The 72,089-nt window shown below is 43.6% G+C and overlaps 1 protein-coding gene across 1 annotated transcript; it reads right to left on the reverse strand.

The window, feature by feature from the left end:
- Positions 1-11,689: 11,689 nt before the first annotated feature.
- Positions 11,690-42,591, reverse strand: ERCC4 (ERCC excision repair 4, endonuclease catalytic subunit). The gene is made up of 11 exons (XM_059415290.1): positions 42,356-42,591; positions 40,649-40,829; positions 35,382-35,577; positions 34,241-34,448; positions 31,134-31,314; positions 30,015-30,143; positions 28,958-29,068; positions 26,034-26,631; positions 23,719-23,811; positions 18,304-18,416; positions 11,690-15,624 (listed from the first exon to the last, which is right to left on the reverse strand). Exons 1-11 carry the CDS (start codon positions 42,560-42,562, stop codon positions 14,891-14,893), a joined length of 2,751 nt encoding a protein of 916 aa, XP_059271273.1. The 5' UTR covers positions 42,563-42,591; the 3' UTR covers positions 11,690-14,890.
- Positions 42,592-72,089: the final 29,498 nt, after the last annotated feature.

The following is a 72,089-nucleotide window of genomic DNA, read 5'->3' on the forward strand; positions in this document are numbered from 1 at the left end:
GTCCTAGGATCCAGCCCTGCATCGGGCTCTGTACTCAGCGGGGAGCCTGCTCCCCCTGCTCTCTCTGCTTACTTGTGATCTCTGTCTGTCAAATAAATAAATAAAATCTTTAAAAAAACAAAAAACGGGGGACGCCTGGGTGGCTCAGTTGGTTAAGCGGCTGCCTTTGGCTCCCGGTGTCCTGGGATGGAGTCCCACATCGATCCCACATCGGGCTCCTTGCTCAGCAGGGAGCCTGATTCTCCCTCTGCCTCTGCCTATGCTCACTCTCTCTCTCTCTCTTTGACAAATAAATAAAATAAAAAATCTTAAAAAAAAATACAAAAACAAAAAACGGGAAACAAGAATCCCAGAGGAAAATTTAGGTGGATTTTATGCATTCTCAAATGAAAAAGGAGTTTTGAAAACTCCGAAAGTTTCGACAACATACACAATTTTGAACACCTGAAAGGCAAATGCATGGCAAAGAGACAAAACACACATTTAGAAGGATATTTGCAAGGTTTATGGGACTTGCTAAAACCCTCCCCAGATATAAATTCGCACAGATAAATAAGAGAAAGAACATTTGATGGGTTAAAGGGGAACTGATACCAATAGGCAATTCACAGAGAGAGAGTGAGGAGAGAGGGAGGGAGGCGGAGACCACAGACTCAAGAAGAAGAGTCCAGAAAACATGAAAAACCTGCACCTCACAGTGAATCCCAGAAACTAGGAAACCCAGCCCTTGAACTTGGCGTACTGATGGTAAAAGGGACAATCTCTATTCTTAGCAAGGGTGTGGGAGAGTAGCCTCTCATATTCTGCTAGTGTGCATATAAATGGATAAAACCTTTTTTGGAGAGCAATTCAACTGCATCTATCAAAAAGTGAAAACATCTTCTTACTCTTGGATTAGGAATTCCCACTTACCACAAGTTATCCTGAGAATGTGATCACAGATGTGCGCAAAGCTTCAGATATGTTCGTTTCCTTGTGGCTGCTAATAGGGAGCAATGGGAAATGTAAGGCTGACAGTATGGACTGGGTTTAAAAAAGCCCAAAGCTGGGGCACCCTGGATGGCTCAGTGGGTTAAAGCCTCTGCCTTCAGCTCAGGTCATGATCTCAGGGTCCTGGGATCGAGTCCCGCATCGGGCTCTCTGCTTGGCATGCTTCCTCCTCTCTCTCTCTGCCTGCCTCTCTGCCTACTTATGATCTCTGTCTGTCAAATAAGTAAATAAATAATTTTTTTTAAAAAGCCCAAAGCTGACTGAGGGTATGAGAGCACTACTAGCCAGCGTCCTTTCCAAGTGGCTGGTGGCTGTGAGGCATGCTGGGTGAATCTTCTAGATTTTATCCACACAAGGAGATAGTCTGGACTCTTTGGATCATGGTGTAGAAAAGTGTTTCTTACACTGGAAAAATAGGGTACAATGTTAGGGGGGAAAAAAACCCAACCACCTTATGAAACGGTATCTATAGGAAGATTCCATTTTATTTATTTTTTATTTATTTTTTTTTTAAAGATTTTATTTATTTATTTGACAGAGAGAGATCACAAGTAGGCAGAGAGGCAGGCAGAGAGAGAGAGAGACAGACAGGGGGAAGCAGGCTCCCCGCTGAGCAGAGAGCCCGATGCGGGACTTGATCCCAGGACCCTGAGATCCCAGGACCTGAGCCGAAGGCAGCGGCTTAACCCACTGAGCCACCCAGGTGCCCAGGAAGATTCCATTTTAAATGGAATATAATACATATGTAAAGAAAGATAGAAAAAAGTCTAGAGTACTTGTCAAAATGAGAGAAGTCATAACTCTGGCTAGTAAAATGAGACATTGTTTTGCCTACCCTTATTTTTCAATAACTGCACACGATTCTAAGTGTAATTTCTTTCCCCTTCCTTCTTTCCTTCCTTCTTTTGAGAGTATTGGGGAGGGGAAGAGGGCGAGAACATCTTAAACAGGCTCCATGCCCAGCATGGAACCCAACTCAGGGCTCGATCTCACAACCCTGAGATTACAACTTGAGCTAAAATCAAGAGTCAGACACCTAACTGACTGAGTCACCCAGGCTCAGTATAATTTCTTTAGCTCAAGTTCATTGTACTTTTTTTTTTTTTTTTAAAGGTCATGGTCAACACTGGTAGGAATTACTCCTAGGTCAAGGAAGGTAATGTCTACAAAGTGTCCCTGGCTAAGGTCGGGGTACTGGTGTCAGGATAAACAGGAGAATGAGAGGTGTGTATCAAGAGACTTGCATGTGAAAATGTACAGAAAAATCCCCCAGTGATGGGATTACGGTCCTTTTCTTTCCCATGGTCCAAAGTTGGTGAGACTATGTATGTTTGTAACTGGAGGGAAAAATGATACAACTAATAAATATGGTAAGAGCCGATCATGGGTATGAATCCCCCAGGGTTTGGCCCCATCACCCCGATATCTCACCTGCCCCTTGCCACAGGTCACTGTGTCTGGGGTCCCGTTGCTTCCTAGTTTCCCACTCGTATTTTCAACTTCTTCCAGGAGAGAGAGTCTTTGCACTTTTAGTATAAAATATAGATAAATAGCTTTTAGATATTCCAGTAGGAGAAGATTTTATTAAATAATTTCTTAAAAAAAAGTATTGATTATAAAAGGTTAATATATTTTACTCCACTAAGAACTTTTACTTATCAAGAGATACCTTAAAGGAAGTGAAAAGAAGTACAGAGGATCGGTCTGAGAGTATAGGAAGTGCTCCTTTAGTTAGAAGGGTACAAACAGGGCGCGTGGGTGGCTCAGTCAGTTAAGCGTCTGCCTTCGGCTCGGGTCATGATCCCAGGTCCTGGGATGGAGTCCTGCATCGGGCTCCCTGCTTAGTGGGGAGTCTGCTTCTCCCCCTCCCACTCCCCCTGCTTGTGATCTTTCTCACAAGCTCTCTCTCTCTCTCTCAAATAAATAAATAAATAATCTTAAAAAAAAAAAAAGGCACAGAGAGTTGTAGAATAATGAGCAAAAACTGTGGCTATCTCTCAGGAGGTAAGAGACATATTTGGCCAATCACATTCAAAGAAGTCCTCAGCATGACAGGTAACAATGCAAACCAGGACCATAATGAGGTCCTATGCTCTACACAAATCCATCCGCGGACTCGAGACATGTCTGATCATTCCAAGTGTCGGGAGGGTCTGGATCGATCCACACACACGGCTGATGCGAGTGTTGAGCATTATCCCTACTTCAGGGCACTGTCTGGCATTGTGCCCTAACGTGGGACACACATCTACCATCTAACTCAGCAATGTCACTCCTAAGTGCATACCCGAGAGAACTGTTTGCACACATAGAAGGCCAGGTACGAGAATATTCGTGAAAGAACCATTTACAAAATCACAGGTCTGTGCACAAACCAAATGGCCAGGAACAAGGATTGGTGGGTAGACTGTGGTATAGTCACTGAAACGGAACAAATGAATGACAGCAGCCTACGACAACGGGAGGGATATATGACAGGATGACTTCTTTCTTATAAAGTCAAGAATGACATATATAGAGACACATATTCTTTTGGGCATACACATCATAAATATAAGAAGCAATAGGGCTACACAAAGCAAGGGAGTACTAAACACACAAATCAGGATGACTGTTCGTTTTGGGTTGAGAGGAGCAGGGTAAGAGGGTTGGGAAGGCGGACCCCCGGGCTTCGATGTAGGTTATAATCTTAGGGTCAAAGTTCTAGCTTTTTTGCAGAGGCTGCTAGCTTCAGGAGTACCTTCTCCATTATTAAAACCAACAAATTAAATCATAGCAGGTCGTGTATGCATCAGAGGGGAGTGTGTTTCAAAACCAAGACGCTGCTTTCTCCAGCTCTGGGTCCCGGCAGTCCAGTTAAGAAAAACAAAACAAAAAAACACACCACCTTATGTGAAGCCAAATTTAGAATGTGGCGAGAGAAACAAGATTGTTAATTAGAGGAATCATAGAAAGCTTGAATTTGGACGACAGATTGAAGAGGCCATCGGAAGGGACCCAGGACCTAGGTTTGGAGCACCGATGGAAAGGCACACATATAAAAAGGTGTCTCCTAAACCAGCCTAAGGAGTACGTTGAACAGACCGACCTGGAGAACATCTTTCCTTTTATAAAAATTCTCTCCCATTTCAGAGGTACCCTGTGGCACCACTCAGAGTCCCAAGGACTAGTCTGAAGATCCTGAACACCTAGGACATGGGGTCTGTGCTCGAAAGCCTCGGCTCACGTGCTATCTCATTCCTACAAGGCATTAAATGTGACATAATTAAATGTGACACACTCTTACCACTTCCGTAACCTGTGCTCACCACCTCCAGGACTCCGTAATGGATAGCCCAGTGCTCGGAAGCTTTGGTCATTTCCAGGCAATGAATGTTTTTGTTTTGTTTTATTTTTTAATGTAAGTAACTCTTGTCTGTAATTCCATTATTACAAGTACAAAACCTGGCTCCACTTCCCGGACCTCTTAAGACTGGAACGAATGAATAAACCGTAACTCCGTTCTAGGGGCACAGTTCTACTTTCGGGCCCAAGGTAGGCACTTCACGAGCGCATGGTTGTAAACTAGACTTGTTTTTCCAAATAATAACATGGGAGACCCTGGATTCCAAGAGAATCGTGTGTGGAGTGAAACACTGTTCCTACAGGTCGTATTTAAAGAGCAAAGAATGATCTAGAATGGTATGAATGTATTTATGGGGGTATGTCGAAAGAAGAGTTGAAATTTGGTTCCGTATTTGCAGATTAAGGACACATATGACTGTTGTATGTGAGATCAGCCGCTGTGGACATAGATTCAAAGGAGACATAGAATCCAGGGCGTCAGAAAAAAGCATCCCCCCCGCCCCCACCACATACCCAACCACCATCCACACGCCTCCACACACTCAAATATTCCATTTCCTACACACTCAGACACGCGCACACATACGCACACTTAGAGACGGTGACTGGCTGGGAGATCAGGGAACCGAGACAAAGCCCTCCTACGTTAAGGACCCTTTCGTTAAAGGGGACAGTCAAATCCCCCCAAGTCTGATGTACAACCTCGAATTTATTCACCGAAAGACAGCAGCGGGAACAGAACACAACACGGAAACATGAAAGAGACAGGTGAGCGGTCAGAAGCAGGTATTGGCAAGGAATGCTTCCCTTCCCGCCCACGGAGCTCATTATCAAGTCCAGAAACACACACATGTCTCTCTTTTCCTAATTGAGGTCTTCGGCGTTTAAATCTGGGCCAGCCCTCCGCTCTTCGTCTTTATGCACTCCACCTGCCCGGCTAACTTGGTTCTCGCTCACTATTTCAAGCACACGCGTGTTCACTCCCCCCTCACTTCACTCGCTCGCTGGCGTCCAAGTGTTAAGTCATTCACGTGCGCGCGATCTGTCGACACCGCCCATCCCTGCCGAGCTCTTGAGAGCAGTCACGCCGTGGGCCTGACCTGACTTGCATTCGCCCGACTATGAAGCCACCCGGGGCATAAACAGCCCGCTGCGGTCCTGTGGCTGCCGGGGAGGCGGTGAGGGGCGGGGACCTCAAGAGGGTGCTGCTTTGTCCTTTGCTAGCCAACATCTAAACCCCACTCCAGATCTGTTGCCGGCCTATGCCTTTCCCTGTCCCTACTGCCTTCCTTCCGGAGGCATAAATAACCCGCCTCCCAACACACCCTCTGAGAGTTGGGATCAAGGCTCAGCCTTTCAGCGTGAGATGATACCATGTCCTGCTCCCTCCAGGTGCATGCCTTTTGCTTGTTTTTGCACCTAAATGCAGGCAGCAACACAAAGGGGTGGATGGGGAAGTGAGGGGGGTGTCCAGATAGCTTCCTGAGAAATCACAGTAAAAATGGGTTGGCCAGCACCGCCCCCCCACCCCCTAAGTTCCCCCAAGAAACTGTATTTCTTCTTAAAACTCTTGGAGGGGTAATTCACATACAACCACATATACTTAAAGTGTACACCTTGATGATTATTGGCCTATGTGGATGCTGTGAAAGGCTCACAGCAAGACTGCCAACGCTTCCATCGACTCTAAATGGGTCCCACGTGTCCCGGGCAGTTTTAATCTTCAGTTTGGAAGCCTTTTGTGGTTGGGGGGTGGTGGTGGTGGGATTTGACCTCACCTAGAAGCCCAGGGCTCCCTGTGTGGGGTCACTGATTGTGTTTAAGAAATCAATAGCACTCCCCCCCCCCCCCCCCCACCTCTTCCGCAAGGAACAAAAATCCCTTCGACCAACAAAAGACTTGCGACTTCCAGTCTGACTCACCCTCAGTCCCGGGGCACATACTCGGGCTCTGATAAGACGCAGTCAATCTGTCCTCCGTTTGTTTATAATGAGTCATGCTGGAAACAGGCAGCTACTTTTCTTCCCTCTCCTGTCATGGTTAGGCAAGAACCAGAGGCAGATACACCCCCATTCAAAGTGCAGTCATCCTTAAAGTGTCCGGCGACTCCCGCGGAGCTCCGTTGGCGACCTGTGACTCAATGGGGACCCCTGCTGGTGGAGGCCGGCAGCGCCCCGGCCCGGAGTGGAAGGGGCCTGCCTTCTTTCCCACACTCCAGGGCCATCTCGGATCTTTGCAACTTACAGGAGATTGGCAAGAGAGATGGGAAGAACAGCTGAGTTTTCTGTGCATCCTGCCTAACAGCCCCCACCCCCACCCCCAATTATTAGTGACAGAGCGGGGCGTGAGTCACAGCTTTCAGCCTAGGCCCACACTAGAGCACTTAAACACGTCATTGCTTCAGGGATGAACCTTCTCCCAGCTGCGACCCGCCTCCGGGCTCCGGCTCTGGGCTTCCGCAGGCGTGAGCTGTGAAGCCTCCGCGGGTTCAAGGGGCCTCCCTCTCGATTCTTTCCATCAATGCCTCCTTGGCCCCGATTGAAAAATTCCTACACCCAAGTCCTGATGGGAACCTGGGGAATGTTTCCACGAGAGGTAATGTCACAGTGGAGTCAACATAAAGGAGATTTATCCGCTGTTTCAACGCATTGAAGCGAAGCGCACTGTTTGGAGAAGAAATCCCCATAGCAACTCGGCCGCCCCAGTTACAGCAGGCTCAGTGCGACCAAAATAAAAATCTTTACCGAGTCTCAGCGTTGGCTGGTGAGGGCTGCTTAGCGCTGGCCGTGTTTTCAGGCCACATTCTCAGACCCATGAGCTGCGTTTCATAAATCACTGCAAGGGATGCTTTAAGGAATAACGCGACCCTACAGCCAGGTTACAGATGAAGGGGTTGGAGAGCACTCCCCCCCGCCAGCTTAAACACGGCCAGACCTCACCGCCAAACAGCAGCACCGTGTTAGAACTTCGGAAAAGGGTTCATTGTTACTGCTCGGGGCTTACCAGTCCCCTCCAAGCGGGGGTTACACGGTGCTATAGATGTTAGCTTTAAAGAAGAGGCAAATCAATACAAAAATGGGTGTTTTTTTTGTGGGTGGGAAAGGAAGAAAAGCAATGTCACTCTTGTTTCCCTCCACCCCCGGGCCCTCCAGCAGTGGGTTTGGGTTCCATGAATGATCTGCTCTCTCTAGCATCTTCTCCTTCTGATCACCCCCACACACAACTCCCTTCAGAGTGCTGCTCGTCTGTTCTTTTTCTCCAGCTCCACTGTGCCCTGGTCTCCTCCGATCCCCGTCAGGTGTGTGCCCTCAGGCTCCCTGGGAGGGCTCTCATGGTGTCATCTCTGTCGCTTTCTGGGTCCAATGGCATGGCCCGTGCTCAGATCCTAACCCTGCGGGTCACTCCTGTGAAATTCCTGGTCTGGTTTGATGCTGGTGGCTGGGAGACATTCAGGAGCTCCTGGATCTGCCTCCCTTATGCTCTTGCCTCCTAGATTTGGGCATTTCCTGATGTTCAGTTTCATATTTTTTCTGTGTCAACCATTTATCTGACGTCCTCGGTACTCACTTTTTTTTCTTTTTTAAGATATATTTATTTATTTTAGAGAGGGACAGAATGTGTCCGGGGTGGGAATGGGCAGAGCGAGAGAGAGTGAATCTCAAGCAGACTCCCCACCAAGTAAGGAGACCCACGTGCGGCTCGATCTTACAACCTAAGAGGACATCACGAATTGGACGATTAACTGACTGACCCACCCAGGGGCCCCATCAGTTCTCACTTCAAGGCAGCCATCAGCTACACCTGGAATTGAGACGATCTGCCTCACTGTTGGTCATTTCAAAATCCACTTGTTCAAAACTGAACTTGACTTTCTTTATAAAATGATCAGGGCCTTCCTGGTCACAGCATCATCGTTTTCTGACCCTGGGCTGAAATTCTCAATAATGATGTAGATTCGTCCTTGACTTTGATGTTCTTTGCCATATTCCTCTTCAATATCTGGCCTTTCCGTTTCCAAAGCTCTCATCTTAGATCTGGCCATCATTCTCTAAGGCTCAGGTCATGGCCACAGCTTCCAAAATGGTCTTTCCATCTCCAGTCCTTCCTTCTAGGTAGCAAGGTGCTACAGAAAGTCAGCTTGGGAGTTTGAGTCTCATCTCTGCCATTTGCTTCCAGTATGACTTGAATTTTTTAATCTCTGTCTTCACGGCCTCATCAGCAAAGCGGGGAAGGTCCCTACTTCAGGTGGTGAGGACATAATGGGGTAAGGAACATAAAATATCCAGTACATTGTAAGTGCTCGACTAATATTTCCATTTCAGACTCACTACTGCCAGACTGCAGCTGTAAAACAGACTACTTGATCATACCCTTCCCTTATTCATTCATCTTCCTCCTGAAATGAGAACAAACTCCTCAAGTCTGGAATAGAGGAGACCCCTTCAATAGGGCCCCAGTGAATTGCCCCAAATCTGCTGCTGGTGACGCCTTCTTTAAACACCACCATTTTTCTGTTTCTTTGCTAATGCTCTGGATGTGCACTTGTCCACACTGCCTGTGTCTGCCTGATGAAGTTGTATCCGTGCTGTACCCATCTTGAGCTCTACCTTTTCTCGGAGGCCATTTTGGATCCCTACAGCTGTAGACCTCCCTATGAGGTCTTCCTCGGACCTCCAGAACACTTCTACCTCTCTTGTGATATTTTAGTTATTTTTCTTGCTCGTGTTCTTTGACTTCTTTTCATCATAAGGCTGAATGTCCCTTGGTGGCAGGGGCTTTTGCAGCATTAAGCCCAGAGACAGCCCTCTGCCCTCTGTAGTAAACGCCTTACGCTGAAAACAAACCTGCCCAGTCATGCTTCCCTTAGTCTACTAAATTATCTGCTTCCCTAAGCTTCTGCTGGGCATCTCCCTTCCCAGGAATGAAGTTGCACGGAGAAGCAAATCTCTCAGTGAAAGGCATGCTTGCACTGACACCAACTTCTTTGGAAAAGGATCCCCAAATATCATTATCTTCATTAGACATGGTCTATTTACTATTTTCATGAATCCCAGGAAACTCTCCTGGGTGAAATCACAAGTTGATTTTGTTTACCTGACTCTCGGGCCCTTGGGGAGCAGTCAGTGTTCTTCTGATGTAGAAATATCTTCATCAGGCAAGTGGATCCTTGGGAATATCTAAAATTCCTCTTCTTTCTCATCTTGGACAAGTTTCTCCTTAACACTCATAGTCAGGGACTACACAAAATTACCTCTGGGATGAAATATTCAGCTGCGCTTTTGCAAACAGAGAAATCGGGGTGCACTGAGCCAGCATCTTAAAATGAGTCTATAGTTCTTAAATATTTGATCAATTGATAGTTTGTAATATTAACATCTTAGTATCAAAGTACAGTTCCTAAATATATATGTACATAAATGCCTATGTAGAGTATCCATCTTCTAGTTTACAAGACTTAATTTAAGGTTGAATGAGGCAGGAAATACAGTATTATCATCATGTGGAAGCTCATGTTGGCAATGCCACCTACAAAGCATAATTTTTGCACAACGTTAGAAATATGACTATCATACAAATGGAAAAAAATCAAAACCAAAACAACAGAAGTCAAAGATTTTATTAGATTCAGTTAATGAGGAAACCAATAAGCTGTTAGGGCTGATTTTAAAAGAAAGTGAAAGACTGGGGCGCCTGGGTGGCTCAGTGGGTTAAAGACTCTGCCTTCGGCTCAGGTCATGATCCCAGGTCCTGGGATCGAGCCCCATATCAGGCTCTCTGCTCAGCGGAGAGCCTGCTTCCTCCTTTCTCTCTCTGCCTGCCTCTTTGCCTACTTGTGATCTCTGTCAAATACATAAATAAATAAAATTATAATAAAAGAAAATGAAAACCCAGATATTTGTAGCTGGTCAAATGAATGCAGAAATATTTTTGCAAATAAATGCATAAGTGTTTCGTGTCCTGCTAGGCAATACCTTGCAACGCTACTGAACAAGAATCAGTTGTATTGCTGTTGGGGTTTCTACAAGTTAACCTCTATTCTCAAAAAGTTGCGAAACAGTAAGAGATCAGGAGCCCTGATGACACCCCAGGTAGTGTATGCTATGAGAGGACATCCAGCTCTTTTTTATTTTATAAGTAATCTCTGCACCCAGTGTGAGGCTTGAACTCATGACCCCGAGATTGAGAGTCCCAAGCTGTACTCACTGATCCAGCCAGGCACCCTGACAATAGCCAGCTGTATATAGCTGGATACTGTATCCAGGGTACTCGGTATTTTCTTTGACCAGGTTCCAAATTTCGCATGCTTGCTTTTGACATTTAAGAAAGGTGTGGAAACAAGCCAATTTGCCTTTTCTGTGACACATCTGTCATTAGGTATTTGAAAGTAGACACAAACCCCTCTTCCCCCACCACCGGTCACTAGTGTGTCATCATGGGTGCTGGAGTCAGACTGCTTGGGTTCAAATCATGGTTCTATTGTCTACTACTGGGTGACCCTGGGCAAATGACTTAACCTGTCACTCAGTTCCACCACAGCAAGAGAAGCTTTTACGTAATAGTCATGCAAATTAACGGAGATGAGGCAGGAGAGCTCAGTAAATGTGCTATATCAGGACTCCTAAGAAAGGGTTAATTATTCTACCAGAGCCTTTACTCTGACATTAAAACATTTTGAGAAATAACCTGACTTATGCCTTGTTAAAAAGGGATTCGTTCTACGTTTTCAAGCAGAAACCAAAATACCTAAATCAAAGCGAGCCAATTAGTAAACTAATCAAATAATAATTAAACCTAAGAGATTACAGCGAATTCTAGATGTGTCAAAAGGATAATTTACTTTCAACTTTGACGTGGAAGGAACCAAAGAACAAAACAAAACAAAAAAAAAAAAAAGCAAAAATGGTATGAGTCAGGGGCAGCAGGAAATTAATCTCTGTTGAGTTAAAATGTTCCAAGCATTGTGCTTGCCACACATTCATTACAGGTCAACAAATCAGTGTTTTCAGAAGGAGAATAGTCTTTTTTCTCCCTCTCCTTAAGGACACATGTACAAAATAAAAGGCAGTAAGGGAAAAATAAACCAAAGAAAATCATGCTAAGGCCCTAGAAAGTGGGTTTATCACACACGTCAAATGCTAAAGCAGGGGGTTGGAAGAGTGGCTTGGCTTTCATCATTTCTTCTGTACAACAAAAAAAAACACATGAAATACTCTCTTCAAATTGACAAAAAGACACATGAAATACTCTCTTCAAATTATATTTGCCAATGTGTTGGAAATATGACGCGCTGGGAATACAGGTCCTTTCGCTATATATGGTTATTTTTCCTTTGCCCATAAAATGCTGAGGAAAATACTGAATAAATACAGATTTTATTAAAAACACACTCACATACAATTCTTGTTACAAATTGATATAAATCAGTTATGTTTCCCTCCCATCCAAATTTTTGGCTTACATGCCCTTAAATTAAAAAACAGCAGTAGGGTGGCTTACCAAAAACCTGTGGATAAAGACAGTGAAGTACTGGGGTTCGGAATTGGACAGGATGTAGCCATAAACCAAAACAGAAAGCAAAATTATGAAGAAAAATGACAACGCACGTTGAAGTCTGGATGCGTTTTAATGTATTCGAGACTGAGAAAAGAACTTTCCTAAACTGTTGGTTTTTAAGAGGACTTTTCTAGGCTAAACTGAACACAAAAGACAAGAGAATTTCCCTAAAGAAGTTTTTTGAGCCAAAGGAAAATCGAATTATGCTTGAAAACAAAAGCAAAGACTAATGATGTCTGCCTCTCTCCCCCGCCCACGTCTTCAGATTTGCTTCAGTGTAACTTTCCTGCTGAAGGCCACTCATTCATTCTAGATTCTGTTATCTCAACACAACCAAATCTAGACTTAACCCTCTGTGTGCCAGTGGGTTGATGAATGGACAATTATTTTCAGTCCCATTGGGCTGGGAAACTGCATTCGGGATGTACTCAAATGCACAGAGACATATGGTCTCCTGAGCCCCAAACTGAAAAAAGTGGCAACTTCTTGACAAAAGGACATTATTTATGGCCACTATTACTATATAAAATGATTTCTTGCTGTATAATTTTTAAAGAATATCAAGAGGCACTATGATTTAAACAAAGTTGGAAATGATTTCTTTTATCTTTCATACACTCTGATTTTTACAAATCAGCAAAAAGCTTGTAAAATAAAAAAATGCTGAACTCAGGATTTTTAAAAAAAGCTAAGCACGAGTTCATAAGTAACTGGTATATTTACTATTCTGAAAGAAAAAAGGCAAAGGTAACAATATGATGCTCGACAATAAAGTGATACATTAATTCTGCAAATTCATGCATTAGTTCCTTTGCCAAAGATTCTTAGATTATAAAAATTTGTAAAAGGATGTGGCAAAAGTCAATACACGAAATTTGTATTGAAGGTTTTCCACAACTACAGATGCATTAAAATATATTTATTTACTTGGAAGGGGAAGTGGTAGTGAGAGCCTTGCATCTATAATGAGCATTTTCGAGTTCATTAGAAACTACCATTCATAATTCAAGTACACACGAGACAGTGCACATCTTCAAATGCCTAGTACATACAACAGCAAATAACAGAATCCAAGAGCCAGAGACACCGGCCCTCTAAATACAACCAAGAGTGTTCTCCATGTTGTACGAGACGACAAGGGCTATTTATGGTGGCTTTAAGAACAGAGCTTATTTCTGAAAGTTTAAACTGGAGTGAGACCCATATCAAAAGATGTGCTATGTCCCATCTGCCTTTTACATAGTGAAAGAACAATATAAGCCAGGTGGAATTCTACAAGAAAAACCAGGAACTACACAACACAAGCAGAAGTGCTAGACGAGGGTAAAGAAAAATTGTAATAACCATCTCCTTTTGAGGGGCTGTATCGATGTTAATGTACTTTTCACTCGGACTGGACTCTTAAATACACGTGTACAGAAGTGAAAATTAACATCTGTACCTGACATCTTGTTTTCTAGTCTCCGGGGTAGCTATTTAGCCCTTGGAAACATTTAGAAGCCTGATCCTTTATTCTACCTTTAACTTTTGTTTCCTGTGCTCTTCTATGTTCCTCAGATCACTGTACAGAATTTCATAGAACAATATGGTTCCCTGATACCCCTCAATTCATTCTTGTGGTACCCTGTATCGAGTTTGAAATCCACATCGACTTCAGCAGTATTAATGTAGGTTAACATACCAGGAGAGCAAGAAGTCGACATGAGCGGTTCAGCTTGGAGAGGTTGGTTCAAAGAACTTCTGTGAAGGTGAAGACCATTTTGTGTTACATGGTCCAGTGACTACTCTGAGTGCAAACACTGTGAGGAACAAAAACACGGGCGACATGGAGGAAATGTGGAACTGTGCAGTACGGCTAAAGGCACCGATGTCTATATCTGCATCAGCTCTTGAGGTAGAAAATTCACTACTCATTACTAGATAGGAGAATAAGAGCTAAGTTAATAATGGTGAAATATAAAAGCTTAAAAACGGCACAAAGATGCTATGAATGTCCCCATATGTACACTTCAGTAGAAAGCTAACTTAACCCAGTCAGAAGGTTTGAGAAGGAGGAGATGGTTTTGTGAGTTTTTAAGTAGGTGTGTATTTCTTAAGATAGTCTATGCATTGATCTTCCATTTACTTTTTAAGTCCTTTATCTCGACCCCAGGAAGGAAAACCAAATCTTAAAGACTTGGTGGGCCACTCAATTTGCTTGTGTCAAAGTCCTCACACAGACACAAGGATGTGCTCGGCACAGGGACAGAGAAGGGGGGAGTGGAGGGTGAGCTTACACTGCTTGGGGAGAAGCTCTGGCGCTGGTGGTCTCAGGGTGTTGGAAGAGGCCCAGGAACCAGGAAGTCTTAAGAGACTCTAATTGGCCATTCAGGCTTAGCGATCACAGAGTTAGGAGGTTAAATATTTGAAAAAATGAGCATTCCAAGGACTCTTTCCCTTGTACCATCAATTTCTGGAAAGAGAATTCATGCCTAAAAACTACTGGCTTTGTACATGTTGCATACATTCGGTGGATTAGGAAATGCACCAGCGAGATTTCTACACCCACAGTAGAAAGTCCCCAGGAATCTCTCTTAGAGGCAGAAAGCTGGAAGAATATGTTTGAGGACAATGTGGAGAGAAGTGGGGAGGGATGGCAGAAGGGTTTCTTTCTCTGGGTTCTGGGGTGTCTCTGAAGAGGGCAAGAACATGACTGTGTGTTCTTTTGGTTTGTGTCAGAAACATAAATTGCTGCCTGTTTCAAGAATGGCCTTCTAGAAGCACCTGTAGACACCTCCCCTGCTCCAGACCCACCTCAATGAAGAGCGGAGCATGCGGACTCTGGCCTGGGGTTCCAAGAGGAGTCTTGGGTTCTGGTCCGCAGAGCCAGGAAGCAGAGGGCACAACCATTAAGTGCTGGAAGACAGGGAAATTCTGAGCTAATAATTAATCAGGGCTTAGGAATACCGGCAGAGAGTGGCTGAAAAGCACAGTCACGTGACAAGAAGACAGCCGTCACTGTTCACTTTCTCATTTTTCCCTTGGACACGACCTCTGCGTAAGAGGTATGAATGAAGTCATAGAGCTGCTTGGCGTTGCTCGCATTGCCCAGAATGCCTGCCAGCTTGTCCCGCGACAGGCTGGCCAGTTCCGCGATGTTCTTCACGTGCTGCATCAAGGTGCGACAGTTTTTGGCGTTCACCCCTGGCATTTTTAATAAGAAGTCCTGGGGACCGGGGTTATACTTTTCCGATTCGGGGAGCGCCTCCGAATCCGCAGTGACGGCCACAGCTGTGGCCGCATCGGGCTGTGGCTTGTTCTGTTTCAGCTCCTCGAACAGCTCGGCGGTGGCGTGAGGCGAGGGGCACCAGAGAATCCGGAGTCTGGGGAAGTGGAGCGTGAGGAGGGTGAGTTTGGAGCTGATGTCGTTGCTGGAGATCTCCTGATGGAGGGAGCCTCGGGAGGTGAGGGAGAAGGGCTTCCCGGGGTCAAACTCAATCAGCAGCACGGGGCGCTTGTAGTAGCGGGCCATGGAGATGCACTGGCCGTACAGGCGGCCGTTGTTTAACGAGCCAATCAGGTCGCTGATGCTCTTGCGCTCGACACACATCTCCGGGGTCAGAATGTAGTCTCCGACCTCCAGCGTCACGGGTTCAATGTCGATGCCCCGACGGTGGATCAGGGAGGGGAGCTCACTGCGGAACTCCCGCACGTCCACGACTATGGTTTGCTGCGTCCTGTTCTGTTCCTGGCCACCTGGGAGCAAAAAGTGTGCACTGCAGGTGATGTCACAGAGGAAGAACTCCCAAAGACGGAACAGAACAGAAGTCTAAAAGCTGTGTTTCAGGGGCGCCTGGGTGGCTCAGCTGGTTAAGTGCTGGACTTGGTTTTGGCTCAGGTCATGATCTCGGGGTTCGCGAGATGGAGCCCCAGGTTAGGCTCCGTGCTCAGCAGGGAGCCTGTTTCTCTCCTTCTCCCTCCCCCTGCCCCTTCCCCCGCCTGCACTCTCTCTTTCTAAAATAAACAAATAAATCTTTAAAAACGTAGAGAAATAAAATCAAATCTGTGTTTCTGCTGTCAACCTGTGATGCATGGTAACATAACACCTCATTTTTCTGTTTTCAGAAAGGTTTGTTTACAGAGTAAATAAAGGCGATTTCTCTTAAACTAAATAGAGCCGAAGAAAGTCCTGATGATTCATAACAACAGTGCTCGCCGTTGCCTTCTCTCGGCAGTGCCCTTGACCGCCGGTCCCGGATGGCCCCACTGCTCGCCTTCTACTGACCACCGCATTCCCAATTCCTATGACAGAGTCAGGCGCGTATTGGACACTTACGAACGCTTGCTGGGTCAACTGCTTTAGAGGCTCTCGTGAAAAATTCTGGAGCCGCTAGTCTTTGTACCAGTGAGTGTGGACGTGGGAAGATGGAAGAAGCCAGTGGACCAGAACTTCCCACATTTGAATGTGCCCAGAACCGCCTGGGAGCAAGTTAGAGGTGGTTCTGTACTCAGCAGGTCTGGGGTGGGGCCTAAGACCCTGCATTTCTTTCCTTTCCTTTTTTTAAAAAAGATTTATTTATTTATTTACCTGACAGAGAAGGAGACAGAGAGAGGGAACACAAGCAGGGGGAGTGGGAGAGGGAGAAGCAGGCTTCCCGCTGGGCAGGGAGCCCGATGCGGGGCTCGGTCCCAGGTCTCTGGGATCATGACCTGGGCCACCCAGGCACCCCAAACTGCATTTCTAACAACATCCCAGATAACGCTAAGACTTCTGGCTTAAGGACAGCACTAGCGAGGACCAGCATCTGCCGTGTGCAGAGTAATGGTCCCTTTATGATGTCCATGTCCTAATCCCTGGAATATGTAAATATGTTACTTTACAAAGCAAAGGAGACACTGCAAATATGATTAAATTTAGGATCTCAAGATGAAGAGATTGTTCCGGATTATACAGGTGGGCCCAAAGGTCCTTAAAAGTGAGAGAGAAGCGGGAAGCGCAGAGTCAGAGCCGCTGGCTCTGAAGGAGGAAGGGGCCAGCAGCCCAGGAGTGCAGGTGCCTCTAGGAACTGGGAATGGCAGGGAGACGGAGCCTTCCCTAGAGCCTCTAGGAGGAGCACAGACCTGCTCACACCTCGGTTTCAGCCCAGTGAAACCCATTTGGACTTTGGAATTTTAATAATTGTAAGATAAGAAATGTATGTTGTTTCAAGCCACCGAGTGCGCGGTAAGTGGTTACAGCAGCCGCAAGACGTGACTACAGGGCCGGGAAAGCCTGAACTCAGAAGGACAAACTTCCGTAAATAGCCTTCTGTGTGGCACCTGCATGGTCAAGTCTAGCTTCCTTCACTCGTTCTATATTCTGCATGAAGTGTCACCAACCTATCTGACTTTGTGAGAATCTTCAAGACAGACCTCGATGCTCTGAGGCCATGTTTCCCAAAGCAGAGTCCAGGGGCATTCCCATCAGAAGGCCCTGAGCTGCCGACCCCGTTTCAGATGCATGGAGTGAGGCCTTTGGATCCACACCTTTAACAAGCCTCTGTGGTCATTCCTGGACATACCGGATTTGGGAGGCCCGTGGCTCTAACCAGGCCCCCCGCCGCAGAGGCTAAGTCAACTCAGTCGTATTGCGTTCCTCAGGCCGCGTGGCTGACAGCAGCTGCTTGCCATGGGGAAACGAGGATTTGGGGAGCAGGGAGGGGGTTATATCTGGGTTACACTGCAATTGGCATTCAGCACGTCTTGCTGGCACGCCATGGTTCAGACGGTGCCCGGCAGTGAGAGCGTCACGCACCTGGGACCTGGGGAAGTGCCAAGAAGCAACACGCGGGGGCGAGGAGAGACGTGGGGAGGCGCTCCAGCAATGTCTGTCTGAGCGAAGGCCATTCCTTCGGGTCAAAATAAGAACCTAGGGTGCCTGGGTGGCTCAGTGGATTAAGCCGCTGCCTTCGGCTCAGGTCATGATCTCAGGGTCCTGGGATCGGGTCCCGCATCGGGCTCTCTGCTCAGAAGGGACCCTGCTTCCTTCTCTTTCTCTGCCTGCCTCTCTGCCTACTTGTGATCTCTCTCTGCCAAATAAATAAATAAAATCTTTAAAAAAAAAAAAACAAAAAAAACAAAATAAGAACCTAATGGGCGCTTATCAAAGTTTCTCTGCAAAAGTACGTCCTGCGTCTCATCCAGCCAACCATGTTTACGAGCAATGCCGGAATGTGACTGGTTTTGAGGCTGGGGTGCCTACAACACAACCCCTTTATTCTACAGCTCTGGGAGGGACACGTGGTTAGGGAAAGGCAGTGCTGACCCTGGGTATGGGAGCCGGCACCCATTTTTTTACAAGGTCGTTGAGAAAAAGCACGCTTCTGCGGGAAAGCTCTAGAACCCCGACAGCCTCCATGGCGGGCGCCGGAGCGCATGGCCCAGGGCGGGACTCACCTGCTTTACGGGTGTCCACGGCAGCGCCTGCAGCCGCGGGGCCTCTTACCAGGTCCAGATTTGCTTCGTCCCTCCCTTCCCTCCCTTCAGGGACCACCATGCTGGCCTTCTCCCTGGGGCGGAAAAGAGTTTCAACCTTTTTTGAAGGAAATTTCAAAATTTCTAGATTTTAATCTTTTATAGATGGTAACTTAGAACATGGCCACAGGAGTGTCAAGATGAGAAATATGTTAGATAAATAAGTACAATAAAACTACACAGATGAGCGACCGGTAAAGGAAGCAGAGAGAAGTCCGTGGTCGGGTGCTACGACCATCTTCCAGAGCGAAAGAGCTGCTGTTCGTTTTCCATGCTCTGTGTCCTTTAAGCACTTTGGGACATGAAATGAGCGGGTAAAAAAATGCCACCAAGAGAATGGGGCTTTTTATAAAAACATGTTAACGTGTTATTGAGCATTAAGAATAATTTAAATCATTTACATTCCAATACTTTCAGAGTAAATCACAGATAGGGATGGTTAGAAATCAATGATCAAGAAAATCACAGGGCAGGTGATGGAACTTCGATTTAAAACAACTCCAGGTGGGAGGCCCCGAGAAACGGTTTTAATTTTAAAGGGAAAATCCAGTCATACAAATTTCCCAACAGAGATTTAAACAAACAAACAAACAAACAAATCAACATCTCCGGTTAGGCAATACAGCAGCATGAATTCCCTTGCTCCTGCATTCGTTGTAAAAACCCTTCTGGAGTGTTCCCACCTGCTGCGTTGGGTGCTCTGATCGACATATGGTTATGCGGTAATTCCTGCCTTCTAGGAAGCTCGCAGCTCACACTGGGTAGGCTGACAGGACCACACAACGGTAACTCAGATTCGTCATCAGGGACTACATCAGTCCTGACGATATGCTTGAGAACCAAAGAGCGGAGGCCAGGCTTGCCACGGTCTTATATTTCAAACCCAGAAGTATGTTACCATCAATCCATGAACCAGTCAGCGGTCTAGGAGTGAGGCTGGCTCTCTCCCCTCACAGGGCAGGAAACGGAGTTGGGGGAGCACGAGCAGGCACAAAACAAAGGTAGGACCGACCAACGGCAGGAACAGAGCCCGGGGTACCGTGAAGCAGAAGGGAAATGGGTCCTTAGTACTCACTAATCATTTCAGGAAGGGCTAAAACAGCAAAGATTTTCCAGTGAAAGGAAATAAAATTGGAGAGACCGAATTTCCAACAACTCTGGATAAATGATGTTTTAGAACAGGGTACCAATCCAAGATACCACTGGGGAACAGAAATCACCACTTTAAATTCTATACTCCTTGAAACAATATACAAACACAAAGTTATTATTAGCCCAGCATTTTGTAAACAGTTCATGCAAGGGGGGCAGGCACAGTTCCAGGTCTTTCCCTCATGATTCTCAGTACCAGTGTCAAGTGTGGCCTGCTGGAATAGTCTTTGCAATGGCCGTGGCCCTGAAAGCCAATTGCTACTGCTCTGTGACATCTAGTAGACTCAAGTTGAGGACAAAGGGCAAGCTATTGAAAAATTATTGCTCCTTCATTTCTTTTTCTTTGACATTTGGGATTAATATTGGGGATCCTTTTTCTCTGTTTCCACTTACTTTACTGGCTAAGCTACATATCACACATGGGGACATCCCAATTTTCTGATTAATTTGTAGTCTGTTGAGTGGCTGTACAGCCTAGTGGGTTAGAGTATGAATCTCTAGTCTGTGGTTCTGAAACCACTGACGGGCCATGAGCCTTGGACAAGCAGTTTAATGGCTCTGTGCCTCAATTTCATCTGTAAAATGGGCATAATAATAAAACCTACCTCAAAAGAGGCATGTTAGGATTACCTGCTGTGGAAGGTACTCAGGACAGTGCCTGGCACATAATAGGCATTATAAAATGTTAGCTGTTATTAAAACTGTACTTTTTAAATAACGTGGTAACCTTATTCCCTAATTATCCATGACAATGCTGAAAAAGATTTGCTTTCGGATGATTCCACAACGGTTTCAATTAATATTGTTATGTAAAAGCAGCTGATCTACCGTGAAATGTTATAACTTAACTGCAAATTGAAAGTGGGAAATACTAAATTCCTGAAATGAAGCCTGGATTGTGGAGAACACAGTAAGTCTCCCAAACTGGTAACTCAAACTAATGTAACAGAAACTTGCCATCATAATAAATATTCAGCTCTTTGCTTTCGACATTTAGCGTAATTACCCAAGTCGCTCCGTGTGACAGACACACAAAATGATAATTATCAATGCAGATGCTTATTTCTACTGAATCTATAGTACAGAGGTTTCTGATTTTTGCTTCAGTATCTTGAATGATATCTGAATTGATTGTACAACATGGTAATATAGGAAGGAGGCGCTGAACTAGAAGTCTGCCTTTAAAAGGAATGGGTTCTGGCCCTCATGCTAACTGATTTTAGGATCACCTTTTTCTTTATTTTTTATTTCTTAAGGAATCTCTACACCCAACAAGGGGCTTGAACTCACATCCCCGAGATCAAGAGTCATGTGCTTCACCAACAGAGCCAGACAGGTGCCCTGCCGAGCATGTTTCTAACTAAAATTCCAAAGAACCTTACCCCTGCCTTTGAAAAGCAGTGACCTCTCTAAAGCTATGTATACTCAGAATGTTACTGCCAATTTATCTACCTAGGGAGCATTTTATTATTGATACTTAGGAGTTTCATTTCTCTCTCTCTTCATTCCTTTTGGGGCATTTTCAATAGTAGCGCTGCTTTTTTGGTGATGACATCACCCGTGGAGGTCCTGGCAAAAGCACCTCGTCTTATTCTCACGTCAAATTTCTAAGTACGGGCTTGGTGCAAACGCTCTTTCAGCATTGCACCTCACAGATATTTTCCTTTTTGAAACAAACACTTCTCAAGTTCCCCACCTTTCCTGGGAAAGTAAATATCTGAAGATTCTGAATGGTGAAACTATCTGATTGCTGTGTAATATGGGAAGATCTACCTTATAATAAGTAGACGGTCACCACTGACAGCTGGGGAATTAAGCCAAGCCAGAGATAAAAGTACATTAAAATCTGAAGCTCTATGTGGTCATCTATTAACTTGGGGATGGTTAACCCGTGAAACCTTGGGCAGAGGAGGTTTTGTAAAGGAGAAACGGCTGGTTAGGCGGTACTGACCCACACCCTCTAGCACTGATTTTTTTTTTTTTTTAAGATTTTATTTATTTATTTGACAAAGAGAGAGAGCACTAGTAGGGGGAGCTGCAGGCAGAGGGAGAGGGAGAAGCAGACTCCCTGCTGAGCAGGGAGCTGGATGTGGGACTTGATCCCAGGACCCCGGGATCATGACCTGAGCCGAAGGCAGACACTTAACAACTGAGCCACCCAGGCGCCCCGGTACCAATTCTTTGATTCCATCTGCTACATCTCTCTTCAGCCTGTTCCCTTCTCCCTGTCAACCTAATCTTGGCTACCACTGCCTCGTTTCCCTGCTCCATCTAGTCCTTCACTGGAGGCCAGCGAGAGCCTCTAAAAACAGACTTCATACTGAGGATGCTTCGATGCTGTCTTACTGCCTTGACAGGCACGTTCTGAATCCTCAGCAGGGCCTCTGGGACCCAGGAGCCTTCGCACACAGAAGCCCCTTCCCGCCCTGTCAGGGCAGCACTGAATGCACACTATTGATGCATTGCACACCTACCGCTTCTTCCAGGAAGGCACCTGGGTTCTCCCCCGGGCAAGGTCGGACCTGCGCTAGTGCACCTGTTCTTTAGCTTTGCAGCCAGACTCTGAACACGTCTAGTTCGCGTAATACTCTTCACCGCCTAATGTTCATCTTCTCCACTAGAGGATGAGCTCGAGGAGGGAGGGACCTCCAGCACCACTGTGACCACAGCATCTCCTTACTGACACAGGGCATGGCACCTCACAGACGCCCAGGACACCTCTGACTGTTTTGAGACTTGGGGCAGTGAGGGTCTCGCAGATAGAGAAGCACTAAAAGCTTTGGACAAGGAGAGGCCAGCTGTTTAGCCTGGTTGGTTATCACATTTTCTGAAACATCTTATGTATTTTAAACTGTTGGTTAAGCATCTGCTTTCCCCTCTCCCTCTGCCCTTCCCCTCTGCTCATGCTAATAAATCAACAAAATCTTAAAAAACAACAACAACAAAAAAGAAAATCCCATGTAAACACACATATACCATATAAACCAGCCCACAGAGCAGGTTAACAGAAAGCATTTTCAGAGGCTGAAAGGACTGACCGGAAGCTAGAAGAATCCATGGCCCAAGCCTGTGGTACTCAGAGGTACTCAGGGGTCTGGTCATATACTGTGCTGAGCCCTCCGCAGAGACCCAGTGGCCCTGACTCAGGAGGCACTCGGGAATGCATGCCCTGGCTGAACCAGGCTTCGGGGATATTTTAGGTGGTTGCTGAGAGCCCACCGTCAGGGCTGGAGGAAGGTTGTCCATTTTGTAATTCCGTGTAGAGCCCTAGCATGCTGACAGCCGCTAAAAATGATTTCTGCCCTCTCACTGCCACTGATGCTCTACCAAGGTCTGTGGCTTGGAAGATTGGTCAGTCCAAGCCATGATCTCCTCTGGTCTAGTCTATTCTATGGCTCAGCTCAAGGTTGCCCGTCTTGCCCCTGCCCTGGCTTCTGAGGCCCCTTACAGACCATGTGACCCATCTTCCCTCACCAAGCTGCCACCTCCTTGACAACAGCCCTGGTGCAAGGTTCTCAGATTTCTCAAATTCCTGCGGTGGGTAAAAGGTGGCCGTCTAGTCCGTGCCCATGTCACTTAGAACATCTTCCTGATGTCACACTGGAAAGCAATTTCTATTCAGATTGGGAACCTTACCAGACACTCATCCTAGAAACAGTACACGTACGTTTAGATCAACATCACACCTTCAAAAAAATATCTTCCCAGAGTGATTCTACTGCTGATGATCTGAACTGCCTGTGTTGTAAAAGCATTTCCCAGCAAATGGGAAGGCGGTCGCCCACCCACAGACAATGGAAATTTTACCAGGAGAAAATAAATCATCATTTCAATGGAAGGGAGAAAGCTCGTGTGGGGGGGTGGGGCGGGGGAGATCTAAGGACATATTTCTCAGAAAAGCAGTGGTGGAGGTGTATTTTTGGTGTTTTATGTCACACGTCTTTGCAAGCAGAGAAGCAGCTCTCGCCATGTTTCCAGTACCTTGTTAAATCATCGAGGGGCGACTGGAGGTGGAAGAGAGAGGGAGGAGACAAGAAACGTGCATATACCCTGGGATGAATCAGACCACAGGTGTATCTGGAGGCGATGCTCCCAACCTCATGCCCCCTCCATGCCTCCCCAGGGCAGCCGTATATGCCCCCATCCAGAGGACCCTCTAGATCCTGAAGGGCCTCTATCTATTACCTTATGAGTTTCTCAAAAGCTTCTTTTTCTTTCCGCAAGGCAGTGAGATAGCGCTGTTCCTCGGTTGAACCTCCATATATCAGAAAGTAGACCCTGCCAGTTAAAACAGAACTCTCTTAGGCTGTAAAAACATAATTTTTAATCCCTGAAAGGAAGAGCAGAGCATTGGAAATCAGCAATCCAAACTGCTCAAATAATAAATATTTGACCAAGAATAAAAGGCTCCATTAATCACGTACCTAAAATTAAGCTGCCTAAACCCCACCTGGTGAAAGTCTCATTACCACATTTTTCCCCTGCACCGAAAGGAGGAACAGAGTTTAGGTAAACACTGAAATATAAAGAGAGGGATAGAATAATTCTTGCCTCATAACTATAAACAAATCAGAAAACACAAAATCTCAGCGGCTTCTCTTTTTTCAATTTTTTCTTTACACCTCTGCCAAACAATCATTTGCAGAGTTGGAGAGCGGTTATAAAACGCAGCTTGTGAAAGTTCACGTTAGTGAGAAATAAACAAATGAAATCTATATGACCTTTATCTTTTTCCTCAGCTCTGTTTTATCCAATGTCTTCACAGAATCAAGTCATGGCACGTGTTATATAAACACAGACGCAGAAGACACACGGATGCTATCAGGCTCGAGAAAATAATTTGATATATTATTTTCTCTTAGGGAGGACTGCTTTTCTAGCTTATTTGTTGCTCAGAGGCTGACTTGAGCACTTCTTCTCTCCCTCTTCCTCACCTTCTATCAGAGGTCTTTCCTTTTTTAGCCTTTGACTTTTCTTCTGGACTTCATGCTCCTAGGTTATATTTCTTTGAAGTATGGACTGAGAAAAAAAAAAACAACCATTGGACAATGAGTCCAGAGACCCCCAGCTCTTCCCCACAAGTGTTATGTGGTCAAGGGCAAGTCATTCGTTATTACTGGGCCTCAGTTTCCCACCGACGGAGGGAGGAGTTGAACTCTTGGGTCTCTTCCGACTCCGCCATTTTGTTTCCAAATATCACACTGTTCCATTCTTAGGCAACCAAGAACTTGGGAGCACACAAGCTATCTACAAAGCTGATCAGTAGCAAAGTCTGAAAAATTTACCTATAATTGCCTATAATTCTTTGACCAGCTTCATCTAATCTCTTCATCCTGTGTTATTTCTGACCTACCTGCTCTGTTCATCTCTGTTCTGGAAAGGGTGCCTTAGTTAAGCTGCTAGCAAGGTTTCTTTTGGCTCCGCTTTTGGTTCAGCCTGAGTTCAGGATATTAATTTTGCTGTTTATTTCCCTCAGATAATTGGAGGCCCAGAACACTATATTCTTTGAGAGGCATCATTTTCTCATCTGATATTTCTGTAGATTTTTTATCTGCTATTTCTTGAAACTCAAGAAAACTTAGTACAATAATTCCCCCAAATACTTGCGTTTTATGTGAATGTAATTTAAAGTCACTTCTTGAAATTTATAAGGATGACATTTTAGAAGATCAAAGCCATTTAGCTGAGTCAAAGTTACAGTACTTTTTGGTACAAGTTAGGATAGTATACATTTCCCAGACTTGGTCAGATGCAGCACCCCATGAGCTAGGACCAATGCGGAAAGGAAACAGTACTGAACAACAGAGCAGCAAGTAACCTGAACACAGACAGTTTCCTAGATTCGTTGTTTTACTACATCTGACATCCTTCCTATGCCAACTTCCCAGGTTGACCAGGAAGCGAGAAGGATTCATAAATGGTTATGACCTACGTCACAACAGAATGTTAAAGAAAATCCACGTGTAACTGGTAGGCCATCTGTGGTAAAGCCTAACAAACCATGAAACTGAAACCTTTAGAAGAAGCAGTACAATAGGGTATTACTGAGCCATAAAAAAGAATGAAATCTTGCCATTCACGGCGACATGGGTGGACCGAGAGGGTAGTATGCTAAGTGAGATAAGCCAGACAGAGATTGACAAATACCATATGATTTCACTTATATGTGGTATCTTAAAAAAAAAAAATAAATAAATAAATAAATAAACAACAATAAGAGAGAAAACAGACTCAAACAGAAAACACGACGATGGTTGTCAAAGAGGGGTAGGGGGATGAAAAGAATGACATAGGGAACGTGACCAAAAATATTGTAATACGCTTGTCATGGTAAGCATTCGGTAGCATACAGAATGGTTGAATCACGATGTTGTTAAGCCTGAAACTAATTTACTATGTGTCAACTGTGTGTGTGTATGCGTATACATATATAGGTATGTATATACAAAAAAAAAAAGAGAGAGAGAGAGAAGAAACGGCTCATATCCTTTAGAACTTGCCTCAGAGGCTTCCCAGGCCTGCTCGCCCTGTAAATCTCGAGCTGGCGAACGAACGTGAGCTCGGCGTCGTACAGAACCACGTATCTTGGCTCCACTTCATGGAGCACCCTTGTCAGAGCGTAGGGGTCACTACAGCCCAGGAGCGGATGCAGGATGGTGAGCGGGTCTTTCAGGAGTCCATATGCGGCGTCAGAGGACAAGTTCAAGTCAAATTCCTCGTGCTTAATTTCTTCTAAGGAGCTCTCTGGGCTACTGCCTGTGTCCCTAGGCCCGCCTTCCTTGACATCCCCTTCCTCTTCCGGTTCGTCAGACTTTCCCATCATCTGAGTTAAGGTTAACCTTCGCTTTTTCTTTTTGAGAGTCCTTTCTTTGGTGGCAGCCCTCTGTTTGTTTTGGGGGTCTTTAGGCCTTTTGTTCGATTTTGCCATTCTCTTCGGGCTGTCCTCACGTCGAAATTTCATCCACACTTCTTCGGCTTTGCTATCCTTCTCGAAGGTTTTCCTGTACAGCCTCAGCAAGAAGGCCTCTGCTCCGATAGTGATGTACTCTCTCAGCTGGGAACACGTGCGGTCGTCGCTTGCACAAATGAGTACTTGACCTAAAATTACGCAACAGTGTTATGTTACTATGACCTCACGTGTCCCCCTGTTCCCTCCCTGGCTGGCCCCTCGCCTCCTCCCTCCCTCCCCACAAAGAAAACACATCTTACCCCTTGGCGGTAGGATACAACATTCACAATTTGCTTAAAAGGGTCTCAGATGCTTATCAAATGCTTTCCCTCTCTGAAAGGATTAGTTAAATCTTTTGAGTAAAGTTGAAGCCAGAAACATTTAGTCTTATGAAAGCGTACCCTGATATAATGGAGGCTTTACAGAAGCTCTTTTTAATTAATAATTTTCCAGAGGATTTGATATACCAAAATAAATTCCAAATGGATTACAGAGTCCAATGTGAAATATTAAATCATAAAAAAGGTGACTATTCTCCACCTCTCTGGATGGAGATGAGTTTCTCTGCTTAAAAGCAATGAAAGACATCTCAAAGAAGACTGATATCTATAATCTAAACAACTGTGCATTAAGAAAGCTAAAGACGAGGGGGTGCCTGGGTGGCTCAGTCCTTCAGCATCTGCCTTCGGCTCAGGTCATGATCCCAGAGTCCTGGGATCGAGCCCCACATCAGGCTCCCTGCTCAGTGGGAAGCCTGCTTCTCCCTCTCCCACTACCCCTGCTTGTGTTCCCTCTCTTACCGTGTCTCTCTCTGTCCAAATAATAAATAAAATCTTAAAAAAAAAAAAAGAAAGCAAAGACAAAAAACCAAATTTCCAAAACAGCCATCATAAGTGACGGTGTCTTTAATATATAAAAAGCCAATACAAATTGTGAACATAATCTCAATTGGCAAAGGAAAAAAAAACAGACAAAAGAGGAAAAACATTTAAGAAAACAGTGAGCTTACCTAGCACCAAATTTCAAATGAGGACATTTTTCTCCGAATCAAATTGATAAAACCATTACACATATATAGGTATACATAAACATGAACATAGAGAGAATCTCCAGTCATTGTGTGCTAGCTGAAAGGGAGATGAGCTCTGGGGTGCCTGGGTGGTCCAGCTGGTTGTGACACACTCTGGATGTCGGCTTGGGTCACGGTCTCGGGGTCGTGGGACTGGACCTCACGTGGGCCTCCGCACACAGCATGCAGTCTACTTGAGATTTGTGGCCCCCTCCTCCTCCCTCACCCTGCTCTACCTCTCTAATAAGCAAATTAATCTAAAAAAAACGAAAGAGATGAACTTCTATGCTGCTAAAGGAAATGAAAATTCATAAAAACTTTGTACAAGTCAAATGTGGTGATACATCTCAAGAACGTTACCATTTGACTCGCTAATTATATACCCAGAAATTATATCTGCACTATGACCTTAAACAGTGTGAGGCAGAAAATACACAGAAGAAACCCTGGAACCAAATATGCCCATGTGACTCCCAGACATCACTTTGTTCCCATTTTCTTTTTTTCTTCATACTTAGCAATTTTCCTAAGTGAGCATGCAGGATTTTGGGTCTTTAATCATAGTACTGCAGGTTCTGGGATAACATCCACCAGCACATTTATTCAGATAAGAGTCATGCACTTGTCTGTGCTGATATATAGGAGTTCAAATTCTCAATGGATTTTTTTTTAAATCTAGTTTTATTTTATAACAGGTTTTATTTTTTTAAATGTAGTTCAGCTTTGTCTCATGTGCTAATCTACTAGTATATTCATGTTTGAAGACAGCAGCCCTGAAATCTGGAATTTTTTGGTGGGGGGCGGAGGGCCTAGTCAATGCTGCTCCATAGAACAGTTAAGACTTTTTGGAAATATGCTTGCTGAGAATAAAGCAAGCCCATTAGCTTTCTCCTTGGGGATTCCAGATTGAAAGCCTGGTGAACGTGTACGTGGAGATTAACTGCCTCTTTAAATAGAAGTCCTGAGAAGAAAACCAGCAAAAAAACCCGCCATCATGAATATGCAAGGATTCAACCTGGAGAAAATCACATCAAACAAACAGAAAACAAGGCTGCCACTAGGATTTCAGTGTTCCTTTGGCATTCGTTTTTTTACATTTTATAAATAAAATCATAGTAGGTTTTTTTTTTAAATTTTATTTATTTATTTGACAGAGAGATCATCACAAGTAGGCGGAGGGGCAGGCAGAGAGAGAGGGGGGAAGCAGGCTCCCAGCTCCCTGCTGAGCAGAGAGCCCGATATGGGGCTCGATCCCAGGACCCTGAGATCATGACCCGAGCCAGAGGCAGAGGCTTAACCCACTGAGCCACCCAGGCGCCCCCATAATAAGTTATTTTTAAAGAGCTAACAAAGAAGACTCATTTGCTCCATGTTGAAAGCAAATGTCACCATCTCTTTCCTCCTACCTGGACCACCAAGGGCTTCGCTCTCCTTATTCTCTGCCTCAATTTCTTTCAGTACTTCGGTTAATGCTTCCCACTTGGGGTTGCTTTCTAGGACCAGTTCCTTTTTTGTTTCTGTATAGAAATAAAAGTTCAACCTCATTCTACGTGATAACATTTATCCATAAAACATTTCATAGCCTTTCAAAACAATAGATGACACGGGTATCCTTCCAAAAGCCCCTTCCTTTGAGCCTCTTTCCGGAGGGCCAGATACAATCTTCTTTCTTGAAAAAGATCTATTTATTAAGGTCTAAATGAAACACACTCCAGACCAATGTTGATAGAGGCCTCACAGTGCCCTGAGAGCAAGTTACATGCACGGTCACGAATTAGAGAAGATTCTGTGTTGTCGGCAACAGTGATGCCAGATACAAGAGGCTACTTAACAGGAAAGAATCAGTACAGTCATGGTATTTATTATTTCTAAAATCCCCATGACAGTCATGATCCTGAAGATGGGATACAAGTAGACAGCAATCAAATGTTTCTGGGAGTACTCAGACACATCACTAACACGGTTAACTTCTGAACTAGACCTTTGAATGATATAGAATGTCAGCATCAACCCTATCCAATGCCTTTAAAAAAAAACCAATGATATTTATTATATCTACTAGATAAGGGTTGGAATAAAATCCATACTTGCCACATTCTAGTATATTTATTTTTTTTTAAAGCTAAAAGGAATGTTAAACATTCTGTTAAGACTTTAAGGTGCCAAAAGTAGTTATTACTCTGAAGTTTAAAAAAGAAAATCAATCTGTAGCTCTTATGTAGTGGTGAGAATACTCTTCACGGATGCTTGGCACTTGTTACTTGGAATCCCCTGACAATGGATTCTAAGACTTGCTGTGCTGGATACTTTTCACATACATTGCATATAACATATATTTAACATATGGGCACAGGTCTTTCACATGGCTGAAAGATATTTAAGATTAATACACTGACTTCATAAGAATTTCCACACCAAATATTTCAATAGAGGACACAGTTAAAGATTAAGCCTATAAGATACCTTGTTCTTCTTTAATCTCTGTTTTTTCAGACATTTTGCCTTTTTTGTTCATTTTGGCATCTGGAAGATGGTAAACCCTTGCTCGGGCATTTACAAACATTGAGGTGCTGGAGTCAAGAAACAGCCAACCTAATACGAAACGTTAAAAAAAAAAAGTCTTCAATTTAGGATGAATTCTAAAGTCTCTGATGGTCACATGCCCTATAAGGACAACTGTCTGCCATCTTGTTCTCGTCTGAACCACACCTTCTCCCTTACTGTGGCCTCCATCACTGCTTGGTTAGACCAGTGGTTTTCAAAGTGTGGCCTACTGATCTCTGGGGGTCGCTGGGATGTTTTCAGGGGGTCTGGACATCAAATCTATTCTCATAAGAATACTGACTCATTGTTTAATTTTTTCCCCACTGTGTTGACATTCTCAATGATGATGCAAAAGCATTGCTGAGTAATAGTGCTGGTGCCCGAGTGTACTCAAGGCACGGGAACCAAAGCGGACTAGCAGTCAATGTATTCTTCATTGCTACGCATTTGTAGTTTATTACTTAAGAATGTCCCTGACGAAGAGGTAACAATTATTAATTGTATTAAATCTTGGCCTCAGGGGCCCATGGACTACTTGAAAATCGGTGGTCTAGTCAAACAGTGACAGAGGACAAAATAACTGAGGCAGATGTGGTTGGTAGAAAAACAAGATGGCGGCCAGTTGTATATGTATGTTTTCCTGCAAATCTCTTCAGTCTTCAGCAGTCTGGCTGATGAAACCCTAAACCCCCCTGCTAATTCTTTGGAGAAAATGAAATTTGAAGTTCTTAACAACAAAACTTCCAGAACACAACCTATTTCTAAGTTGGGTACTGCCTGTAATATACAGAGTCTTTTCTAGAAATAAAATCGCCTGGAATGGATATGAATATTTATTATTATACAGAACAGAAGTTAAGTAGGCGGAAACATTAGCTATCAATAAAACCTACATCCTTGCACTATGAACATAAAACGTAATTTGAAATCTCAGTATACCACGTAGTTGAATATAGCACTCCCTACATCTGATTCCTCAACAAAATCCAACACTTTATTCAAATCAGCTCCCATAATATCAGTATTTTTATCTCCCACCTGAATTCTGACCAAAAGCCTTTTCTGTGGCTCTCAGAGATTCCAGAAGGTTAAGGAACGTGATACAATCATACTGAGAGAGATACTGCAGCAAAGTTCGTAATATCTTCAAGTCCTGAACCAGGGACTTAGTCTTGGCTCCAAGCTGGTGCCACAAAGGATCCAGATAATGGCGTATTGTCTAAAACAAGAATAAAATGTAGTATTCCTAAAAATATGTTCCATATAGCTATTATTAATACCAATTATACTTTCAATGAATATTATCCCCATATACCTAAAGACGCTTAGGATGGTAAATTTTATGTTCTATTTTATCATACACACAAATAAACTCCCAACAGCATCTCCCAAGAAAGTGGATAGAAAATTTCAGTTCATAAGATTCTAATTACAGTGTTTAAATTTTCAAAGATAAAGCAGAGTGTCTTATTCATAGAATCTTTGTGATCAGAGAGTCAATTCATGGTTATTCATACGCACCTTTTTAGAAGAATAGGCCTGATAAGCATCAGATAACCAGTCATTTGTTTGTTTTTTTAAATCTTTTTATTTATTTATTTATTTGACAGAGAGAGAGAAAGAGATATCACAAGTAGGCAGAGCAGCAGGCAGAGAGAGGAAGAAGCAGGCTCCCGGCTGAGCAGAGAGCCAGCCCAATGAGGGGTTCAATCCAGGACCCTGAGATCATGATTTGAGCCGAAGGCAGAGGCTTAACCCACTGAGCCACCCAGGTGCCCCCAGTCATTTGTTTTTATGAAGGGTCAAAGTGTGTTGCTTAAACCTATCGATTTCTGCCAAGCTTGGCTGGGACCCTATCCTAGAGAGATAAAAATGTGGCATCCAGTTGGAAAGGGAACGGAAGGCATATACCAGGGAAAGTACACGTACCAAATTAAATAACAATGTGCCTTATTTGGTGGTGTAAAAGATTTACTTCTTCTTCTTTTTTTTTTTTTTTTAATGTGATTCATGGATGGGAAAATACTTGTTAAATTAACAGTGGACTAAACATGAATTTTTTTAAGACCCCCCAAAATAGGGGCGCCTGGGTGGCTCAGTCAGTTAAATATCCCAATCTTGGTTTTGGCTCAGGTCATGATCTCAGGGTGATGAGATCAAGCCCTGCATTGGGCTCTGTGCTCAGTGCAGACTCTGCTGGAGATTCTCTCCCCCACCACTGCTCCTTCCCCTGCTTTCTCTCTCTCTCTCTCTCAAATAGTGTAAATAAATCTTTTTTAAAAAGTTGCCAAGGTACAGAATAGATTTTTGTATAGACTATAGAAATATCTACAAACCCACAGCTATATATGTGTGTGTACACACACATACACACACTCCTTCACAAACTGATTTTGTAACTAAAAAGGACAATACTTATTGCATGCTATAGAAGCTACAGACGCTGTATTACTCTGCAGCATCTTATCTAACAAAATTAATACTCAGCAGGAGTAATATTTGGATGGCTGTATAATTTATTGTCCAAAATGGGACTCTTGTGAAAATGAAATTATATTATTAATCATTATTCCAGGAGAACAGGTAGATGCTATAACTGTCCTAGACCAAATGGAACATATAACTGCATACCTGCTGGGTAAAATCATCTACAAAAGTTAAATTTTCTTTCTTTCTTTTTTTTTTTTTTTTTAAGCTATGGGGTTTCTTTTCTTTCTTTTTTTTTTTTTTTAAAAGATTTTATGTACTTTTTTGACAGAGAGAGACACAGCGAGGGAGGGAACAGAAGCAGGGGGAGTGGGAGAGGGGGAAGCAGGTTTCCCACTGAGCAGGGAGCCTGATGAGGGGCTCGATCCCAGGACCCTGGGATCAAGACCTGAGCCGAAGGCACACACTTAATGACTGAGCCACCCAGGTGCCCCCCAAAGTTAAATTTTCTAACAAGATGCAAAGTTATGTCTGCATTTACATTTGGTGGCTAAAAGAATATCCTAAATATTACTTTGACCTTTACTAGACAGGGAATGGTAAGCAGAAACTTAGTAGAAAAATATCAGGTTATATTTTGGTTTTTTTTCTAAGAACATATACATTCTATTAAAAGGACATGAAGGTTTGTTTTTGATGGTTTTTCTTTAAGAACACAGGAACAGAACACATGAAATTAGTTTCGTGTATCGTTATTTCACAGTAAAATGATTTATTGGAAGAATTAGAGATGTGAGGAGTTCAATTTTTCCTGCTTAATAATCACTATATTATTTCCAGTGAGAGACTGATTCAGAGTTTAAAAGATAGGAATTTGTTCCACCAAAATATGAAAAAAGAAAAAATGCTGCCCAGAATTTTTTAAAAGTCAGCATTTTCTGGATCTACAGTTCAATCTTTGACATTTATATAACTGTATTAATTCATCTATGATTTAAAAAAAAAATCAGTTAGAGGGGCACCTGGGTGGCTCAGTTGGTTAAGCTTCCGACTCTTGATTTCAGCTCAGGTCATGACCTCAGGGTTGTGAGATCGAGTCCCGCATTGGGCTTCAGGCTCAGCATCAAGTGTGCTTGAGATTTGCTCTCTCTCTTCCTGTGTCGTTCCCCCTCCAAACGCAGGTGGACACGCTCTCTCTCTCTCCAAACAATCCCCCAGTCCCCCCAAGTCAGTTAGAATAGAAGGTCTTTGAACTAAGGTCTTACTTAATCTTACCATTTTCTCAATTCAAAATGTAATTTTAAGAGAGCAAGGTTCACATTCCTCAGTAATGAAAATTCATCCCAACTATTTTTATTCCAAACAAAAGATCATAAATCATGGAGCATTCTTATGTAAAACTCTTCTACCTGTAGATATCCAAATGCGGTCATTGCAGAGCAAAAAAGGTTACATATCCCTTTCTAAATTATATTTAAAATACGATAATCACTGCATAACTGCAAAAATCAGGGTTCTGCTTTTAACGTTGGCCCATGTATTTTACTACAAATTGCTGCTTTCCAGAAAACCAAAGAAGCTACCCTTGAATCAGCTCCAAATTAATTCTAAAATAACAGCAAATTCCTACTAAGGACACTGCAATCACAAAAATAACTTGGGATTCTTTAAAACTACAACATCACAAACGGTGCTTAAGAGGAAAAGAAACGGAGTACCTTGTCAAAGGGTTTTCCGATAGCATTTTCTAGAGACAAATCTTCCACTTCAAGAGACGGGTTATGGCATTTGAGTTCCTTCAGACACGCGTTTAAAATGTCCAGTATGGCAGTCTGAATGGCGAGCATGGTGGGCGTCATGGAAACGTGAATTTCTACAACTTCAGGTTTGTGCTGTTCTAAAAACGAGTTTACTGCTACGTGGAACCTACAGAGACAAATAGTTTTCAAAGATTTTCTCAAGTTTCAAGAGCTGTGTATTTCTGGTTTGGGTTTAATACTCTCATAGATCTTTTTTTTTTTTCCTCTTTCTTTCTGTTTTTTGTAAATGGAATTAAGACACAAAATAGAAAGCAAGATGGCAATGCCTTCAGGAATACTTTCAACCTCAAAGAATGGATATTATTATTCAAATAACGGGGGGTGGTCAGCAGGACTTTTGTCTGGGCCGAACCCAGCTCCTGGTTTTCAAACAAGTTCTACTGGAACGCAGTCATGCCCACTGTTTATGGACTGTCTAGGGCTGCTTTGCTGCTGTATCAGCAGAGCTGGGTCATTGTGACAGGTCACGTGGCCTGCAAAGCCCCAAATAGTTATCACCTGGCCCTTCGCAGAAAAAGTATGCCAATCCCTTCAAGAAGGTACAATCAAGAAAGGTAAAACACCATGGCAAATGTTCTTAAATGCCATATAGTAAAACCAAAATACCTATTAGCATAGGCGTACGATGTCGGAACACCACCACCTTAGGGTTTTTCCTAGACATTGGCATCAATTCTTCCAGAATCTTTCCGTTCTATTCCCCGATGGGTAATTTTCAAAGTGAAGTGGGGATCTTAGCCAACAAATCTACGGTTCAGCTAAAGCTGTTGTACCTGTGAACCTCTAGATTTCCTGGGGGTCTCGGGGAGCAAGAAGGAGCACAAGGGGCCGCCCTTGGACAGATGTGATGGGCTACCAGGAAAATAACCAGCAAACCTCTGTCTCCTTGTAAAAGAGCCACGGGGACGGCGACCACCGCTTCTCCTTGATGCCCTGGTTACGAACCTGGCAATCAGGTATCAGGTCAATGACAGTACCCTTTACGTCACGTTAAAGTGCGCAGGTCATTTACGGCCAGTTGTGGCGTGGCGCTGTTTACCTTGGCCACAGGTAGAGCTTCCCTACGAAGAGATTCCTCATCACTCTTTCCACGTGGCAAAAACCAGTATCGAAGGCGACAGCGTTGTCTGTGAAGGCCTTGATAAAGCCACGCTTGTTTTTCTGGCGGAACAGGCGCAAGATGAATGCTTCTTGACAAGACTCGATTATCCTGTGAGCTCTGTACACCAAGATACCTGCGAGGAGACCACAGTCGAGAGGGCGGAGCGGTCATGGAACCAACGGTCATGGAGCCTCCTGCTCGTCTCCATTCGCTCATTCACCGCATGTCTCCTGCGTCCCTGCTCGGGCACGGGCAGGCACTGGTTTTGGTGGGGGGGACGCAGCAGTGGGCACACAGACGTAAATCCCTGTCCTCGGGGTCCTTACGACACACAGGACAAACACGTGGAGTGCTTAGGTTATAGAGTGATAAGTGCTAGCGGGGGAAGAAATGAACCAGAGGAGGAGGATTAGCGGGAGAATGTCTGGGGGCCGCTGGGGGGCAGCCAAGGCTAGATGGAAATGAGGAGTGGGTCCCGCCACCACGTGCACCAAGAGAGCTCCAGGCTGCGGGGGCAGTAAGAGCAAAGGCCTTGGCGTGGGGGTGTCTGGCCTGGTGGGAGAATTTCTGAGAGCTTGGTGGCTCCCTGACTCTCCTTTTATGGGTGAACCAGATGTGGCCTACGTAAAAGAGCAGTGATTCAGAAGTCTGGGCAACATCTGCATCACCTAGAAGAGTAATTCCACTTTGGAATGGGAGTATATTCAACTGAGAGGTAAATTAGTCCATTAAAATAAAAACCGTTGGGGCGCCTGGATGGCTCAGTGGGTTAAAGCCTCTGTCTTCGGCTCAGGTCATGATCCCAGGGTCCTGGGATCGAGGCCCGCATTGGGCTTTCTGCTTGGCAGGGAGACTGCTTCCCTCTCTCTCTCTGCCTGCCTCTCTGCCTACTTGTGATCTCTCTGTCAAATAAAATCTTTAAAAATCAATAAATAAGATAAAATAAAAACCATTAATGAATGTATTTACTATACCTGTGTTTCGGGGTAGCGTGACTGACACCTCTAAGATAACAAAAACAAGGACAATTACTGCATTTCTTTATAAAACAAGAAAACTGGACCAGATAATCTTTCATATGTGAATATAATAAAACCATACAATATTATACGTACATATGCCACTTTGATGTGGTTTGGTTAGTGATAAATGAGGAACACAGATGACATGAGAGTGCACAGACATCATTTCTGAATCAAAAACTCAATTATTCGTGATGATTCTCAGTCTCCTAGACCTACAACAAGCCATTAACTGATATATAAATTTGTCATAAATGTGCTTATTTTTGTACCAATTCACATCACTCCTCGGGTCTGGGAAATAACACTGACAGTGATTGTGACCCCTTCTTCTGCTAGTTCAGTGAGCCCAATTAAGATGCTCCTGTTTCAGTGTTCAAATTCTGGATTGACGTGGATGGAGCTAGAATGTATTCTAGCTAAGCAAATGGTTTTTCAGGTATAGTAGAAATTAACAGTGTTATTTAGGAATCTGTAGAGAAAGGATTTTCAATAACTACAATATGTACATGTAACAAATTTACTACTGAGCAAGGATCCTGGGCCTAGTCGTTGGGCTTTCCAAGTACTTTCCTAGATTATGCTTGCTGGCCTAGATTGAAATATCCCATAAGGTTAAAGTAATGAAAGGAAACTTCTAAAGGAAAGATGAACCTCAATTTAAGGAAATGCAGTGCTCCAAGACTGTCATTTTTGGGGTGTCTGGGTGGCTCAGTGGGTTAAGCCTCTGCCTTCGGCTCAGGCCATGATCTCAGGATCCTGGGTTCGAGCTCCGCATCGGGCTCTCTGCTCAGCATGGAGCCTGCTTACCCCCTTCTCTCTGCCTGCCTCTCTGCCTACTTGTGATCTCTCTGTCAAATAAATAAATAAAATCTTTAAAAAGAGTAAGAAAAGACTGTCATTCTTTAGAAAACCCAGAAAATGGGTTTTGGAGGAAATGGAGGAATGGAACTATTCCATCCCAGGTGCAGGGGTTAGGTACTCTAGTGGATTGTTTTCATTTAATACTCACGAGACTTCTATGAGATACGTATAACTATGAGACCAGGAGAGGGCAACAAGTTGATCAAAGTTATCCAACAAGCAATGGGAGACTAAAGGTTCCAAACCGGCGGCGGGGGGGAGGGTGGTGTCTGACGGTTTTTCCTAAGTGACAGCACCTGTAGACTCCTCCCCACTCCCCGACCCATACCACCATTTTAAAAACCAGCAACAGGAAAACATAAGCAGGCGTGCATGGGTGGCTCAGGTGGTTAAGCATCCGCCTTCAACTCAGGTCATGATCGTGGGGTCCTGGGATCGAGTCCTGGATCGGGCACCCTGCTCAGTGATGAGTCTGCTTCTCCCTCTTCCTCTGCCCCTACTCGTTCTCTCTCTCTCTCTCAAATACATAAAAAAATTTTTTTTTAAAGATTCTATTTATTCATTTGACAGACAGAGATCACAAGTAGGCAGAGAGGCAGGCAGAGAGAGAGGAGGAAGCAGGCTCCCTGCTGAGCAGAGAGCCCGACGCGGGGCTCCATCTCAGGACCCTGAGATCATGATCCGAGCAGAAGGCAGAGGCTTTCACCTACCTCAAATAAATAAAATCTTAAAAAAAAAAAAAAAAAAAAAGAAGAAGAAGAAAGAAAACACAAGCAGGTTGTATTTCTGGGGGCAACTGCAGTCTCACAAAAGCCTATCTACATTTCAATCTGATGCTCCCAGGACAGCTTTGCGCCATACTGAACTGTCATTACCTCTTTCCATCTGTCTCCTCCACTGAACTGCTCACCACACCGTCTCACTGATCTTTCTACCATCAGCCCCTACCACATTCCTGCCAAACAAGGGACCCTTAGTAAATTTAATGTTTGTTGAATGAACTTAAAACTGAATTATTGCACTGGGGGCACCAAACTAACATGCAACTTTTTTTTTTATTTTCAAGTTGTCATGGAAAGTGTGTCCTGAGTTCTATTTGGAGGTGCTAGAGCCGTTTTGGCAATGCAAACCTCCTGTCCTGTCCTTCGAAAGTACCATCAGGGTACCTGTGTACACACTTCTCTCACTGCTGAGGTGCTGTACTTGGCAGGGACCCTTGCGTGGGTGTGGTGGTGATTTTCATAGGTAGTGACAGGGGGAAAACTGGGGCAGGGGGCATTCAGAACCTTCCAGAGGGTGACATGCTCCAAGGACTGCTGTTTGGTGTGTGAGAGCCGTGGGGAGGTGCCAGGGGGAGCCTTTGGGGGACAATACCTCCAGAGTGCAGAATCTGAAGGGATTCACTTCTGGCCTTCATGGGCGTTCCATTCAGCCAAGCAGCAGCAGCAGCCCCAGCTTCATTAAGGGTTGGGACATGTTCAGAAATGGATATGGAATTTTGCGCTTTTAATTAGGCGCTCCCTATAAGCTATGAGCTGCATGTTTCTTTGATTCATTACTGCTCTCAGCCTAATTGGGGCGAACGGTTACTAAAAGCCAGAGCAATACTGACATCTAGTGGTGGTTCCAGTGCGTTGCCCTCCCTCCCCATTTTATCCACTTAAAAAATAAATGCAAAACCAGGCGGAGAAGAAAGCAGCAAGCAGGAAAAGACTTTCTGATGTTTCAGGATTTCTGGTGATGAAAAGCCAATACTTTTTGTTTTTTGCTATTCTCCACTGTTTAGTATGTCCCAGGCGCAATACTAAAGCCATTTATTTTCACTCACTTAATCCTTAATGATAACTCTGGGAAGTGCTATTTTCTCAATTTAAAGAAATGAGAAAAAGAAAAATAACTCGAGGCTTATAAAAATTAAGTAACTTGCCTGTAAGTCGTGGCATCATCCTTCAAAGCCAGGTGAGTCAGACCTCACCGCCTGGGCCCTGGCTGATGGCAATTATAAATGTTACAAAACTAGGGGCGTCTGGGTGGCTCAGTCATTAAGCGTCTGTCTTCAGCTCAGGTCATGATCCCAGGGTCCTGGGATCCAGCCCTGCATCGGGCTCCCTGCTTGGCGGGAAGCCTGCTTCTCCCTCCCCAACTCCTCCTGCTTGTGCTCCTGTTCTCACGGTCTCCCTCTGTCAAATAAACAAAATCTTTAAAAACAAAATAAAATAAGATAAAATACAATAGAATAAATGTTACAAAACTATAACAACGCTGATCTTCAATCAGTTTACCATGAACCACGTAAAGCATTCGTTCATATATTTATTCAACTATTTCTTGAGGGTCTTCTAGGTTCCGGGACACAATGGGAAGTACGATTATGAATATTACAGTTTCTCTGCCTTCTAGAAGTTCACCGAAAGTCACAGCATACTCATGCATCCTTTTGTCCAACAAATGTGTGTACCAGTTACTTAGCCTGGGATGAACAAGTTGTCCCTTATACTTAAGAAGCTTCTTATCTCATGAGTGGGACAGACAAACAAACAGGCAAAGATAACGTGGTGTTCTTTAGTGCTAGGACTGGGGAGAAGCAAAGCGAAATCTGAGGGCGGCAAGGTAAGGCCCTCACGTTAGCTTTGGGGAAAACCAGAAAAGGGTTCCAAAAGGACGAATAATAATGAAAAAAATTCCTTTTCCATATTAATTCTAACAAAAACGAAACCATACTTCTCAAAATAATTAAGTAACTGCTTGGTTTAATTTCAAATCATAGAGGGAAAAAAAAAAACCTCTTTCAAGGGAAAACCAAATATTTCAGAAAATATATAAAGAATATTTGTAAACATTTTGAGTCTGATTCAGTTCTAAAAGCAAATACCAGGCAATCACCAAATATTTACCAGATTTGGGCTTAGGAAACCAGGAAGAGTCGTTCTTACTTTACTCACTAATTTAGTTACTTATGCAGGCCACAGATACTTTTTTTTTTCTTTAATTTATTTGACAGAGATCACAAGTAGGCAGAGAGGCGGAGAGAGAGGAAGGGAAGCAGGCTCCCAGCCAAGCGGAGAGCCCGATGTGGGGCTCGATCCCAGGACCCTGGAATCACGACCTGAGCTGAAGGCAGAGCCACCCAGGTGCCCTGAGACACAGATACTTTTTAAGCATCTAGAATGTGTCTGGTACTGTGCTAACACCTGGAAGCACAGTGTTGAGCAAAAACATCTAGGAGTGTGCACAAGGAGGTCCTGGTTTCGTTCAGCAGAGGGGACAGATGGAAAAACACGCCCATTTATATACAAATAATAAGGTTTCAAATCTTACCGGTAATTAAATCTGAAGGTATTCTATCGGTCAAGAAGTCGACCACAAGTATTCGACTTGTTGCAAATATGACCCCTCCTTGTGTGTAGACCTCATAGCGACTGTTACTGGTGATTTCATTTGTTACGCGGCGAGGGAGGTGCTCGACGCCTTCAATCTTCAGCTGATTGATGAAGTACTCCTAAAGCAAACCAGAGGTGATTAGTAGGCTGTGGAATACAGAGCGGTTTTAATTAGGCTGCAGATCTTTGAATTTAAGACGAGAGACAATACACTGAAGGAACGTGCGAACCAAGGGGCGACTTTACATCGATCGCCCGCAATCATCTGCCTTTAACTAGGCTTTTATTTCTATTTTTGGGTTTGCACTAAGGAATCCTTGCACTTGAGTTGTTCTTAGCGCTTTAACAACAACAAAAAAAGACCTTTTAAACCCTCGGCTAAAAGCCTGCTGCTGGTTACAAAATAGTTGCCGCCAAAGCCAGGTTTGCAGGCAAGCGGACTGTGCGAGCCCATCACAAGGAATGCTCTCCCCAGGCTGTGTTTTAGACTCTTAGCTCTGTCCCGATCCACCCCAGAGGGGATTTCGTGTCAGTGGCCCCTCGGCCCTTTATATCTTCAGTGGAACCTCTGCTTCCTCTTTGGGGACCCTGTGTTGTGCTAGGTTCTGTGGGAGGTACTGGGGATCCCTAGACACATCCGTCAAGGAGTCTGCGGTCATTCTTCCCTGTGGACCTCTTCCTCCTGGCCACCTGCTCTAGCAAGAGGCTCATCAGACTTATCAGACCAGGCTGTGCCACCTCCCAATACCAAGCCCCCATCTTAGCCCAGGCGTATCTGCCTGCTGTCTTCAGTGTCCTCCAGTCCTTAACCACAGGCACCCATCCCCAACACCCTCAGCTTCCAGCTCCCTTTCCTTCTGACCCAATGCCCCTCTCCCCACCGAGTTTCAAGTTCCGGCGCACCCCTTCCCTACAGGGCTCTCCCCAGCCTCACACATTACCCTCTGAGCAACCTCTGTTCCCCATCACGGATCCCACTCCTACAACCCCAGCAAGCCCCATGATATCCAGCTGTGGGACTCCTCCTCGCTCTGATCCGTACCTTTCCCTACACATCCCTGTATCTGTGTCTGTGTCCTTCCGGAGACATCCCCGTCCTCTTCAGGGACCTCCCATCCTCCCCTCCGCCCCCATGCTCCTCAAATGACTCCCCCACTCCTCTCAGAGCCCCTCCATCCCTCTCAGTGTCCATGCACCCGTGGCGGAGACCTGCAACTGCCTTACGGACCCCCCTTCAAAGCCCTCCCATACGTGTCAGGGACCTCCATCCGCCTCGGGACCCTTCCTACCCTCTGCGTCCTCGAGCTTGCGTCAGGGGACCTGCATCTGACCCCTATTCAAAGCCCCCCCCCCCCCGTGTCAGGGACCTGCCTTGGCCTTGGGACCCCTCCTACCCTCAGCGTTCCCGCACCCCCGCCAGGGACCTGCAGCCTCCTCGGGACCCCTCCCACCCGCCGTGTCCTCGAGCCCCCGTCAGGGACCTCCCTCTGCCTAGAGACCCCCGTTCAGGGCTCCCTCCCTCCGGTGCCACGGGCCGGCTTCGCCCTCAGAAGCGCCAGGGCCTCGCACCCGCGCCAGGGCCCGCATCGGCTCAGGAGCCCCCAACGGTCTCGGGGTCCCCTCTCCCCCGCGCGGCCGGCCGCACCTCCTCCGCCGGCTGAGTGTTGAGCACCAGCACCAGGCAGGCCGGGTGGCAGTGCAGCCGGAGGAAGTGGTACAGGAGCCGGTCCGCGCCGAGCCCGCGGGCGCACACTACCAGCCCGTCCGCGTCCAGCAGTTCCAGCACCAGCTGCCGCTCATACTCCAGCAGTGGCGCCATAGCGGTCGGCCGAGCCGGCAGTCCCGGCTCCATGCGCGCCCTTCCGGGGCCGCGGCCGAGCCCGGCCGGAGAGAGCCGAGTCCGGGACGGGCGTGGGCCGAGCGCAGCCGAAGAGAGCCGAGCGTGAGCCGAGCGTAGGCCGAGCTCCGCCGAGGAGAGCCGAGCGCGAGCCGAGCGCGGGCCGAGCTCCGCCGAGGAGAGCCGAGCGCCAGACGAGCGTCGGTCGAAGGAAGCCGAAGAGAGCCGAGCCCGACAGGGTGAGAGCCCGCCGAGCTCAGCCCAAGAGCCGCCGAAGCCGGGAGGAGCGCGGGCCGAACGTAGCCGAAGAGGAGCCGAATGGGGCCGAAGAACCGTTCGGTCCGGAGAAGACGCTGGAGCTGCTGACAGGTGTCATCCCCAGACCTCACGCTCCAGCCCGGGTCTGAGAGTGGGGCGGCCTGGATCAACGACTAGCGCCCAAAGCTACCCTAAAGCAAGGAGAGGAGAACTAATCCAAGCTAATCGTCAGCGTTCCAGGGCGCCCGGAACGAATAGCCCGTTTCCTACCGCGAGGTTGGAGTCTTACTTTTGCAACTGACCTCTGTGTCCCTATTAACATTTTTTTTTGGGGGGGGGATAACCAGAATAGTTTACCACGTTCAGGCCCTTGTTTCTCTGCAAAGGTCTTGAATACAATAAGCTATTTTTCGATTTTTAATTATTTTATTTTTTTTAGAGGAATTCTCTGCTTTTTTTTTTTTTTTTTTTTTTAATGTTATGTCAGTCACCATCCAGGACGTCATTCGTTTTTGATGCCGTGTTCCAAGATTGATTGTTTACTATAATACTCAGTGTCCCGTGCAATACGTGTCTTTAATTCCCATCACGGGGCCAACCCAACCCCCCACCCCTCTCCCCTCTCCAACCCTCCGTCTGTTTCTTGGAGTCCACCAGGTGTCCCCGCAGCCGCCGCCTCCTTTCTTCCACTAGAGGGACACCTTCGGAAGTTTTTGTGCTATACCAGGACCTCCTGAGAACCCAACCAGAGGCACTGTTCTGGGTGGAAATGCCCTCTCCAACCCCAACCCCAGCCTTCCTTGCTGGAAAAATGAAAATCACTTGTGATCCCACGACCTAGAAATAGCCACTGTAACATCATGAAATGTATCCCTTCAATCTTTTCTTTTTTCTTTATACGTACACTCTCGCACGACACAATTCTCTTATTGATTTGAGGCTATCAATAAGGGCAGGTTTCCAAGTTTGTCGCTAAACGTGTGACAAACCTCTGAACATGGTATCGAGTATTCTACAAAACACTTTTACACGGCTGATGAGCTTTCTTTCTTTCTTTCTTTTTTTTTTTTTTTTTAAGATTTTATCTATTTATTTGACAGACAGAGATCACAAGTACAAAGGCAGGCAGAGAGAGAGAGAGGAGGAAGCAGGCTCCCTGCCAAGCAGAGAGCCTAATGCAGAGCTCGATCCCAAGACCCTGAGATCATGACCCAAGTCGAAGGCAGAGGCTTTAACCCACTGAGCCACCCAGGCATCCCAAGATTTTAATTTTTAAATTTATTTGACAGAGAGAAAGAGAACAGCACGGGGAGCAGCAAAAGGAGAAGGAGAAGCAGGCTCTGGCACGAGATGTACCACACTTATTAATCTAATCCTTTATTAGTGGACATCTAGTTTGTTTCCACTCCTCCCCTCACTATAAGTAATTTTTCACTGAACATTTTAATACATAAATTCAACCATGCCCCTGAGATACACTCCGCAGAGATAATTAGTGGGGTAAAGAGAACAAACATAAGGCTTTTCATTACATTCACAGTGCTACGTTGCCGTCTAGAAAGCCTGCACCAATTTACATTCCCATCAGCAGTATGCAAGCGGATCTGTTTCTCTACTCCGTTACTGCTTAACCAGGACTTTACTTACTTTTGTCGGATTAAAACAGCATGTAATGATTCCCGAATGCTGGTCGAATGCAAAGGTTTGTCTGCAATATTTTACATGCCGCATTTCCTAGGAAACAAGTATTAATTTCTCCAGGGAGGTTATATAACTTGGGCAAGACCACTGAGTGAGTTAATATATTGCTCAGGATGAGGTAAGTAGGAACGTGACACACCTTTAGGGTGCGTGTGCTTAAGTGACAATGAAGTTGAAACCTCATTCCCAAGCTGTGGTAGGCAGAATAATGGCTCCCCAAAGATGTCCGTGTCATAATCCCTGGGACCAGTGAATATGTTACCTTCGGTGGCAAATGGGAGTTTGCAGATGTGATTTCAAGATAGGGAGATTATCTTGGGTTATCCAGAGGCCCCGTGTAAATTACAGGGGTCCATATAACCTCCTGTTATATGACCCTCCTGAGGGTCAGAGTCCGAGAGAGACGTGGCAGGGGAAGCAGAGGTGGGAGCGGTGTAGGAGGGACCAAGAGCCAAGGAATGCAAACCAGAAAAGCCAGAAAAGGCAAGGAAATGAATTCTACCCTAAAAGCTTCAGAAATAACACGCAGCCCAGCCAACCCACTTTGGAGTTCTGAACCCCCCAAATTGGAAGATAATGAATTGGTGTCATGTTAAGCCACTAAATTCACGTTAACTAGGTACAGCAGCAATGGGAAACATATACAATTATTCACTAGTTCTATTACATTGAGCTTGAAGATGTCCCCAGTAGACCAAAACCAAACAGAAGGAAACCTAGATGGGCGTACACAGGGAAGCAATAATTTTGGAGGGTGATTGGTCAACATATACTTAATATGTAAATACTTGTATAGATAAACATACACATGAAGATGTATTCACTCAATAAACATTTATAGGGCACCTGTGTATATCAGGCCATGTACTAAATGCTGGAAGTTCAGCAGTGAACCAAGCAGGTGACATCTTTGCCACCAAAGAACTTGTACTCCAGCGGGAGCTTGTATACGAAGATATTGGTCAAATCATTTCGTGAACTACCATTACTTCCCAGATATTTCGCCTACATGTCCAATAGTAGGAGACTAATTAAAATGTCTTCCTGCATCTCTAATACGGGGGATATCATACAACTATTAAAAGCAGTATGTGGCAAGCTCCCAATACATGTGACTATATACCGAGAAAAGCAGTTGTAAGACATTAATATAGAGCGGCATCCTATTTGTCTAAAAACATGAGCAAAAGGTGGCGCCTGGGTGGCTCAGTGGGTTAAGCCGCTGCCTTCGGCTCAGGTCATGATCTCAGAGTCCTGGGATCGAGCCCCGCGTCGGGCTCTCTGCTCAGCAGGGAGCCTGCTTCCTCCTCTCTCTCTGCCTGCCTCTCTGCCTGCTTGTGATCTCTCTCTGTCAAATAAATAAATAAAATCTTAAAAAAAAAAAAAAACATGAGCAAAAAACCAATATTTTCCCATGACTGCATAGGAGATCTCTGGAATTAAATCTCTTAACAAAAGCAATTGCTTCTGGGGAGTTGAAATGAGTGACTGGCATCAGAGTAAGAGCTTTATATTTTATTTTATTCCCTTCTATTCTGTTGGTTTTTCTTACCATGAACTTATATTGCTTTTATAATAAAACCAAAACCAATTCCCATTTGCTATATAAATACTTCACCAGCCCTAAAAATTATCTTGTGAATTCTAGATTTAATATGCATGTGGTGGGCAAAGCTTAATGCCAAAATTTGGTACCTGGGGAAGTGGACTTACAAACTCTCTCAGATTCTGTCTTGACATTTAGTTTTTCCCAGGGCAAAAGTTTCCAACTTAAGGTGATGGGATTCTTCCTTCTCTTCCTCTTTTCTTGTGTCTCTGTCATAATAATTCTGCAAATCTCCCCTAATATTTTAGACTATCCTGATCACCATAACCCCTTCCCCTACAGGTCACTTTGTAAGTTTCAGTTTTTTGCCCATGAGGGCACAGGCCAGGAGGTTGGCCTTTGGCCTTTGAATTGGGATGGGAATGAGATTTCAGCATCATTTCCCCCCTCTGAGCTGAGCTAGAACCCAGCAAACCTTGGTTAACCTTTAGCTTGACTGGCCTTACAATTTCTCTTAACAACCTCAGTCTTTCTGGGGTGCCTAGGTGGCTCAGTGGGTTAAAGCCTCTGCCTTCGGCTCAGGTCATGATCCCAAGATCCTGGGATCGAGCCCCATGTTGGGCTCTCTGCTTGGCAGGGAGCCTGCTTCCTCCTCTCTCTCTGCCTACTTGTGATCTCTGTCTGTGAAATAAATAAATACAATCTAAAAAAAAAAAAAAACACCTCAGTATTTCACATACCTATGTGAAATGCCTACTAAATCCAGAAGATGGGTAAAGAGTGAATGCTTCCCAGGCTTACCTCCTATTCTAGGGCTGGAATACCTGTGAGACCCTTAGAGTTAGCTTGTGGTGGTTTAAAGTTGGAAACTGAGCTTAGGTACCTACGAGCTGTGTGACCTCAGTCAAGTTACTTAACCTCTCTGTGCCTGAGTTGCCTCATCTTTAAAATGGGGGTGAGAGAGGTGCTTGGGTGGTGAACTCAGTGGAGCAACTGACTCATGGTTTTGGCTCAGTCATGATCTCGGGGTTGTGAGATGGAGCCCCACTCGGCTCCATGCTCAGCATGGAGTCTGCTTGGGATTCTCTCTCTCCCTCTCCCTCCCTCCCAAATGGCACACGCGTGTTCTCTCTGTCCCTCTCTTGCAAATAAATAAATCTTTAAAAAAACACAGGGCTGGTCATAGGACCTACCTCATGTGATTGTTAGAGAGATGAAGAATATAGCAGAACATGAATAGTCAACCAATTTTTTTTTAAGATTTTACTTTTTTAAAAAAAAGATTTTATTTATTTATTTATTTGTCAGAGAGAGAGAGAGAGAGAGAGGGAGAACACAAGCAGGCAGAGCGGCAGGCAGAGGCAGAGAGAGAAGCAGGCTCCCCACTGAGCAAGGAGCCTGATGTGGGACTCGATCTCAGGACCCTGGGATCATGAGCTGAGCCGAAGGCAGTGGTTTAACCAACCGAGCCACCCAGGCATCCCAAGATTTTAATTTTTTAATTTATTTGACAGAGAAAAAGAGAAAGAGAACAGCAGGGGGAGCAGCAGAAGGAGAGGGAGAAGCAGGCTCTCCCCTGAGCAGGAATCCTGATGTGATGCTCAAATCCAGGACCCTGGGATCATGACCTGAGCCGAAAGCAGATGTTTAATGGACTGAGCCACCCAGGCGCCCCAGCATTCAACCAATTTTAACTCAGAAACTTCATGACAGCTGCTTTAAAACAATCCAACTCATTCTAGGACCTGAAGCACACAGACCCGAAAGGATTAAAACCAAACATTCCCTCTTAATGCCAAGGAGTGTTTGATGCCTGAATCATCCCTACCCTCTGATAAGGGGAAAGCAGTCCGTGGTTGCTAACCTTTGGGGTCCAGGTTTTAAATGCTTTAAAGATGATTATGAAAGGAAAAGAGAATTTCAGAAGTTTTACATAGAGGGGTAAAGGGGGTTCAGGTCTAGAACTTGAAGGAAGATGGGGGTATCAGAAGTGAAGCAAGCCAGGAGGTTTCTAGGTGGGGCCCGAAGTCCTAGGACCGGCTTTCAGGGAAGGTGTCCAGCCCACGGTCTGGAAAGACAGAACTGAGACAAGGGGTCCCCAGAAGCCACGTGTCACTATCTTGCTTGGCCAAGAATCCCCCATCTGGAGCCTACAGCTCCTTTCCAAGTCTGTACCCTAAGGGTGGGGTTTGCAACTCATGGTCCAGCCAAGTTGACGCATGAAATTAATCATAACGCACAGAATTGCAATACATCTGCTGTATTAAAATTTCATTAGAAAGGCAATTAGGAAGAATTAGAGGAAACAATGTCTTAAAAGGTAATGAACAAAACAACTGAGAAATGCTGAGCTGGAGTGTGCTTTTTAATGATCATATGGGTTAGGAAAACCACTCGGCTAGAAACAGGTGGGCAAGTGACCTGACCATGATAACATTACCCAAGGCATCTCTAGCATAGGTTTGCACTGTGTAGACACGACAGCTAGATTTTTCCATGGATCTGCCGTGCACATTGCTAACCACTGGCCTGGCTCTAGCTTGCCATGTTCAGCTCTTTCCTCCCCCTATATGGAGATAGGAGTTCCCTCGACCACCGGGATCTTCCCTGGAAAGATGATGTTCACTAAGAGGATAAGGTAGGTACTATTGTTTTCCTTATTTTATAAGTGCGGAGAGTAAGACATAGAGAGGGTATGTAGACTGCCCAAGGGCCCCAACTAAGCTGGAGCAAGGAACACAGCCTACCTGACTTCTAAACCTGTAGATACCCCTCCTGCAACTGCCTCCTTAGATGCCGGCCACTGGCAGCCCACGAATGACTGGGTCTTTTAGACTTGAACATGTGGCTCATCTGGTTCCCTTCCTTTCCAGGGATGCATATGCATCCCTTTAACGTAAACTCAGAACACTCTTGGATCAATCCCTCATGATGACAGTCGGAGCTCTGTGCCTGTTGGCTGCTATGATACTTTTAAAAAGCTGCTATGAATTCAGCAACAGTTTCAAATAGATTTGTGGATTATTAATCCCGACAGCATCTAGAAGCATTTGAAAATTTTTAGTATATGACCTTGAGCAGTCTGTTAGGATTCTGTCTGCAGGCAAGGGTTGGTAGACACAGGATGAAGTCTTTGTAGTACTTGCAGAATTTTGCTGGGGACCTGAGGTTCGTGGGAACCCACTGTTGCAGATCACTTACATTAATTCTCTGAAAATGAAGTCACCTGCGTACTAAAACTGTATCATTAGTCCACTGAGAGAAGACTTATATTTAGTTAAGTAATGATTACTCAGAGAGGCAGAGGGAATTTAATCATTAAGCTAATCTCTTCTCTTGGAAATAAGGACTTTTGATGACTGTGTAATTAAAATAAAAATATAAAAATATTTTTTACTGTTTGACAAACCATTCATCATTAACGGCAAAGGAAAAAAAAAGTAAGAATGAATCTGAGCATGAAAACCAATTACCTGCCCCTCTTTGCAAGGACATCTGAAAATGATAGCGGTTCTTATGGATTAGGCAATTAACCTTTTGTACGGATTTACAAGGAGCCTGGAGGAGACTCTCCCTGGGGGAAGAAATACTTAAGTCAGGCAAGCTTTGTGAACTGTGTTTTCCCTTATTTTTAGAGACATTCCTTCTCTCCCACTGCATATTCCCTCTTACAATGTATTCTGAAAAGGGAGAGAGGACTAGCTATATAATTTGTGGGGCCCAGTGCAAATGAGAATTCAGGGCATCCTGTTAAAAATGTAATGGGAATTTCAAGATGGCAATAGCAGAGCATTCAACCAAGCCTGGGGCCCTTTGGGCCACAGGGTCCTGGTGATTACACAAGCCCTGACTATGGCCTTGACAGAGCTTTGACCTTGTGAATGACAATGTTCTAAGAACTATTCATTTATGGGGTGCCTGGGTGGTTCAGTCAGTTAATCATCTGCCTTTGGCTCAGGTCGTGATCCTGAGGTCGAGGTCGTGGGATTGAGACCCACATCAGGCTCCCTGCTAGAGGGAAGTGTGCTTTTCCCTTTCCCTCTGCCCCTCCCCCTCTTATGTTTATTCTCTCTCTCTCTCTCTCACTAATAAACAAATACAATCTTAAAAAAAAAAAAGCTGTCTTTGTCACTAGGCACTACCGACACTGTTGTAATCCACATGCCTGATTTGGAGTTAGTGTTTCTTGTAAAGAAGAGGAAGTAGGGGTGGTGATGGGGGGGGCATTTCTCTGGCACCTTGTCACAAGGAGACTTACACACAGACTTCTGGTGTTTTCTCCAAATACGGTTCTACCTAGTCTCATAGAAGCACAGTCAGGGAAAGAAACAGGTGGATGACAATAAATTTGGACCTGGTTACTGGATCACATTGCTTGTAGTGACCAATGATCATCTTAAAAAGAAATAAACCATGTCATGTTTCTGTAAGAACTTGTCATAGGGGTGGAGCATGTATACAGAATTAAATCTACAAATTATAACTAATAGCTAGTTATCATCCCAAGCATGTATGCAAGAATATTATGATTACCAAAAAATCCTAATATTTTATTGCCATCTGTCCCCCCAAACCCTGGAGTTTCTCATTAAACACAAAGAATTGATTTTGTTAAGTGAAAAAAGCAAAATGCAGAATGGCGTGTAAGATATTTTTGTCAATATATATTTATGCTTGAATATACAGAAAATGTGGCAGGATATATAGGAAGGTAACACTGTTGGTTTTCTATTGGAGGAAATTAGACAGATGGGAATGAGGAAAAGAGGGAGATATCGTTCATTGTCTTATATTTGTTATTTTGGATTCCTTGGTATTAAAAATTAAATTAACAAAAATTGAATTCAATAAAAAATAAGACATCAAATATACATTGTGCTGCATTTTGGGAATAAAAGCATCAATTCATTAAATAAATGAAATTATAACCTATTAAAATATTTTTTTATACCCTGGTGTTTTCCTGACCTCTGAGGTAGCTTAATTTGGAGTTTTCTTTTTATATTTTCTTAAGAAATGCCATGGGGTGAAGGGGCCTTCTCAGTTTAAAAAAAAAAAAATAGGTTCAGGAAATTCAAAGTTGGTTCATTTCAAAAGTGGAATTTATTATTTAATGTAGATCTAATCGTTCCCTGCTTTTACCTGCACAGGGAGATACGATATACAGCATTGACATTTAGAGTGAGGAATTATGTTTAGAAGTCAAGACAAGTGCTTGGAACGACAGAAGGAGGAAATAGTTTGATAGTTTACATATCATTTCAGTGGGAGAAATGAGGCTGTGAAATAGTTTACTCACGGGAATTACTCTTTAAGACAAATCACAAGGTTGGTTCTTTACTCAATCTGGAAAAAAGAAAGTAAATAGCATTCTTTCTTCTTGTCCCCTCCTAGGCCATTTTCAGATAAATCCTTGATTTTTCTTTTTTTTTTTAAACCATGAGTTTCATTGAAGAATATGAGGTCTGTCACTGTGGTGGGCCACCCAGCTAGAGCTCTGCTGCCCACACTCCCCTTAAAATGGAAACATTAATTCTCCCATCTTCTGGAAATGTTGAGAATCAATAGCTCTCGTCCTAGCCTCTAAGACTTGTGCCACTTCTTCCTGGGGCCGGCCAGGTGTAATCGGAATGGACAATGGTTGTTGGCAGAGCCCCACATTGGCTATCGGTGTGCTTTGGTGAGGCTGGCAGACTAGTTGGCTTCACTGAGGGATCTCCATGCTTCACGTTCTCTATATATTTTCTCTTGGTCACGTTTGTTTCTTGGGAGAAGAATTCACCAGTGGGGGGGACACAAAGTCTGCCTTCCAGAGCTCTGGGACTTCGCTGGGAGGTTGCTGCAGAAGAAAGTGATCATGCCTTGCCTCTGGTTTTAGTGGAACTGATCATTTTCACTTTATATATATATATATATATATATACACACACACACACACACACACACACACACACACACACACACACACATATATATATATATACTTAAATTTATTTATTAGAGATCACAAGTAGGCAGAGAGACAGGCAGAAAGAGAGGAGGAAGCAGGCTCCCTGCCGAGCAGAGACCCATATGCGGGGCTCGATCCCAGGACCCTGAGACCATGACCTGAGCTGAAGGCAGAGGCTTTAACCCACTGAGCCACCCAGGCGCCCCTGATCATATCCACTTTAATATGCTTTTGCTGATCTAAGGTAGTTTTCATACACATCATTTCTCCTATTGAGGGGTTCATTTCAAATCTGGAACAGACGCTGGCTTTTATCAAATATTTTTCAGCATCTATTGACATAGTCATGATTTTTTTCTTTGATCTATTGAAGAAATACATTGAATTTTAGATCTTCTAGTATTAATCCATCCTTGATGTCCACAGGTGTTTTTATTTTATTTTATTTTATTTTTTTAAGATTTGATTTATTTATTTGACAGACAGAGATCACAAGTAGGCAGAGAGGCAGGCAGAGAGAGAGGTAGAGGGAAGCAGGCTCCCTGCCGAGCAGAGAGCCTGATGCGGGGCTTGATCCCAGGACCCTGGGATCATGACCTGAGCCGAGGGCAGAGGCTCAACCCACTGAGCCACCCAGGCGCCCCCACAGGTGTTTTATTTAAGTAACTAACAACACTCTGGAACGTGCATGGATGTCTGTCTATGGGACATAACCACTGTAACCAAAGAGGCTCTATTCCAAGGAGTTTCAGCCCAGTGACACCGGCAAAAGCCTGGGCTCTGCAACCAAAGAGCCATGTCTTGGAGCCCTGCTTCTGCATCTTAGGAATTTCATGGCTGTAGGCAAGTCTTTGAGCCTCAGACTTTTCATTTGTAAAGTGAGAGCACAGAAATGAAAGGTGAATCTTGGGAATGTTTTGAAGATGAGCTGAGTTAACATGACACATAGAGCTCAGCAAATAATAGGGGAAGGATATTTCTGAATGAGATGGATGCCTGAAAGTACAGAGAAATTTGGCAACCACAGACGTCAAAAGACAGTGTGGAGGTAATTTTTTGAGGGTGAGCTGCAGCTTTGAAGAACTGTACTTTATATCAAATTGTCAGCACCCTGAGAAAAGACACATTTCTGTCCCAAACTTCTTTTTTTTTTTTTTTAAGATTTTATTTATTTGTTTGACAGACAGAGATCACAAGTAGGCAGAGAGACAGGCAGAGGTGGGGGGGGAAGCAGGCTCCCCACTGAGCAGAGAGCCCGATGCGGGGCTCGATCCCAGGACCCCGGGATCCTGACCTGAGCGGAAGGCAGAGGCTTTAACCCACTGAGCCACCCAGGCACCCCCTGAACTTTTTATCCACCACACATTTTATTTCAGACACCAGTTACATGTTAAATTATATTATTAAAATTAAATAAAGAAAATACATTTAGATGAAACTGTTTTCTCATGTCTTTCTCCAGCAAAATTCCTAGGGTTCCAAAGAAAGAAGACTGTAATGGATAGGTAGAAATTGAATATTAACTTTTTGGGTGAATTTATTCTGAGTTAGCAGTAAATCCAAGGGAAGGAACTGAAGAATAAATGTATAGATTCCATTTAGTAAAATATAGATGCATTCTAGATTTTACATATGTGTGCATATTGTATTGATTTATAGCAATATATAGATCAGTGAGTTTGTGCTTTGTCAATATGTAGCATATAGAGTATGTGTGAACATAACTACAAAAACTTGATCTGATTTGTGTGCATGTACCACTTAGCATGCTTTATTATTTTTATTCTAATTGACTTGCATAAGTGCAGATTTCCACTTGATGGAATCAGTAATAGGTCAGAGAGGCTTTGTCATCTTTTCATGTCCTATTCTCAAACATAACTCCACAAATATAGATGGTGTTTACCATCTTTTTGGGATGTGAGCAATTGCTTGTTCATTTTGATGAAGGAAATAAATTACCTTCCCATAACATCAGAGCGAGTCCCTAATCTCATTAGATAACGAATTTAAAAGACTCCAAAATGATTCAAGACTAGTTAATAGCATCTTAATTATCTCACATCATTTCAGGAAAAACAAAACATCCCCCTGGGATATTCTCTGTCTTGGTGGGACTAATGACTGATGAAGGTCTAGGGACTAGGCATGTATTTGTGTAATAGATTCTTCAAAAAGAAATGCAACGGAGTCAGATGGGTTGATTGCACTCTGGCAAAGTAGCTTGTTGGAGAAGAGAGGGGAAAACTTGCATTGCAGGTAGAAGAGAGATGATACACGTTAGGGATAGAGTAGACAAAGTCTGTAATGGAACTGGTTTCCCCTATAATAGAGTAAGATTGGACAGTTTAATTCTTTGGGAGGAATTTCCTTACAGGGTAAAGAGAGGAAAGAAGTGGGAGAAAGCCTGCCCAAAACTGACTGAGGAGGGGAGTGAATCATGTTTTGACTCAAGCTCTGACAGACCCACCACCAGGACCAGACACAATGGTTTTGGCATCACTGCTCATCACCACAGATATGCAAGTACACAAGAAACCAACCGATGTATGAAAGTATAGCCAATTTCAAAAGAGTGGGATCAAACTCAACAATCTGAACAAAAATCACCTCGCAAACTAGAGGTGTTGGAGGAGATGGGAAAATACTCGAATTTTAGAATTTTTATAAATTGTATCTGAACATAATTCTTAGGAGCAATATTTGGAAACATTGCATTTGTGAGTGGTCTTATAGAGGAAAGAGGTGGAGATCAGAAGGATTGTGTGGAGAGAAAATACACAATGGATCAGCTAAAATCCGCAATGGACCCAATTGTCTATTTATGGGTTATCTACTGCAGAAAATGGAACCAGCACCATGGAAGACATGTTTAGTAATTTCTCCCAAAACTCAAAGGTAGAGGACAAAGTCATGAACACAGACTTAAGAACTTAAGGGAAAGACAAAAGAAATGTAGAATAGAGAGAGAAGAATGAGAAAATTTTCAGAAAGAACAAACAGCATATAGAGAAGAAATAATTCAAAGGAATAATAGAGATGCCCCTCCTTTTTTCTTTTAGCTGAATAAGGACTTCTATGTTAAATTTATGGTTTCCTGAGCATAGGCCACAACGAACTCATGAAAATAGACTAGCAAAGAGTATAACCCACATAGCATCAAGGCTAAGAGGGTTTTATGTTTGATTTTTTCAGAGGTGTCAGTAGAAAGGGTTTGTAGAATTACAACAGTACCATGATATGGTCAGTGACTGTAAGGAGGACCCCAATTCAAGAGGGCAGAACCATGTGCTAAAACATTCATCTTCAAATCAAACAGACTATTTTCATGAACTGTTTGAATTTTAAGAAGAAAAAGAACATGCTGGGCATTCAGACAGAAAAAAAATAAGGCTAAGATTGAGAATGCAACAGACAATCTCAGACATGATCAAGATGTATACCTTTAACATACTCTTCCTGGAAGTATTTCCCTCAGACTCCAGACAACTAACAAATGAATCAAATTACGGAAATTAAGAATACAGAATTCATGGTATAAAATGACTGCTTGCACTAAATCTAAATTAATCTTCTTCATATAGCTATAAAGCAATGCAAATATTTTTAAAAATCCTTCAAGAGAAGCATATTATGTATAAATGTATTTATCAGGCATCTCTAGAAAAATGAAACCAATAAGGTATGTGCATGTGTTTATTGTGTGTGTTTATAGATCCAAGAGAGATCCAGGAAAGCCTATGGTACAATTTCAGTCCAAAGGCTGGCAGTCTCGGGATCCTGTAGATAATGTAGATGAGGTCCAAAGGCAGTCTCCTGGAGACTTTTCTCTTACTGATGGGAAGGTCATTCTTTTTGTTCTATTTAAGGCTTCAATTGATTAGATTAGCCCCCCTGACGTTATGAAAGACAATCTGTTTTACTCTATTGATTAAAATGTTAATCTCGTTCAAAGCCACCCTTGCAGAAACACCCACAATAATAATAATATTTCACCCACAATAATAATAATATTTCACCAAATATCTGGGTACCCTATGGCCCTGTGTAATTGACACATAAAGTTAACCATCACAGTAAATAAGAGTACTTTAGTGATGATAACCAAGATCAAAGATGATAAATCATATCCATTATGCTGGTTTCGAAACACTGAGAAGTGGAGTTCAGGAAAGAAATACATACAGTGGTGTGCTGGTACCAACAAGCTCTCTGCAAAACAAGCACTGTGATGCTACCAAATGTCAAGGTGGGAAGAGATGTGCACAATCATCTGTGTGAGCCAGTACAAGATGCCTCCAGCACACCCTGTCCATGCATATGTGCATAAACACTGAATTTTCACCTACTTTACTTCTCATTCATGCCTCATTTTTTATTTGCATTTGTCTGATAGATCTTCCTTTATTATTTTAAGCTTCCTTTTTGGTATATATGTTTTAATCAAAATAGAGATTTATTTTTTAAAATCTTATTTAAAATTCCTAATGATTTGACAGGGAAATATAATCCATTTATATTTATTGGCACAATCAGCATGTCTGGTCTTTTTTTTTTTTTTAATTGAGTACTGTGAATACAGTGTACAACACAGTGATTCAACAAGTTTATACGGTATGCTATGCTCACCACAATTGTAGTTACCACCTATTACCATACAATACTATTACAATACCATTGGCTATATTTCCTATGCTATACCTTTTATTCCCATGACTTAGTCATGCCATAATTGGAAGCCTCCAACTCCCCTTCAACCATTTTGCTTATCCTCCAACCCTCTCCTTCCCTCTGGCAACCATCAGTTTGTTTTCTATATTTACAGATCTGATTCTGCTCCTTGGTCTTTTTTTTTCATTTGTTTTTAGATTTTAGATTTTCACATGTAAGTGAAATCATATGGTATTTGTCTTTGTATGACTATTTCACTTAGCATAATACCCTCTAGGTTCATTCCTGTTGTCACAGATGGCAATAGTTAATCCTTTTTAATGGCTGACTAATATTCCATCGTGTATATCATCACATTTAGTCTTATATCTGATATTCTGTTTTATGATTACTCCTTTTGTATTTCCATCTTTTAAAAAATTGATTTTCATTGCTTTTCCCCCCTTCTCTGTATTCTTGAGGGTTTCCCAAGTTCTTTGTACCACAATTTTCTACAATGTATTTTCTGTTTTAAACTATCTCTAATGTGGACTTTAATCATCCTGTTAGGGTTTAGATTTCCTTGAATTCTTTTAAAATTTTATTTGGGGGGCACCTGGGTGGCTCAGTGGGTTAAAGCCTCTGCCTTCGGCTCAGGTCATGATCCCAGGGTCCTGGGTTCGAGCCCTGCATTGGGCTCTCTGCTCCGCAGGGAGCCTGCTTCCTTTCCTCTCTCTCTCTCTGCCTGCCTCTCTACCTACTTGTGACCTCTATCAAATAAATAAATAAAATCTTTTAAAAAATAATATTTTATTTGGCTTTTCAAAAATACATTTTTGCTTTCAATTCTTATGGCTACCTACTTGTATTTCATAGAGAACTCTTCATTTTCTTCCTGTTTAGATATATTAGTTGCTATTTACCAGTAAGTATTAAAAAAAAAATTTGTCCATTTCTTTTAGATCTTTGTTAAGTTCTGTATTTCCTCTGAATCTTTAGGGTAATGTTCTCCTTATGCTTTAGTACCTTTTTATAGCCTCAAATGGGAACCATAATTTTAAGGAAGCAAATCTTTGCCTCATTTATTTAACTATTCCACCTAAATATTTCTGATGGATAATAAGATCTGTGATATTTTGTGACAATGTATTATAAGTCCTAGGTTGCAGAGCACTTAAAAGAAAGTACATTCTGTGTGTTTTTTGAGGTCCTGGTACAAAAGTAGCTTTAAAACAATTCATCATCTATAGAACTTTTTATTTTAATCTACTGAGAAGAAAGTGTAGACACAAGAGGGATTGTTAGAAATTTATATAGATGGAAAATATTTGGTATAAAAATGGCCTCATTTTGTTGGTAACAGCTATTAAGTCAGAAAAATTAAGTTTTATTGGAGGTTTTCCCAATACCCAAATTAATGTTTGATATATTTAATATGAATTCATAAGATTTAGGGTTTTAATAATAATAAAAGCACTTTGGATATTTACAGATTTGTTTAGTGAAGAAATCTCCAAAAAAGCAATGCTTATTCACAGTCGTTCTGCCTCATCATGCCTTTCTCAGGAACAGTGAATTTTAAGTGCCTTAGCACCAGAAATTTATGAATATACCAATATCTATGCTCATCTTTCAGACTTAGCAAGCCCCTTGGAAAAGTGGAACAAATTCATATAAGATGTATGCGGTTTTCCAAATGTTGTTTGTTTCTAAGTGTTCCTATAGAGAAATGTGAGAGGTGCCTATTTTTACAGTCTTAGGAGGCACATACATTTTGGGCTCTGGGAGTGAGAAACACCTGCTGGTGTAAAAAGAGCCAAAGATACTCTACTTTGTCTTCAGAAGAGCTATCAATATTCCATAAGAGCACCTGTGCTGAGAATTAGTCAGTTTTTGCTCTCAGATACCCTACTGTGTGATTCTCCACAATGGTAACTCCTTCTTGTTGCCAGTGCGCAGGCAAGGCGTGCTTCCTTAATAGGCTTAGCATTAAATATCATTATTCTGTATCTGGAGGAATTTCTGCCAATGTGCACTTGGTGAATGTGACCCAGAAGTTCCTCTTAATTTGCTGCTTTGGGGTAGCTCAGTACCTAAAGTGGTAGTGGGCTCTGGGGACTGAACGTGGACTTCAGTCATGTCCATCTGGACTGAGGTCCAGCCTTGCTTTCTAATGACAGTGCGGCCTTGGTAAGTCACACAGCATATCATTTATTCAGCAATTTGTCATAAGTCAGATTCTCCAGGTGTAGGTCCTGAGCTGAGGATCCCCATGAAGAACCACAAGAAGTAAGAAGGAATAAGGGACTTATTATAGGGCTGAAGACTAGGAGAACTTGAGAAATTATAACCAGGAACCACTTATTTTAATTCTCTGTGGCCTTATTTATAAATTTGGAATAATGATACCTTCCTTTGAAATGTGTTCAACAGGGCAAAACGGGTGCTCAAAAAAGTAAATTTCCTTACACAGCTAAAGCAGGCTCTAGGCAAAGCCATTAACTAGGTCAATGACTCCCAGAATTTCATTTTACAGATGGACATTATTTTGCCACATTAGGGCATTAGATAAGCAACTACTAACTATTAGCACTATCAAGTCGTAAAAGAAATGACATTTTAAAACAAAAAAGATGTATAAAGGCCATTTATGATCGTCAATCTTAGCAATAATGAAGGATCATATTGTTAATTCAGTTTTATGACCTGTTCTTTCTTTTTTCTCTTTTACACAGCTCAGTGAACAATGTCATAAGCAGGCGTTGGTACAAGGGTGTATTTTGAGAACAACTTCACGGTGTCGCACCTGAGTGTGTCTCCTTTCCATTCATCTGCATCCCTATTCCTCTCTGCTTCCTCCCCACTGGTTTGCAAGAATTCCGTTGCTTCTCCCACTCCCCCATCTTGTAAGCATCTTACTGTGATAATTACGATTTCCCATCCTTCCCCTCTTCCTAGATACAGAAAAGACTACATTTCCCAGCTTTCTGTGGCTGATAAAGCCATGTGACTAGTTCTGGCCAAAGGGTTGAAGATAGAAGGGTCATCGGACACTCCTGGATGAAAGCATTTAAGAGGCAGTGTGTGATTCTTCATGTTCTTGGAGTCAGGCATCTACTGAAGTGGAAATGCCGTGGAAGTAGCTACCACATGGAGGGTGGCTTCCCCAGAAGGCTGCCCAGACTTCGAGCTTTGCAGGAACAAGAAATAAACTCATGTAAAGCCCCTGAAATTTTGGTGTTGCTTATTACTTATTGCAGCATAACTTGGTCTGCTAACCAACCGACACCAGCACCAAGAGCCATTGGACACAAGCAAACTCACACCCAATTTTCTTAATAATTACTACACAGAATAACTATCAGTCTGGAAAGAAAGTAATACACGATTCGATTCTCAGTTTGTTTGTTTTTTTTTAAGCTCCAATATTTTCTTCTCTCCGATCCATACTGGGAAGCCAGGTTGAATTCTTCTGTTAATGATCTAAATTAAAATCACAGAAGCTGGCAGAAAAAATTTCAGCAATCTTTGAATCTATCTCCCTTATTACTGACCAAATTTGTTTTTAAAGCTGCTTTTCTCTGGGCATTCTCAGAGACTCTGGATATCTTCCCCCTTGCATTTTCTCCTGGGTCTTGTTATTCTTTTAACATTCTTGTTATAGAAGGTGCCAAGTAAATGCAGCATGATATATTACTTTAGGTTGTTTTCAAACAGTGCAATCAACACTCTTCTTGTTAACTTGATTCAAGCAAGCAGCCAAGACCATTTGGATATATGTATTATTTATATTTTATATCTGTATATAAAAATATATATATAAATATATATAAAATATTTTTTACATATATAAAATTAAGTTGTTGATTACTGCTTACTTGTTCTTTAGGCATCTATGTGCATCTATTGCATTCTGGGCCTTGTAAAAACAGATAGAAGGTGGCAGATGTGTGCCTGAAGCTCAGCATTCCTTGAAGTCATGGAAAGGACTTTGGATTTGATTCTGAACACAGTGGCTGCGTTCTCACACCCTCATAATATAGTCTAGTGGAAAGAGAGTGTTTTTCCTACTGGTTTGGAGCAAGTTCTGGAGCCTCATCCTAATTGGACATTGAAACATTCTGGTTGGAGGAACAGAATAGTGTTGACTGGCCAGGCCTCAGTCAGGTGCTAACTCCCGAACCAATCATCTGGGGCAGGAGTCAGTAAATCACAGTGCAAGGACAGCCTGTCTACTTTTGTTAATAAAGTTTTATTGGAACACAGCCAGGTCCATTCATTTAGAGTGTTGCCTATGGCTGCTTTGATGCTGCAGTGGCAGAGTTGCGTGATTGTTGCAGAGACCACAGGTCCCAGGAAGTCTAAAATGTCTATTATCTGGCTATTTACAGAAAAGTTTGCCAACCCCAAGGCCAGGGATGTATTCGTTTGCTTTGGCTGTCGTAACAGAATCATAGACCAAGGAGAGTAAACAACAGAAAATTATAGTCATGCAATTCTGGAAGCTAGAAGTCTGAGGTCAAGGTCACCTTGGTTTCTTTTGAGGCCTCTCTCTTCTGGGCTTGTAGATAGCTCTGTTCTCTTCTTATAAGGATGCCAATCATATTAAATTAGGGCCCACACCAATTACCTCATTTTAAATTAATTACCTCTTTAAAGACCTTATCTCCAGATACAGTCACATTCTGAAGTCCTAGGGGTTGGGAGTCCAATGTATGAATTTGGGGAGGGGGAAGGCTGGTGCGTGGGGAGACATAATTCAGTGCAAAACAAGGAGAATATGGGCTCTGACTACCTGTGGCTGGGTCACATGCTCCATTGTGCGGGGGGTGGGGCACTGAGAAAGGGGAGGGGTAATTTTCAAGTGGAAAACAGGATGCTGTCACTAAACTATAGGAGAATGGATGCTGGTTGGTTAAAAAAAAAAAAAAAATTGTCCAGTTATATATTGCCATTGCTTTGAATCTTCTAGAAGAGGAAAATGTATGGGTCCACTGGAAAGAATTCTGAAGAAAAAATTCACCTTTGGCTATGGCATGAACTGACCTGCTGTTGAGATAATGAATCAATATAATATCTTAGAGGACAAAATATATACAACTATCTTCAGATGCAAAGTAAAACAGCAAAACCAAAAGCCATAAACACAAAAACTTCTTTTTTTTTTTTTTGCCACACAATTTTGAACTATAGTTTATGAAAAGTCTGGCATTAAAGATCAAGGGAATGTGGAACAGGTACGAGATAAAGTACTCACAAATTGAGGATTTACATTAATTACGTGGCTCTCTGCCAGCACCCGAAGTCCATGTTAGCAAGCTAACAGTGGTTCTTATAATGGTAGACATTGAAGGGCTTGCAGCCAAGAAAAAAAAAAAAAATCAGGCAAAAGGTACAGTTTGCTATGTCTGGGAAAAGAATTCATGAGCCAAAAGCCAGAAAGGCAAAAACAAGAATGACTCAGTTCCCAGTGGCTTGTTTCCTTTACAGTCTCTACAAAGAAAATCTTCCAAATAAATTAAGAATGAGCTAGTGTAGGTGTTCTCAAAGTGTGGTCCCCAGAGCACCAGGATCAGCATTACCTGGAACTTGTTAGCAATGCAGATTCTTAGACTTTCTCTCAGAATGACCAAATCAGGAACTCTGGGGATGGGGCCCAGCAATCTGTTTTAACAAACCCTCCAGTGAGTCTGGTACATGCCAAAGTTTGAATCACTGAACTAGTGAACTCACTCACACTCAGAATGAAATCTTTAAAGCAAGGAATTGCTATATTAGTTAAGATAATGTTCAGCAGTTCCATATAAAAGAGAACCAAAAGAGAGCCAAAATAGCAGTGGCTTAAATATGATAGATGCTTATTTTTTTTATATAGAGGTCCAGAGGTGAGAGTTTAGAATTGATAGTGTGGCTTCTTGGCCACCACGGACCTACACTCCTTATATTTATATCTGTATCTGTATAGATAAAGATTTTTTGTTTTTGTTTTGTTTTTGTTTTTGTTTGTTTGTTTGTTTTTGCCTCACTAAAACGTAGGCCTTCAGAGGCAAAGTGCCTCATGGTTCAAAACAGCTGCTGGAACTCCTGCCATCACACCAGCTTTTCCATGCAAGAGGCAGGAAGCACGGGAGAAAGAAAAACAGTAATCTCCTAGATGAATCAGCCTTCTTCAAGAAGTCTCCCTGGAAACTCCAATCAACAAGTTATTCTCATATAATATTAACTAGCTCCAGTGACAAGAGAGGTCAGAAAACACTCCTTCTGCCACATGAAATAAAATTGGGATTCTTTTGCCAGAGAAGAGAAGAAATTAAAACGGAAAGGCAACTAGCAGTCTTTTCTATAGTTGCAACTGATTCAGCCGCAGGGCATTTGTAAGCAGGAGTGAGAGGTGTGTCCAGGGAAGAAGATAGTGGCTCTCCTTCTCCCCACTGTCCCAGAAAGGTAATAAAGAGTTGAACAGAGATATTTGGAGAAGTTTTCAGGGAGAATTCCAGACCTGAGGTTGGCCCAACCAGGTCAAGAGCAGGGAAGATGGCACCTACAGGATTTTGCCCCTGTGTTTAGATATGGCTTCCTTTTGCTATTCAAAGGAAAGCCCTAGCAGTGAGGACTTGAAACTTTCCCTTCTCATACTGAAGTTTCTTTCTGCAACTGACCCAAGTTTTCATAAAGACTGTCACAATCCAGAGTGACCATTATGCATTATGCATTACAAAATAACATCAATAACTTAAAAAAAGTAACTTAAAAAAATGAACTCGGTTGAATCCGTGGACAGCCACACTTGTTGCCCTTCCACCTTTCTTTCTTTTCTGCCTCGTTTATGGGTGTGATATGTGGAGCTCTCGCAGCCATTTTTGACTATGAGGCAACACCAGGATGGAAGCCATCTATGAAGGATAACCATGTAGAAAGAAAGGAAAAGCTCAATTTCGGGAGCTATATTTACTTCTAGCTTTGTCTGTGTATCTCTGGACTCCCTTCACGTATGAAAACAACAACAACAACAACAACAAAAACAACCCTGAATTTGTTTAAGCTGCTTGCATCTTTTAGGGATTTGTCACAAGCTGCTGAATACAATTCCTAACTGGTAAGAGACATCTTTTGCCCTTTAGGAATGTGATGTGCTTATAGGCACATTAATCACTGCTGTAATTAATGTGAAAAACTTCGGTCTTTTATTAAGAGGGGGAGTTAGACCGTAACATTATGCTAGAAATATCAGCAATAAGGCACTGCGGTATGCTCTGAGGATAACTGTAGTCTCTTGTTACCCTAATGGGAAGCGACATGTACAGTTGCAGCCAGGAGCTTGGTGGCAGCTGTAAGATTAGGGCTCTCCGATTTGCTAGCTGTTTGAGAGGCTGTACAAAGTGGTGAACTGGTAATAACACTCACGCTGCACTGGAGAGGTTTCCATGCATAAAATAAGATGATTTCTTTAAGCAGAAGTGGTGCGTGTCAATGTGGGAATGAGGCCACAGGGCACTTGAGTAGAGACAGAGGTACAAGAAACTGGGAATAAAAGGCGATGGGAAGACTCACACGGTAGGTATCCCACCTGTAGCCAGGTTTCTTCTTCTCTAAAGCCGTGGAAGTGAGCACAGAGGACAACATTAGATGGAGAGGGATAAGTGGACTTAGCTTCTAGAACTTCTAGAACTTCTTGTAGAAGCTTCTAGAACTTCTTGTAAGGTGTTTCTCCTGCATGCTCTACAGGATGGCTAAGTTTAAGGGCTGCTTGGGGCAGGGTGCAGTGACAATGAGTACAAGATTGAGGAACACTGATGTATCTAGTGTGGTAGATTATATTATTGGTCCCCATTCTTCACTCTGACCCCAGTTTTTGACTTTGGGTTCAGCCATATCATTTGCTTTGACCAATGGGAATGTTGGGGCTTGGGGTGTGAGCTGAGCTTGCAATAGGACTGTAGAGTTGGACCTGTTCTCTTGCATTTTATTTTATTTTTTTTTTAAGATTATATTTATTTGGCAGAGAGAGAGAGAGAGGAGGGGGAGCAGGAGAGGGAGACCAGGCTCCCCACTGAGCAGAGACTCCCCCTCCCCCAATATGGGACTTGATTCCAGGACCCCAGGATCATGACCTGAACCGAAGGCAGACCCCCAACCGACTGAGCCACCCAGGGGCCCCTCTCTTGCATTTTAGCAGTCATGAAACCACTAGCCCTTCAGTTTGGACCTATGAAGCCATCCTGAACCGACCCTACAGCCTGGAGCAGAGAACCTACACCTAGTCAGTTGCACCTGTGATTGCCAAAACACATTCCATCTGCAGACCCACGAACGCAAGAAGAAATGCTTTTTTTTTTTTTTTTTTTTTTGGTAAGCCACTGAGGTCTGTGCAGCGTTACTGTGGCAATAATTCCTTGACACACCCAGAGTCCCAGAATTCCCGTACAGTGGATCCTTGACGTCTCAAAAACAATGAGTTCCCTTTTTTAAACCGGGGTGCCCTGCGCCAAAATTAGCCCCAAGTTTTACTTTAAACCCAGCAGTATCATCATCTTGGACATACAACGTACCTTGCCATTACTTCTAGCTTTGGTCCTGATGCCGTCAGTGGCTGCCACTAATGAGACTGAAGCGGACTGTAATTTTATCGGGATGTCTGGATGCTTGGTGGCTTTTGGATGCTCTAACTCCCGCCCTGTGCTGCTGTTCCTTTGCCGACGGGACCTCATAGGGCTTTCGTTCCGGCCTCTCTGCGATTGGAAGGCTTCTGGCTGGTGTGGGAATCCACTGGCTTTAGGTTAATGGGGTTGCCCAGTAAATGCTTGTTAAGTCAGATGTGAGTTTTTACTTTAATTAATAAAGCATCATTTGGTATGGGCTCCTTCTTCGCTTGCTGTGAACAGGATGTGAAGCGAAAATCAGCTCCTTGCCAGGATTCTTTTTCCTCTATGTCTTCAAATGTATGTAAATATCTCAAGACTTGGCTCAGTGTAGACAAAACAGTTTTGCTTCCGATGTTTTTGATGTCACGTAGATACAACCACATTACAGCATCTTTGAAGAGTCATTTTGAAGACATTCTTCAAAGGAATCGCTGATGCATTGGTTTCTGAGAGCAGTTACTATTTATCACAGAGTTTTATGGCCTTAAAGCATTTTGTGTGCTGTAGAGAAAAGTAGCATTAAAATACATTATACTTAAAAATGCAATCAGTGAGTAGTCAAATGAACAAATGTATTTAAACCCTAACCAATAAAACACAAGAGCATGATATATCGATTTTGCCTTTCCTTCTAAGCATGATTATAACATAAAAGAAAATTCTAAATTAAATTCAAAATCACAATAACCATAATTTATGACCGGATTGTGTCATAGTCGTGAAACACTGCAGTCCAAGAAGAGAGGGATGGCATTTGCATATCACATTTTTAAAAGACAGAGTTATAAAAGCCCCGCTAAGCTGAGCTTTATCTTCCTGAAGTTTTTATATTAAGGAGGCAAGCCTTTTATAATTTCCTAAACGCTTCTCTCACAATGAGATGTTAGAGAACCTCATTTGTTTCGAAAGCCAATGGATTGGGGCTTTATCCCCAGCAGGCCAGTTTTCCCTGCCTTCTCAGCCTCCAGGCTCATTACTGTCCAATACTGTACTATTAAAAGTGTGCCTCAAGGGACCTGCAGCATTGATTTCACCCGGGGGCTTGGGGGAATGCAGAATCTCAGGCCCTGCCCCAGCCTTCCTGTATCAGAATCTGCATTTTAACACGATCCCCGGAGGACTAGTGTGCTCCCTAAGTGGAAGGATCAGAATCTATCTTTATTTCAGTTACCAGAAAAATGTTGGGATATTAGGCCCCTCATACTTTCGGTGGCTGCTACGCTCCTGGTCCCCCATCGCCCCTTTTTGGAAAGCTGTCTTTTTTTTTTTCTTCTCTTTTCTTTCTTTTTTTTTTTTTGGGGAAGAGAGAGAACAGGAGTGGTGGGGGTGGGTGGGCAGAGGGTGAGAAAGAGAGAGAATCTAAAGCAGGTGCCATGCCCAGCATGGAAACCAACATGGGGCCTGGCTTGTGGTGGAGGGAGCCACACATCAGCTACCACAGGGGACTGGACTGGCCACTGTAGGGCCCAGCTTCCCCTGCATGGGCTGCTGTCCTTGGGATGTGGTCGGCCATGGAGACTGGCCGGGTCTCTAGGGGCTGAGCCTTTGGCCCAAAACACCATGAAACAAGACTTATACCCAGTCTCACTGATGGGGCGCTTACTATCTACCAGGAATCAAGCTGGCTGCCTTATGCACATCATCTCATTCAATTTGAACCCTTCTGGGAGACATAGCTCTTACTATTATCATTTTTTAGACGAGGGAACTGAGATGCAGAGGTCAAGTGGTGTTCGAGAACCCTTGACCCATAGTGGCAAAGTGGGATTTGACCTCAAGACTGTTGATGCCAAACTTAGGCTCTTCTTACTCCATAATGAGCTAAGTGCCTGGTGCTTTCTGGGCAATGAGCCAAGGGTTAGGGCTTCAGGGTTCATGGCCAAGAATGCCTCCCATCCCCACGAGGGAAGTGATGGGCAGGCTGCATTCATGGTGGGCCCAGTGCGTGGCGCCTTCCTTCCCCCATCCCCACAGAACTAGACTTATCTTGCTTGTGTGTGTGCTTGTGTGGGGAAGTCCAAGAGGGCTTCCTGGACCATACTGCCTAGAGCTGGGAATGGCTGAGTGTGTGAGCCACCCTGGGGCCACAGACCATAGCAGCCCCTGGAGGAGGAGCCAAGGGCAGCGTTTTCTTCTTGAACCATGACATGGAGAGAGAAACAGGGAGTGGCGGGAAGGAGACCCACCATTTCTGGGCATAGAGGAAGATGAGGAATGGTTTAGCTGGTTCCTGCCTTTATCCCAGTACCTAGCTGGCTCATAAAATGTGCCCCACTGACTGTCTCCAGATGTCACCTTCAGTCAGCAAGGCCTCTTCCCCTTGGGGCTGGCATGAACAGAAAGAACACAGAATCATGGAGGAGAGAGTCAAAGGTCTTACCTTCCTACGTGTTCAGGAATAAATATTCCCCTTTGCCCAAGCAAAGAGAGGCAATGCCAAAGAGACCGAAGACAGATTTTTCTACCCCAAGAAATGTTGGCTCTAGTTTGGACAGCTGGCAAGTGGGTGGCTGGAACCAGCAGGGGCAGGCTTGTGAGAACCCGTTGTATGTATCTTTCCCCAACTCTGCTTCTGCTGATGTCATGTTGGGAGCCTGACATGGGCCGCCGTGGGAGTCTTACACCATAGAAATTGGCAAAATGCTACACAGTGAAGCGTATTTGTCCCAGGGAGCCAGTTGTTAAAACCTTGACCAGCAAGCTTCTGGAAGCAGGTATGAACAAAACACAAAAGATCCACTGAGTGGAGCTAAAGGGTAATTCAAACAAGAAGTCCTATCTGATGTTCAAGTGAAGTTCTCTTGCAACCGCGCGAGCAAGAGAAATTTCTCGAATAGATTTCTAAGGTCTAGCAAATGGCCTTCTGGCTTTCCAAAAATAATTCTGGTGAACCCAGAGTTCGGAGTAAAGGATATTGATGTAGATGATCCAACAGGCATGAAAAGGGATTAGAACGGTGCTTCATCGGGTTGCAGCCTGCCTCTGGATACCCCCGGGGGGCTTGTTATAACTCAGATGGCTGGTCCTCACCTTTGATGTGTCAGATTCAGGAGCTCTGGGCTGGAGCCTGAGTGTTGGCATTTCTAACGTGTTCTCAGGTCATGCTGACGCTGCTGGTGCAGGGACCACACTTGACACTTTGACACTTGACACGGTTGACACTCAACCGCTGGATGAGGGTCGGGGACCCGTTCAGAAGCATTTCAGTGAGAACAAGAGCGAGGCTGGGGTTGGCTGGAGGGGAGGAGCAGTATGAATGCAAAATGAAGGTGTGAAAGAAACACCCCAGTTAGCACCTGTAAGGCACTGGGCACCAAGTGCACTGAATTCTCCAGATATGTTTTCCTTTAATATCCGCTCTCTGATTAGTAAATGCATTCAGAGAGGATGTCATGGAAAACAAAGTTCTGGAGAGAATAGCCGTGTCCTCCATCGTGGAAAAACTGAGAAGGAAGGTGGCAGGGATACGGGAGGAGACGTGGGAGTTTTATTTTTCTCTGGGGTCCTGAGCTGGGATGATTATGTGCTAATCTGTTCGAGGGGGGCAAAACATGTCTTGAATGTCAGCAGAAGGAAGGATGATCGTTCCCATTTCCTATGCCTGCCTTGTCCCAGGGCACTCATTTCTCCGCTGAGCAGGTGCCAAATAGTGGAGAGGGACAGTGGGTAGGAAGAGCTGCCGTTGCTGGCGTATCGATGAGCACAGTTTTCCATCACCAGCACACTCCAGTGCTGGTGTGCTCTTCCTTTTCCGTATGCTATTCCTTTTAATTTTCTCGGTACTGTAATTGTAAATGAAAAGCAATATTGCAACACATCTAATTAGAACCAGATTCCTGTCCCCCAGGACTCATCGGAGAGAAAAAAAAAATGTATTTATGGTGGCGAGGAGTCATTAATCGCCTCACTTATGGCTTTGCATATGGTCCTACAGCAGCTGGGAGACTGGGACTCTCCCTCTCTTTCCTTTCTCTAGAGATGCACTTTATCAAGTCTCAGCTGGGTGTTTTATTATAAATTAAGCCTTGAAATATCTGTTTTGTAAGCACCTTGGTTAAGATCCACTAAGATTTCTTCTTTGGTCTCCAACCTGAGACTATCCATTCTTTCCAGTGGGATGTCTCATTTGCATGAAACTTCTCTTTGACAGTCAAAAGCCCTGTTTGTTTGGAAAAAGCAGAAAGGAGGCAAACCATCCCCAGAAACTGGAGAAACGAAACTTTTTGTGGTTTTGTCTGCATGACTGATCCCTGTTCTGGAATGATTAGGAACCAACTACAAGTCACTTTTCTCTTCTTTCTTATCCAGACCATCTCTTCCATAATCTTCTGCTATTTAATGCACACTAATACTTAATGGATTATTACTTAGTATTTATGTATTAATAAGAAGGACATTAATAGTTAATGCATTAGTTATCTTTTGTTGCATAGCCATATTTCCATGAGCTTAGGAACTTAAAACAACTCACATTTATCACCTCACAGTTTCTCTGTGTCCAGGAGCCTGGACACTGCGCAACTGGGTCTTCAGTGAGGTCTGCAGTCAAAGTATCAGGTGGGGCTATGATTTCATCTGAGGCTGGACCGGGGAATGATCTGTTTCCAAGCACGCATGGTTGCTGGAAGAACCCAGGTCTCCGTTATGGGATTAAGGGTTTTAGGTTCTTGTTCTCAGTTCTGAGGGGCCATATGTCAGTCCTTTCAACATGGGCTTCCCAAGATATGTTAGCTTCCTTAAAGCCAACAAAGGAGAGAGAGAATCCAGCAAGACATGTGCACCTGAATGTTTATAGCAGCAATGTCCACAATAGCCAAACTATGGAAAGAACCTAGATGTCCATCAACAGATGAATGGATAAAGAAGAGGTGGTATATATATACAATGGAATACTATGCAGCCATCAAAAGAAATGAAATCTTGCCATTTGCAATGACATGGATGGAACTAGAGGGTATTATGGTAAGTGAAATAAATCAATCAGAGAAAGACAATTATAATATGATCTCTCTGATATGAGGAATTTGAGAGGCAGGGTGGGGGATCATGGGAATTAGGAAGGGAAAAAATGAAACAAATAGGATACGGAAGGAGACAAAGCATAAAAGACTCTTAATCTCACGAAACAAACTGAGGGTTGCTGGGAGGTAGGGGGGTAGGGATAGGATTGCTGGGTTATGGACATTGGGGAGGGAATGGGCTATGGTGAGTGCTGTGAAATGTGTAAGCCTGATGATTCACAGACCTGTACCCCTGAAGCAAATAATACATTATATGTTAATAATAAATAAATAAAAAGGGGGGAAATTCTAGTAGAAATAAACACAACTGTAAGCACAATTTATTTTATGAGTTGCTATTTGGTGATGTAAGTAGTAGATCTGAATCCAAGCTTATTGCCCTGGACTCAGCCTATCTGTCAGGAACTTTTGGATGTGAGTGACAGAGACACATGGAGCATGACTCAAACAGAGAAGGGAAATTGTTGACTCCCATAACTGGAAAGTCACACATCTAGGGCTCAGATGACATCATCAGTCATGGTGTTTCCCCAAAGGACTCAGATTTTAAAAATAGGCAAAAAACTTGAATAGGACATTTCTCTAGAGAAGATATCCAAATGGCAAAAAAAAAAAAAAAAAAAAAAAAAGCACATGAAAACATGCTTGGTATTGTTAGTCAATAGGGAAATGCAAATCAAAACAATTAAATACAACTTCACACTTGCTAGGATAATAATAATAAATAAAAACATAGAACAGGTGTTGGTGAGGATGTGGAGAAAGGAACCCAGTGCGCCATTGGTGGAATGTAAATTGGTGCAGCCACTATAAGAAACTGTGACGTTTCCTCAAAAAATTAGAAAAAGAACCACCATATGATCCAACAATCCCATTTGGGGATATATATCCGAAGAAAACAAAAACTGGATCTCAAAGGAGTATCTGCACCCCCACGTTCACTGGGGCATTATTCTAATAGCCAAGACATGGAAACAACCTACATCTCCATTGATGGATGAATGGATAAAGAAAATGGGATCCAGATATTTTGATGTATTTATATATTTATTAGATATATTATATCTCTTTAAATTTAGATAGACGTACTACAAACAGAGTAGACTATTGGTTATCAGAGGCTGGGGGAGGGCTGGGGGAACTAGGGGAGAGGTTGCTCGGAAATCCAGTTATAAGATGACTAAGCTCTGAAGATCTAATGTACTGCATGGGGATTACAGTTAATAAATACTGGATTCTGCACCTGAACGTTGCTAAGAAAGTAGACCTTAAATGTTCTGAAAAGAAGAGAAATTGTAATTACGTTCTATGATGGAAGTGTTAGGTAAGACTCTGGTGGTAGCCATTTTGTGATGTATAAGCATATCAAATCAACCTGTTGTTCACCTTAACCTTACATGATATTGTTTGCCAACTACATAGCTCATTAAGGCTGCTTGTGGAGATGAGAGTGGGACAGATGCATGGCTCAGTTCAAGCAGGTGCAGTCTTCTGCATTTAGATGGTGTTTCTCGTGGATGAAATTTACATACAAGCAAAAGTGACATTTGCACTGTGCTCACATTGTTCCCGTGGTATTAATCCCAATGGAACAAATTCAGAACAAGCACGATCCTGCAGCTGCTCAAGTAAGTGATCCCAAACCAGACTCCTTCTATTTTCTTGCTCTGCAAACTTTTGTGTGTGGCTTTTGTCTTCATGGTGTTGGGAGGGCTGCTGCACTTCCGGGTGTGATTTCTACATTCCAGGCAGAAAGAAGGGAGGATAAAGTGTG

The sequence above is a fragment of the Mustela nigripes genome, chromosome 11, assembly GCF_022355385.1.
Source record: "Mustela nigripes isolate SB6536 chromosome 11, MUSNIG.SB6536, whole genome shotgun sequence".
NCBI lineage: Eukaryota > Metazoa > Chordata > Mammalia > Carnivora > Mustelidae > Mustela > Mustela nigripes.

Coding starts and splice junctions, on each gene's coding strand:
- ERCC4 (XM_059415290.1), bottom strand. CDS start 42,562: ATGGAGCCGGGACTGCCGGCTCGGCCGACCGCTATGGCGCCACTGCTG. Junction 30,144..31,133: donor GGCTTTTGGTCAGAATTCAG/GTGGGAGATAAA, acceptor GTTTCGTATTAG/GTTGGCTGTTTCTTGACTCC. Junction 23,812..26,033: donor AGGCCTGGGAAGCCTCTGAG/GCAAGTTCTAAA, acceptor TTTAACTGGCAG/GGTCTACTTTCTGATATATG.